General features: G+C 41.7%; 1 protein-coding gene across 1 annotated transcript; it reads right to left on the bottom strand.

Annotated features, from left to right (window-relative positions):
• Positions 1-15,915: 15,915 nt before the first annotated feature.
• Positions 15,916-52,322, bottom strand: LOC106591811 (mucin-2). Its single transcript, XM_045706200.1, has 46 exons — positions 52,158-52,322; positions 51,419-51,692; positions 50,760-50,874; positions 50,391-50,481; positions 49,822-49,961; positions 48,941-49,157; positions 48,598-48,723; positions 47,768-47,882; positions 47,205-47,355; positions 46,968-47,081; positions 44,938-45,004; positions 40,703-40,840; positions 40,345-40,509; positions 40,056-40,150; positions 39,687-39,813; positions 37,374-37,629; positions 34,433-34,488; positions 34,103-34,194; positions 33,868-34,019; positions 33,480-33,618; positions 33,179-33,289; positions 32,330-32,509; positions 31,929-32,168; positions 31,494-31,650; positions 30,979-31,107; positions 29,502-30,819; positions 28,890-29,060; positions 27,260-28,433; positions 25,155-25,814; positions 24,801-24,975; positions 24,347-24,594; positions 23,762-23,945; positions 23,072-23,285; positions 22,275-22,450; positions 21,170-21,239; positions 20,888-20,988; positions 20,722-20,753; positions 20,273-20,450; positions 19,897-20,001; positions 19,624-19,664; positions 18,684-18,806; positions 18,191-18,295; positions 17,634-17,762; positions 16,974-17,013; positions 16,634-16,757; positions 15,916-16,331 (listed from the first exon to the last, which is right to left on the bottom strand). Exons 1-46 carry the CDS (start codon positions 52,231-52,233, stop codon positions 16,121-16,123), a joined length of 9,102 nt encoding a protein of 3,033 aa, XP_045562156.1. The 5' UTR covers positions 52,234-52,322; the 3' UTR covers positions 15,916-16,120.
• Positions 52,323-72,089: the final 19,767 nt, after the last annotated feature.

Genomic DNA, 72,089 nt, shown 5'->3' with positions numbered 1-72,089 from the left:
GAGACTCTGTTGCGCCTTCTTCACCACACTGTCTGTGTGGGTGGTCCATTTCAGTTTATCAGTGATGTGTACACCAAGGAACTTGAAGCTTTCCACCTTCTCCAATGCAGTCCCGTCGATGTAGATATGGGGGTGCACCCGCTGCTGTTTTCTGAAGTCCACGTTCATCTGCTTTGTTTTGTTGATGTTGAGTGAGAGGTTGTTTTCCAGGCACCACACTCCCAGAGCCCTCACTTCCTCCCTGTAGGCCGTCTCGTCATCGTTGGTAATCAAGCATACTACTGTTGTGTCGTCTGTAAACTTGATGATCGAGTTGGAGGCGTGCTTGGCCACGCAGTCATGGGTGAACAGAGAGTACAGGAGGGGGCTGAGCATGCAGCCTTGCGGGGTCCCAGTGTTGAAGATCAGCAGAGTGGAGGTGATGTTTCCAACCTTCACCACCTGGGGGTGGCCCGTCAAGAAGTCCAGGACATAGTTGCACAGGGCGGGGTTCAGACCCAGGGACTCAAGCTTAATGATGAGCTTGGAGGGTACTATCGTGTTGAATGCTGAGCTATAGTCAACAAACAGCATTCTTACATAGGTATTCCTCTTGTCCAGATGGGATAAGGCAGTGTGCAGTGTGATGGCGATTGCATTGTATGTGGACCTATTAGGGCGGTAAAACAAATTGAAGTGGGTCTAGGGTGGCAGGTAAGGTAGAGGTGATATGATCCTTGACTAGTCTCTCAAAGCACTTCATGATGACAGAGGTGAGTGCTACAGGGCGATAGTCATTAAGTTCAGTTACCTTTACCTTCTTGGGTACAGGAACATTGGTGGCCACCTTGAAACATGTGGGTACAGCAGACTGGGATAGAGAGAGATTGAATAAGTCCATAAACACACCATCCAGCTGGTCTGCGCATGCTCTGAGGACGCGGCTAGGGATGCCGTCTGGACCGGCAGCCTTGCGAGGGTTAATACGTTTAAATGTTTTACTCACGTCGGTCACGGAGAAGGAGAGCCCACAGTCCTTGGTAGCGGCTGTGTCGGTGGCACTGTGTTATCCTCAAAGCGTGCGAAGAATGTGTTTAGCCTGTCCGGAAGCAAGACTTTGGTCTCGGCGACATGGCTGGTTTTCCTTTTGTAGTCCGTGATTGTCTGTTGTCCCTGCCACATATGTCTCGTGTCTGAGCCATTGAATTGCGAGTCCATTTTATCGCTATATTGACGTTTAGCTTGTTTGATTCCCTCGCGGAGTGATTAACTACACTGTTTATATTCTGCCATATTACCAGTCGGCTTGCCATTGTTAAATGCGGTGGTTCATGCTTTCAGTTTCGTGCGAATGCCACCATCTATCCACGGTTTCTGGTTAGGGTAGGTTTTAATAGTCACAGCGGGTCCTACAGAGTACATCTCCTAATCACTATACACTATATACGAGAATTCCGATGGTCAGACCAGCGTTGAATAGTTCAAAGCATGGGCACTTCCTGTTTGAGGTTCTGCCTACAGGATGGGAGGAGCAAGATGGCATCGTGGTCAGATTTGCCGAAAGGAGGGCGGCGGAGGGCCTTGTAAGCATCCCAGAAGTTTGAATAGCAATGATTGAGAGTCTTAGTAGAGCGAGTCGGACAGTCAATATGTCGGTAGAACTTCGGCAGCCTAGTTCTCAGATTTGCTTTGCTAAAATCCCCAGCTACAATAAATGCAGCCTCAGGATATGTGGTTTCCCGTTTGCAAAAATACTGCAAAAAATGTGACAAAGCAATTAACTTGTGTCCTGAATACAAAGTGTTGTGTTTGGGGCAAATCCAATACACCACATTACTGAGTACCACTCTCCATATTTTCAAGCATACTGATTACTGCATCATGTTACGGTTATGCTTGTAATCATTAAGGACTGGGGAGTTTTCCAGGATAAAAAAATAAACAAAATGGAGCTAAGCACAGGCAAAATCCTGGTTTAGTCTGCTTTCCACCAGACGCTGGGAGATGAATTCACCTTTTAGCAGGACAATAACCTACACTGGAGTTGCTTACCAAGAAGACAGTGAATGTTCCTCAGTGGCCAAGTAAGAGTTTTGACTTAAATCTGCTTGAAAACCTATGGCAAGACCTGAAAATGGTTGTCTAGCAAAGATATTTGACAGAGCTTGAAGAATTTTTTTGAGAAAATGAGAAAATATTGCAATCCAGTTACGAAAATCTCTTAGAGACTTACCCAGAAACTCACAGCTGTAATCACTGCCAAGGTGATCTAACATGTATTGACTCAGGGGGTTGAAAACTTATGCAGTCAATATACAGTATATTAGTGTTTTATTTTCACATAGTTTTTTAGTAGATCATAGTAGATCACTGACAAAAATTATAATTAAATCCATTTGAATCCCACTTCGTAACACAATGTGGGGAAAGTCAAGGGGTGTGTGTCACGTCCTGACCAGCAGAGGGAGTAATTGTATTAGTTTTGGTCAGGACGTGGCAGAGGGTTTGTGTTTTTGTATGTATTTCTACGTTCTGTCTAGTTTAGTTTTATATGTTTAGGTTTGGGTGTTGGACTCTCAATTGGAGGCAGGTGTTTCTAGTTGCCTCTGATTGAGAGTCCTATATATAGGTGTGTGTTTGGTTTGGTATTTTGTGGGTAGTTGTCTTTAGCACCGCTGTAGTAGTATAGACTGTAAAACTGTCGGTCTGTCGTTCCTCGTTTTGTTGTTTTGGTGTTCACTTTATTTAAAATAAATATTCAAGATGAGCATCCACATTCCTGCTGCGTTTTGGTCCTCTCTACCCGAAGACAGCCGTTACAGTGTGAATATTTTCTGAAGGGACTGTAGGCCTGGGCTACAATATTGTGCCCATATTAACCTGTCTGGGCTAGGGGGCAGTATTTTCACGGCCGGATAAAAAACGTACCCGATATAAACTGGTTACTACTCTTGCCCAGAAATGAGAATATGCATAATATTAGTAGATTTGGAAAGAAAACCCTAAAGTTTCCAAAACTGTTTGAATGGTGTCTGTGAGTATAATAGAACTCATATGGCAGGCCAAAACCTGAGAAGATTCCATGCAGGAAGTGCCCTGTCTGACAATTTGTTGTCCTTCTAGGGCATATCTATCAAAAATACAGCATCTCTGCTGTAACGTGACATTTTCTAAGGCTTTCATTGGCTCTCAGAAGGCGCCAGAAAGTGGAATGAGAGCTCTGCAGTCTCTGGGCGAAAAAAAGCAGGAGTTTTTGTGAGTGGTCAGGCAGGGAACACTGACACTGGAGCGCGCGTGCACGAGAGGACTCCATGTTTTTCTTTCTCTCTTTGAACGAATACAACGTCGCCCGGTTGGAATATTATCGCTATTTTACGAGAAAAATCACATAAAAATGTATTTTAAACAGCGTTTGACATGCTTTGAAGTACGGTAATGGAATAATTCGATTTTTTTTGTCAAAAAAAGCGCCCACGCATCACCCTTCGGATACTGACCTCAACGCGTGAACAAATCGGAGCTATTTCAATATAACTATGGATTATTTCGAACCAACACAACATTTGTTTTTGAAATAGAAGTCCTGGGAGTGCATTCTGACGAAGAACAGCAAAGGTAATCCAATTTTTCTTATAGTAAATCTGAGTTTGGTGAGGGCCAAACTTGGTGGGTGTCAAATTAGCTAGCCGTGATGGCCGGGCTATCTACTCAGAATATTGCAAAATGTCCTTTCGCTGAAAAGCTATTTTAAAATCTGACACCGTGATTGCATAAAGGAGTTCTGTATCTATGATTATTCAAATAATTGTTATATATTTTGTGAACGTTAATCATGAGTAATTTAGTAAATTCACCGGAAGTTTGCGGTGTGTATGCTAGTTGCTAGTTCTGAACATCACATGCTAATGTAAAAAGCTGGTTTTTGATATAAATATGAACTTGATTGAACAAAACATGCATGTATTGTATAACATAATGTCCTGGATTGTCATCTGATGAAGATCATCAAAGGTTAGTGCTGCATTTAGCTGTGTTTTTGGTTTTTGTAACATATATGCTTGCTTTGAAAATGGCTGTGTGGTTATTTCTGGCTATGTACTCTCCTAACAAAATCTAATGTTTTGCTTTCGCTGTAAAGCATTTTTGAAATTGGACAATGTGTTTAGATTAACGAGAGTCTTATCTTTCAAATGGTGTAAAATAGTCATATGTTTAAGAACTTTGAATTATGACATTTTGTGGTTTTAAAATTGGCGCTCTGATGTGTCACTGGCTGTTGAATAGTGCGGGACGATTTCGTCCCACCTACCCTAGAGAGGGAGTGCTCCTAATCTAAGCTTGTTACCTGGATAAAAGACACCTGTCCACAGAAGCATTCAATCAATCAGATTCCAAACTCTCCACCATGGCCAAGACCAAAGATCTCTCAAAGGATGTCAGGGACAAGATTGCAGACCTACACAAGGCTGGAATGGGCTACAAGACCATCGCCAAGCAGCTTGGTGAGATGGTGACAACAGTTGGTGCGATTATTCGCAAATGGAAGAAACACAAAAGAACTGTCAATCTCCCTCGGCCTGGGGCTCCTTGCAAAATCTCACCTCGTGGAGTTGCAATGATCATGAGAACGGTGAGGAATCAGCCCAGAACTACACGGGAGGATCTTGTCAATGATCTCAAGGCAGCTGGGTCCATAGTCACCAAGAAAACAATTGGTAACACACTATGCCGTGAAGGACTGAAATCCTGCAGCGACTGCAAGGTCCGCCTGCTCAAGAAAGCACATATACATGCCCGTCTGAAGTTTGCCAATGAACATCTGAATGATTCAGAGACAACTGAGACCAAAATGGAGCTCTTTGGCGTCAACTCAACTCGCAGTGTTTGGAGGAGGAGGAATGCTGCCTATGACCCAAAGAACACCATCCCCACCGTCAAACATGGAGGTGGAAACATTATGCTAAGGGGGTGTTTTTCTGCTAAGGGGACAGGGCAACTTCACCGCATCAAAGGGACGATGGACGGGGCGTTTTTCTGGATTTTATTGTTGTTGTTCTGTCTCTCACCGTTCAAATAAACCTACCATTAAAATTACAGACTGATCATTTCTTTGTCAGTGGGCAAACATACAAAATCAGCAGGAGCTCAAATACTTTTTTCCCTCACTGTATATACAATATTCTGACCATATGAACAAATGTATATACAGTATTTGTAGCCATACATGATTTAATGTAAAGCAGTCAACATACACATTTAATAACAGAGTCATGAACATAATCAAGCAATAGTAAACATACAGAACACTGTTTCACATTCTTTAATAACAGACTCATAAACATGATAAAACAATAGGCTACAGCTCACTTCACAGCTTCCCCGGCGCTTCAAAACTCAACATATTGTAGCCTTTTTTGTCTGTGTGTTAAAAAATAGTAATGCTAAAATAAATCACATTACACATTTAGTCATGACAGAATGCATTTTCAACTCCATGCACAGTAACATTTTTGTATTACTTAATACAATGATTTTATTGATAGTAGTTGGGGGTGAAAAAAGGTGCTTGTGGTCGTGCATTCATAAACCACACCAACCCAGGAGGAGCAAGGTAAAAAAAAAGCTTCTTGTGAACAAAGACCCACTCCAGAGTTGCACTCCACCTCCTGTACAGATACCTAGTGTAGAAGGAAATAGCAACATCTCACACAGCAGCCACCAGTCTGAGCGTGATTATAATTATGGGACGATGTTTCATTATGTAATTATGGGACAATGTTTCGTTACGTCAGGAGCCATTTTGTTTGTTGTGGAGTGTGTGATGCACACAAAATGTATGTTCACAGTTTTGTGTTCATTTTATGTTTTGTTTCATTTAACCCACATATGCTGAGAGTTTCAATTTCCCGAATATAACTATATTTTCATATCTTATCAAAACAGTCACTTATTAATGAACCTGTTAGGGCTAGGGGGCAGTATTGACACGGCTGGATAAAAAACATACCCGATTTAATCTGGTTACCACTCCTACCCAGTAACTAGAATATGCATATACTTATTACATATGGATAGAAAACACCCTACATTTTCTAAAACTGTTTGAATGGTGTCTGTGAGTATAACAGAACTCAAATGGCAGGTCAAAACCTGAGAGATTCCTTTACAGGAAGTGGCCTGTCTAACCATTTCTTGAACTTCTTTTCCATCTCTATCATTTACTAAGGATCTCTGCTCTAACGTGACACTTCCCACGTCGTCCATAGGCGCTCAGAGCCCGGGAAAAAACAGAATGTCGTCATTCCAGCCCCAGGCTGAAACACATTATCGCCTTTCTCAAGTGGCCGATCAAGGGACACTGGCCTTATCGCGCGTGACCCCGACCGCCCCCGCCTTTGGGATTTTTTCCTCTGTTTGCCGAAAAGGAGATTCCCTGTCGGAATATTATCGCTTTTCTACGAGAAAAGTGTCGTAAAAATTGATTTTAAACAGCGGTTGACATGCTTCGAAAGTACGGTAATGGAATATTTAGAATTTTATTGTCACGAATTGCGCCATGCGCGCGACACTTCTTTACTATTTCGGATAGTGTCTGGAACGCATCGAACAAAACGCCGCTATTCGGATATAACGATGGATTATTTTGGACCAAACCAACATTTGTTATTGAAGTAGCAGTCCCGGGTGTGCATTCTGACGAAGACAACAAAAGGTAATCAAACTTTTATAATAGTAAATATGATTATGGTGAGTGCTAAACTTGCCGGGTGTCTAAATAGCGAGCCCGTGATGCCTGGGCTATGTACTTAGAATATTGCAAAATGTGCTTTCACCAAAAAGCTATTTTAAAATCGGACATATCGAGTGCATAGAGGAGGTCTGTATCTATAATTCTTAAAATAATTGTTATGCTTTTTGTGAACGTTTATCGTGAGTAATTTAGTAAAATTTTAGCGAATTCCCCGGAAGTTTGCGGGGGGTATACTAGTTCTGAACGTCACATGCTAATGTAAAAAGCTGGTTTTTGATATAAATATGAACTTGATTGAACAAAACATGCATGTATTGTATAACATAATGTCCTAGGGTTGTCATCTGATGAAGATCATCAAAGGTGAGTGCTGCATTTAGCTGTCTTCTGGGTTTTGGTGACATTATATGCTGGCTTGAAAAATGGGTGTCTGATTATTTCTGGCTTGGTACTCTGCTGACATAATCTAATGTTTTGCTTTCGTTGTAAAGCCTTTTTGAAATCGGACAGTGTGGTTAGATTAACGAGAGTCTTGTCTTTAAATGGCTGTAAAATAGTCATATGTTTGAGAAATTGAAGTAATAGGATTTTTAAGGTTTTGAAAATCACGCCACAGGCTGGCAGTGGCTGTTACGTAGGTGGGACGCAAGCGTCCCACCTAGCCCATAGAGGTTAATGAATTTTACCTCATCAGTCTCATTACTGAACGTTGTAAACCCTTGGATATCTGCACGAACCCTAGCATAGAATCATGAATATACAAATTTGCTTAATTATTTATTTACTAACTAACTTAACCTGTTATGGCTAGGGGGCAGTATTTTCACGGCTGGATAAAAAACGTACCCGATTTAATCTGATTATTAGTCCTGCCCAGAAACTAGAATATGCATATAATTATTAGCTTTGGATAGAAAACACTCCAAAGTTTCTAAAACTGTTTGAATGGTGTCTGTGAGTATAACAGAACTCATTTGGCAGGCCAAAACGTGAGAAGATTCTGTACAGGAAGTACCCTGTCTGACCATTTCTTGCCCTTCTTTTTCATCTCTATCCATTACAAAGGATCTCTGCTGTTACGTGACACTTCCTACGGCTGCCATGGGCGCTCAGAAGGCGGCAAAAAGCTGAATGACGTAATTCAAAGCCCTGGCTGAAACACACGAGCGCTTTTGCTAAGTGGTCTATCAGAGGACAAAGGGCTTAGGCTCGTGCACTGGCCACCCCCGTCTTTCTTTTTTTCCTCTGTTTACCGAAAAGGAGATTCCCGGTCGCAATATTATATCGGGAATGTCCATTTAGCTAAACGGAGGAAAGTAAACAAAGCTTTCGGTCGACGCGGGCACGCGCCTGAGTCTCACAGTACTGTAACCAGCCACTACCCAAACGCGCTACTTTGTTTCAGACAGAGCCTGCAAAGCCACGATTCAGCTTTTTGCCGCCTTCTGAGACTCTATGGCAGCCGTAGGAAGTATCAGGGGACAGCTAAGATCCTCACTCTTCAATAAACAGAGACAAGAAGAACGACACCTTGTCAGACAGGCCACTTCCTGCCTGAAACCTTGTCAAGTTTTTGCCTGCCAAATGAGTTCTGTTATACTCACAGACACCATTCAAACAGTTTTAGAAACTTTAGGGTATTTTCTATCCATATGTAATAAGTATATGCATATTCTAGTTACTGGGTAGGAGTGGTAACCAGATTAAATCGGGTACGTTTTTTATCCAGCCGTGTCAATACTGCCCCCTATCCTAAACAGGTTAAAAAATACCCTAAAGGATTGATTGTAAACATCGTTTGACGTGTTTCTACAAACGGTAATGGAACTTTGAACATTTCGTCTCTGGATTTGCGTCCACGCCACATGGCATTGTAAAGTGTTCTGGATGGGTCAACAAAACGGATGTATTTGGACATAAATGATGGACTTTGCAGAACAAATGAACATTTCTTGTGGAAGCGGGACCCCTTCCGAGTGCATTCCGCCGAAGATCAGCAAAGGTAAGAAAATATTTCAAACATATTTTTAGAGATTTGTCTACGCCGTGGTTGTAGGCTAACTGTATAGCTTAGCATTGAAGGCTAAGTTCTGTACTCAGAATATTGAACAATGTGCTTTTTCCGTAAAGTTATTTTGAAATCTGACAAAGTGGTTGCATAAAGGAGTAGATTATCTCTAATTCTTTAAATAATTGTTATAAATTTTGTCAACGTTTATGAGTTCTTCTGTAAATGAAAGTGCCTATTCACCGGAAGTTATGGGGAGTAAACATTTTCGGAACGTCGCGCGCCAATGTAAAAATGTGGTTTTTGAATATAAATATGAACTTGATCGAACAAAAAATGCATGTATTGTCTAACATGTTGTCCTAGGAGTGTCATCTGATGAAGATTGTCAAAGGTTAGTGCTTAATTTTAGCTGTATATCTGGTTTTGTGACGGCTATCCGTGCTTGGAAAAATGCTTTTCTTTTCTTTTTTTTGCTAAGGCACTATGCTAAAATAATCTAATGTTTTGCTTTCACCGTAAAGCCTTTTTGAATTCGGACAATGTGATTGGATTAACGAGTAGAGTATCTTTAAAATGCCGTATAATACTTGAATTTAAATTTTGAGATATTTTTTTTTGAATTTCGCGCTGTGCTATCTCACTGGTTGTTGTCCAACCAATCCAGTTAACGGGATTTTATCTCGAAGGGGTCGTCAAGAGATTAAGTGTCCACGGACCACTCCCACTTTCTCAAAAATATAAATATTGTTTAATTATTTAACCTCTCTAGGGTATGTGGGACGAAATCGTCCCACCTATTCAACAGCCAGTGGAATCCCGTGGCGCGAAATTCAAATACCTTAGAAATGCTATTACTTCAATTTCTCAAACATATGACTATTTTACACCATTTTAAAGACAAGACTCTCGTTAATCTAACCACACTGTCCGATTTCAAAAAGGCTTTACAACGAAAGCAAAACATTAGATTATGTCAGGAGAGTACCCAGCCAGAAATAATCAGACACCCATTTTTCAAGCTAGCATATAATGTCACATAAACCCAAACCACAGCTAAATGCAGCACTGACCTTTGATGATCTTCATCAGATGACACTCCTAGGACATTATGTTATACAATACATGCATGTTTTGTTAAATCAAGTTCATATTTATATCAAAAACCAGCTTTTCACATTAGCATGTGATGTTCAGAACTAGCATACCCACCGCAAACTTCCGGTGAATTTACTAAATTACTCACGATAAACGTTCACAAAAAACATAACAATTTTTTAAGAATTATAGATACAGAACTCCTTTATGCAATCACTATGTCCGGTTTTTGAAATAGCTTTTCAGCAAAAGCACATTTTGCAATATTCTGAGTAGATAGCTCGCCATCACAGGCTAGCTATTTTGACACCCACCAAGTTTGGCACTCACCAAACTCAGATTTACTATAAGAAAAATTGGATTACCTTTGCTGTTCTTCGTCAGAATGCACTCCCAGGACTTCTACTTCAATATCAAATGTTGGTTTGGTTCAAAATAATCCATAGTTATGTTCAAATATCCTCTGTTTTGTTTGTGCGTTCAAGACACTATCCGAACGGTAACGAAGGGTGACACGCCGGCGCATATCGTGACAAAAAAATTCTAAATATTCCATTACCGTACTTCGAAGCATGTCAAACGCTGTTTAAAATGAATTTTTATGCGATTTTTCTCGTAAAAAAGCAATAATATTCCGACAAGAAAACCGTATTTTCGTTCAAAGACTAAAAATCTAAAATGGACTCTTCTCGTGCACGCGCGCCCCAGTCTCATTGTTCTCAGATCGACCACTTACCAAATGAGCTACTGTTTTTCAGCAATGGGCTGCAAAGTCATCATTCAACGTTCTGCCGCCTTCTGAGAGCCTATTGGAGCCGTAGGAAGTGCCATGTTACAGCAGAGATCCTCAGTTTTCAATAAAGAGAGTGTAGAAGGCCAAGAAATGGTCAGAGAGGGCACTTCCTGTTTGGAATCTTCTCAGGTTTTTGCCTGCCATATGAGTTCTGTTATACTCACAGGCAACATTCAAACAGTTTTAGAAACTTTAGGGTGTTTTCTATCCAAATCAAACAATTATATGCATATTCTAGTTTCTGGGCAGTAGTAATAACCAGATTAAATCGGGTACGTTTTTTATCCGGCCTTGCAAATACTGCCCTCTACCCTAGAGAGGTTAAACTTTGGATGTCCAGGTGTCTGCCTGTGTTCCACAGTTTGCATTACAATCTCAAACACTACATAGCATAGGGGAAGCATATTTTACGACCGCTATAAAACAGCCGACTTCCCGCTCTCCCCCTCTACGAGAGAGAGCAAACTGTAGAGCGGACCCACTTTAACCTGATCATTCAGATCATCACAGGAGAGTTAAAACCTCTTACATCTACACGTTCCGCTAGTGGAACACCGCTCCAATATCCAATGATAGGGCGTGGCGCGAAATACAAACTCCTCGAAAATCCGAAAACTTCAATTTTTCAAACATATGACTATTTTACACCATTTTAAAGACAAGACTCTCCTTTATCTAACCACACTGTCCGATTTCAAAAAGGCTTTACAACGAAAGCAAAACATTAGATTATGTCAGGAGAGTACCCAACCAGAAATTATCATACACCGATTTTTCAAGCTAGCATATAATGTCACATAAACCCAAACCACAGCTAAATGCAGCACTAACCTTTCATGATCTTCATCAGATGACACTCCTAGGACATTATGTTATACAATACATGCATGTTTTGTTCAATCAAGTTCATATTTATATCAAAAACCAGCTTTTTACATTAGCATGTGACGTTCAGAACTAGCATTCCCACCGAACACTTCCGGTGAATTTACTAAATTACTCACGATAAACGTTCACAAAAAACATAACAATTATTTTAATAATTATAGATACAGAACTCCTTTATGCAATCTCGGTGTCCGATTTTAACCTCTTACATCTAGACGTTCCGCTAGCGGAACACCTGCTCCAATATCCAATGATGGGTGTGGCGCGAAATACAAACTCCTCTAAAATCCGAAAACTTCCATTTTTCAAACATATGACTATTTTACACCATTTTAAAGACAAGACTCTCCTTTATCTAACCACACTGTCCGATTTCAAAAAGGCTTTACAACGAAAGCAAAACATTAGATTATGTCAGGAGAGTACCCAACCAGAAATAATCAGACACCCATTTTTCAAGCTAGCATATAATGTCACATAAACCCAAACCACAGCTAAATGCAGCACTAACCTTTGATGATCTTCATCAGATGACACTCCTAGGACATTATGTTATACAATACATGCATGTTTTGTTCAATCAAGTTCATATTTATATCAAAAAACAGCTTTTTACATTAGCATGTGACATTCAGAACTAGCATTCCCACCGAACACTTCCGGTGAATTTACTAAATTACTCACGATTAACGTTCACAAAAAACATAACAATTATTTTAAGAATTATAGATACAGAACTCTTTTATGCAATCGCGGTGTCCGATTTTAAAATAGCTTTTCGGTGAAAGCACATTTTGCAATATTCTGAGTAGATAGCCCGGCCATCACAGGCTAGCTATTTTGACACACACCAAGTTTGTTACTCACCAAACTCAGATTTACTATAAGAAATATTGGATTACCTTTGCTGTTCTTCGTCAGAATGCACTCCCAGGACTTCTACTTCAACAACAAATGTTGGTTTGGTTCCAAATAATCCATAGTTATATCCAAATAGCGGCGTTTTGTTCGTGCGTTCAAGACACTATCCGAAGGGTAACGAAGGGTGATGCGCCGGCGCGTTTCGTGACAAAAAAATTCAAAATATTCCATTACCGTACTTCGAAGCATGTCAAATGCTGTTTAAAATCAATTTTTATGCGATTTTTCTCGGAAAATAGCGATAATATTCCGACCAGGAGTCGTTGTTTTCGTTCAAAGACTGAAAAAGTAAAATGGACTCTTCATGTGCATGCGCGCACCCGTCTCATTGTTCTCAGATCGACCACTATCCAAATGCGCTACTGTTTTTCAGCCAGAGACTGCAGAGTCATCATTCAACGTTCTGGCGCCTTCTGAGATCCTATGGGAGCCTTAGAAAGTGTCACGTTACAGCAGAGATCCTCTGTTTTGGATAGAGATGACAAAGAATGCCAAGAAATGGTCAGACAGGGTACTTCCTGTACAGAATCTTCTCAGGTTTTGGCCTGCCATTTGAGTTCTGTTATACTCACAGACACCATTCAAACAGTTTTAGAAACTTTGGAGTGTTTTCTATCCAAAGCTACTAATTGTATGCATATTCTAGTTTCTGGGCAGGAGTAATAACCAGATTAAATCGGGTACGTTTTTTATCCGGCCGTGAAAATACTGCCCCCTATCCATAACAAGTTAAACAGCAGCCACCCTTTGCCTTGATGAGAGCTTTGCACACTCTTGGCATTCTCATAACCAGCTTCACCTGGAATGCTTTTCCAACACTCTTGAAAGAGTTCCCACATATGTTGAGCACTTGTTGGCTGCTTTCCTTTCACTCTGTGCCCCAACTCATCCCAAACCATCTCAAATGGGTTTAGGTCGGGTGATTGTGGAGGCCAGGTCATCTGATGCAGCACTCCATCACTCTCCTTCTTGGTCAAATAGCCCTTACACAGCCTGGAGGTGTGTTGGAACATTGTCCTGTTGAAAAACAAATGATGTTCCCACTAAGCGCCAACCAGATGGGATGGAGTATTGCTGCATAATGCTGATGTAGCCGTGCTGCTTAAGTGTGTCTTGAATTCTAAATAAAACACTGACAGTGTCACCAGCAAAGCACCCCCACGCCATCACAACTCCTGTTCCATGCTTCACGGTGGGAACCACACTTGTGGAGAGCATCCATTCACCTACTCTGCATCTCACAAAGACACACCAGTTGGAACCAAAAATCTCAAATTTGGACTCATCAGACCAAAGGACAGATTTCCACCAGTCTAATACCCATTGCTTGTGTTTCTTGGCCCAATCAAGTCTCTTTTTCTTATTGGTGTCCTTTAGTAGTGGTTTCTTTGCAGCAATTCGACGACGAAGGCCTGATTCACGCAGTCTCCTCTGAACAGTTGATGTGGAGATGTGTCTGTTACTTGAACTCTGTGAAGCATTTATTTGGGCTGCAATTTTTGAGGCTGGAAACTCTAATTAACGTATCCCAGAGGCAACTCTGGGTCTTCCTTTCCTGTGGCGGTCCTCATGAGAGCCAGTTTCATCATTGCACTTGATGGTTTTTGTGACTGCACTTGAAGATACCTTCAAAGTTCTTGAAATTTTCCGAATTGGCTGACCTTCATGTCTCAAAGAAATGTTGGACTGCCATTTCGCTTTGCTTATTTGAGCTGTTCTTGACATAATATGGGACTTAGTCTTTCACAAAATTGGGCTATCTTCTGTGTACCACCCCTACCTTGTCAAAACACAATTGATTGGCTCAAACGCATTAAGAAGGAAAGAAATTCCACAAATTGACTTTTAACAAGGCACACCTGTTAATTGAACACATTCCAGGTGACTACCTCATGAAGCTGGTTGAGAGAATGCCAAGAGTGTGTGCCAAGAGTGTGCCAAGATGTCATCAATACAAACGGTGGCTACTTTGAAGAATCTCAAATCTCAAATATATTTTGATTTGTTTAACACTTTTTTCGTTACTACATGATTCCATATGATATTTCATAGTTGAAAATAGTAAAAAAATAAAGAAAAACCCTTGAATGAGAAGGTGTTTCAGAACATTTGACTGGTACTGTACATCAAACGGTGTCAAATTTGTAAGTTGAAAACACTATGTTAAAAGCACTGTTTGTATGTATGGGGGTCCCTAACATTGCCAAAATACTTAATGGGCTTGTCAACAGTAACTAGGGATGGTGTGTTTCTTTGGAACAATCAGGTCCATATTAGCATTGTTTCCACACTCACATTGTGAAGGTGTTGCAGGATCCCTCACAGTACGCCCCAAAAACAAGCCGGGAACTAGACAAAAACATCCAGGGGACCATGACTGAACGTTCTAAAATTGTCCCTGGGGATATCTCCGGAACAAACCGGGAACTAGACATAACCGTGACACTGTCCTTTATGTGATGATATCGTGATGTTAATTTTTGTTTGCACGGTGAACCCTAACCTCATGTAAACATAGTACTACTTTAGTGCTGTATGATAAAACATGAAACAACAACTATATATTTCTGTATTATAATGTCAGGGATGACTCTCTAACTGCCATCCACCAAAGCTCTAAAGCCTTGTTTACACTGCAGGTCTTAATGCTCAGATCAGTTTTGTTTTTCAAATCTGTTTAGGAATACTGACTGTCCAAACAGTTACAAGTGACCAAATCACCTTTATGTGTGTATTCAGACAGCAGTCATTTGCTGACATGGCTATGCTAGTTGTCTTAGTAATGTGTGAGCAGTGGTGTAGGCTGATTGGTGGTGGCGCTCATGCTTCCTATCACTCAGAAGTTAAGTAGCAAGCTAAGGTGACAATAATGCCTGCCATGGACATTTCCTAGTTGTTTAGAATGTTCAGAATCATAGTGGAAGAACACGTTTAAAGCCTCAAAGGACAAGATTATCCAACTTTCAAAACAAGTCGGTTTTTGCGAGCCACAGCAGTCAACTAGCTAGCTACGTAGCCACAGCAGTCAACTAGCTAGCTAGGTAGCTGTTTAGCTAGCCACAGCAGTCAACTAGCTAGCTAGGTAGTTGTTTAGCTTTCTAGCATATTCACTCATTTGTTTGTACCAAACGTTCTTGTTAAACTGTCATCATAGAAGCTAGCAAGCAAAATGCCAAATAACAGTCTAAAAACCACCTGAGGTCAAATTGAGCAAGATTTGACCGTTCCGACACAAGTCGCATGACCTACCAAGGTGGTTTGAAATGTGGCTGGAAATATCTGCTTCCATGTGCTTTTTGACTGTTCAAACTGTTGGAAAATATACAGATTCTAATCGGATATGCAACATTTTTTGGAGGAGAATCACTTCAAACTGCCAGCGTGAAGAAGGCTAAAGAGGGTACACAGCTTAATAAAACAAAGCTTTCCAAAACGAGGTGCATGCACTTCTACAATAAAACAAACAACAGACATAACTATTTGAAGGTTGCATTTTAATAAGATAAGTAAGCACAAGTTTCTACATTTCTTCGTTTTAAATATCATTTAATCTACATGTTATATATAAACCAAGCGATTAGATAAATAACAGCCATGTGAAGCAGGGTAGCAGGGGGTTCCTTAGTAAGCAGCGAGTGGATTGGTGCTGGACTAGTCCCATCTGGATTAGTACGGATCCCATTTACACCAGCGTGTTGCTGCGTGTCTTGCGGGCAGGCACCCTAATGGCTTTGTGGCAGTCGCTGTGTCTGCAGCTACATTCCTCCACGTGTAGGTAGGTGTAGGGCACCACATCTCCATTCAGACACTGTAGGTCCACCGTACGGTTACTGGACCGGGACTCCTGGCAACACGCACACGAGTGGTCCAGAGACGCAGCCATCGCAGAGTACCTTGAGGACGGGAGTGAAAAAAAAGAGAGGTGTTCACAGAGATTAAGAGATCATCTACTCCCCAAGAGACAAAGGCACCTCAAAAAATGACATGTTTCACAAAACACAAATACATATGGGGGTTTGTCCCAGAGACAGATTAAACCTAGTCCTGGAATAAGAACCATGTTCAATGGAGATTCATTTAAAATGATTTTCAGTCCATCACTCTGCTTAAACTGGATACTGGAAACACCCCCATGGTGTTGTGGCTGTTATGAGGCTCCACTTGGTTGTGATATTAGCATTGTTTCCACACTCACTTGGTGAAGGTGTTGCAGGATCCCTCACAGTACGGCATCTCCACCTCCTCAATAGACTGGCAGCTCATGTGGTTGATGAAACTCTTCATGGATCCTTTCTTACAGGCCTTGTCCTTCTCCACACCTGGTATTGGAGGGAGACACAACATTAAACATGATCTGTCTGGAAAGACCATGAAAAAGAGCTGCACCTGTTTGAGTTCACTGACTACAAGGTGGCTCTCCTTCTCAATCATTATCAATTATGAATATCAGTGGTTTTATGATGCATGAATCTGATCACATTCCAATCCTAATATGAAATTGTTAACAGCTTTGAATATTTCATTTTCATACTTACAAATTCTACAGCAGCCGTTTGCAGCGGTCTGAATTGAACCCTGTGGTGAAAAAAAGTTTCAATGTTTTCTTTACATAATACATTTCATATTAGGATAAGTGAAGAAATGTTTCTGTCAAATGAAAACTGGTATAGTGTGTGTACTGTACTGTCGATCTGATGAAAATGATTGTGGATCGAAACATTGTCAATAAGGTTGGTAATCGAGAGCATTTGCAGTGAGCAGGCGTTTCTGTTCTGGTTATGTTGAGTACTGGATTGTACTCACAGGCTGGCCTTTCTGTTCTGGTTATGTTGTGTACTGTACTCACAGGCTGGCCTTTCTGTTCTTGTTGTGTTGAGTACTGGACTGTACTCACAGGCTGGCCTTCCTGTTCTTGTTATGTTGTGTACTGCACTCACAGGCTGGCCTTCCTGTTCTTGTTATGTTGTGTACTGTACTCACAGGCTGGCCTTTCTGTTCTTGTTATGTTGTGTACTGTACTCACAGGCTGGCCTTTCTGTTCTTGTTATGTTGTGTCCTGTACTCACAGGCTGGCCTTCCTGTTCTTGTTATGTTGTGTACTGTACTCACAGGCCGGCCTTTCTGTTCTTGTTATGTTGTGTACTGTACTCACAGGCTGGCCTTTCTGTTCTTGTTATGTTGTGTACTGTACTCACAGGCTGGCAGTTGGCCTCCTGGAAGGGTGGGCAATGGATGTTGGAGCTCTGGGTCAGATAACTATCACCATTTTTCACACAGCTGTACTGCTGGCACTTATCACCAGGAGCTGACCATGTATCTCCATGCTGGGCACACACACACACACACACACACACACACACACACACACACACACACACACACACACACACACACACACACACACACACACACACACACACACACACACGTTTGACATTAAATGTTTGTCATTTAGCAGACGCTCTTATCCAAAACGTTTTACATTAGTGCATTTGTCTTAAGATAGCTAAGTGAGACAACAACATATAACACTCGTAGGGGGTGGGGCGGACTGGGATTTATTTAACAAGCTCTTTAAAGATGTAGGGTGTCAGAGGTTTTAGGAAGATGGGCAGGCACTCCGCTGTCCTCATATTATGGGGAAGCTTGTTCCACACACACACACCCACAAACAATATAGACATTTATCAGAGAACTACTTACTACTTCTTAGTTAATCTGTGATAATTAAACTGACAGAAACGATACCTACCTTCAACAACTGCTTGGTCCCATTGATCTGGAGGACACAGTGGGTCTGAACACATTTACCACAGCAGTCATCTGAAGAATAGCCTGGCTCCTGGTACTCATATCCCTGCAGGAGAAGAGGAACACATGAGTGACTTGCTACAACACCTAAAAATAATGATAACGATAATAATAATACATGGTATTAAAGTGTGAATACAACCGATTGCCTTCCCAGTAGACTCAATAGAAGAGAATAACTCAAGAACAGATGTCTCACCGCCCGGATGGCTCACCACCAATTGAGAATTATTTTTAAATCAAGGACTAGGCTTAATCTGTCGGCAGTTCTGAATCAGACAAGGTTTACTTACTTACTTAATCTGGGTCTAGGAAACCAGCCGATTAAAGTATAAAAACTTGTTGACTGAATAAATTTATGCTACTCAATTGTATTTCATCTTTTGGTAAATATTTGAAATTTGAGCAGACACGGCAGCTATACCAGTTCTTACCTTTTCACAATCTTCGTCACATTGCATGAATCCACAGTCAATTTGGTAATGACCAGACTTGGGGTCCACTTTGTTGGTGCAGGTGCACTCCTGGCACTCTGATCCTGGTACTTTAGAATTAGGCTAGAAGAACAAGTAAGTCATCATATTTTACACATTACTTCAGGGGAACCAGACAAGGATACCCACTGGCTCTAACACAGGGGAACCAGGATACCCACTGTCTCTAACACAGGGGAACCAGGTTACCCACTGTCTCTAACACAGGGGAACCAGGATACCTACTGTCTCTAACACAGGGGAACCAGGTTACCCACTGTCTCTAACACAGGGGAACCAGGATACCCACTGTCTCTGACACAGGGAAACCAGGATACCCACTGTCTCTAACACAGGGGAACCAGGATTCCCACTGTCTCTGACACAGGGGAGCCAGGATACCCACTGTCTCTAACACAGGGGAACCAGGATACCCACTGTCTCTGACACAGGGGAACAGGATACCCACTGTCTCTAACACAGGGGAACCAGGATACCCACTGTCTCTAACACAGGGGAACCAGGATACCCACTGTCTCTGACGCAGGGGGAATAGGATACCCACTGTCTCTAACACAGGGGAACCAGGATACCCACTGTCTCTGACACAGGGAAACCAGGATACCCACTTTCTCTAACACAGGGGGACAAATATATCCACTGTCTGTAGCACATGGAAACCAGGATACCCACTCGTTCCGACAAAGGGGAACAAGGATATCCACTCTCTCTGACACATTGGAACAAGGAAACCCACTCTTTCCGACACTATTTGACATGAACCCTTATAGAATATGAGATTTAATGTACATGTACTGCAATATATTAAAACAAGTATATCTAGAGTGTTTATTTATGTAATGAACATTTCAGATGAGAGAGCAGAATAGTTTGTCATTACCAGGTATTCAATGCCTTTGTGAAGACAAACTCTTTTAGGCTCTGGAAGAGACAAGAGACACAAACAACCAATTGAGAGAGAGACACAGACAACCAATCCATGGGACTGTCTAAAATAACTGGTATTATCTCAGCCATACAAACACAGCAATACAAGATAGTCTAGATATAGGTAAAGAGACCATACCACATGTAGATAGTCTAGATAGTCTAGATATAGGTAAAGTGACCATACCACATGTAGATAGTCTAGATATAGGTAAAGAGACCATACCACATGTGTGCTCTGGACAGCATTTTCCCTCAGGGACTGAAACCACTGGCACGAACCCAATAGGACAGTTCATGTTGGTAGGTGGGCAAGTGCTGCTGTCACAACCTAGGAGGGGAAACAATAACAGAGTATGGACATCATAATATGAGCTGATTCATGTCTTCACTATGTGGGTGTTTTCAACACGACTGAGCTGAGCCCAGCTGTACGGCACTGGCCTGGTTACACATCCACCATAGTTCCTGGGACCGTGCTGGAAAGAACAATGTGAAAAGAACATATCCAAGCCAGCACAGTACGGTTCAGGTCGGCACAATACTGTTGAAATAGATCTGATTATAATATGTAAGGTAAAAAAGTGTTGGGAGATCCTTACGGCAGACGAGGCTGGAGCAGCATGGATCCGATGGATCGGTTTGGTTGACATATACAAAGCCTGGCCCAGTGCATATCTCTACTGGTGGTTTGGAGCAGACCTTGGGTTTACAGGTCACAGTCTTGGTGGACTCCAAACAAACGCAATCCTGGCACTTGTACTCAAACCTCTCGTTGAACTGTGATGAGATACAACAAGAAAGGAGTGTGATTCTATCAATGGGTTTGGTCAAATGTAGTGCACTAAATAGGGCATAGGGGGCTAAATATAGGGCATAGAGGGGGCCATTTTGGTTTCAGATAATGTGGTTAATGCTGTGTGGACGCTGTAAGTAGGTCCTCATAGAAACCTCTGGCATCATCCATGACAGAGCCAGTGAACTAGATAACAGGCTATATTAATTAGTAAAATAAAATAACGATGAATCAAAACCAAAAGGCCTAACTTACCTCTCGCGGAACACCTTCAGGGTCAATGCATCCTTCAAAAACACAAACACGACAATTTAGTAGAACTTTCATAGACCTGAAACATCCTTGAAAAGGCTAAGTCCTATCCATCTTCCCTGTATCATCCACATGAAATGGACCAATGGCCGTAACTGGGAACACTCACCACACTTATCAACACAGATCCCTGAGTCCTTGTTGAAGAGTTTCATCCCATCAGGACAGAAGCAGCCTTCTGTGGTGAAGTTCATCCTAGACTCGTCTGGACTGTACAACACAACATTACAGTAACAACTCCTATTTCCTATCTACAGCAACTCTATCTTTAACTGTAGGTAGGTCTTTTCTCTCTGTCTTATTTGACAGTCATAACGTTGTCTACCTCAGTTAACATAAAACATGAAAGCAAGGATTATTTTGCACTACCACTCTCTAAATAGAAACCTACTTATCATCACAGGTTGGCTGTTCGGCAGGACCGCAGGGCTTGTAGACTTTGTCAGCTGGGCAGTCGCTGGCTGTTGAAGAAAGATACAACTCAGTCTATAGTGACACCCGAACCCCCTGTCTCAGTCTCCAGTATATATACTGCAATAGTCTATGTGCCAGGGGGATAGGGTCAGTCTGTCCTATCTGGTATAACTATCCTGTCTCCTCTGGTGTCCTGTGTTATCTTAAGTGTGCTACTAATTCTTCTCTCTCTCTCTCTCTACCTTCACAGAGGACCTGAGCCCAAGCACTGACGACTCCTGGCTGTGCCTGTCCCCAGTCAACCTGGTCGCAATGCTGATCCAATTTCTGCTGTTGTGACTGCAGCTATGGAACCCTGTCCTGTTCACCGGATGTGCTTGTCCCGGACCTGCTGTTTCGACCCTCTCTCTCTCTCTCTCTCTCTCTCTCTCTCTCTCTCTCTCTCTCTCTACCGAACCTGCTGTTGAACGATCTGGCCATAATGGCCATGTACTCTTATAATCTCCACCCAGCACAACCAGAAGAGGACTGGCCACCCCTCAGATTCTGGTTTCTCTCTAGGTTTCTTCCTAGGATCCTGCCTTTCTAGGGAGTTTTTCAAAGCCACTGTTGCTTCTACATCTGAATCGCCTGCTGTTTGGGGTTTTAGGCTGGGTTTCTGTATTAGCACTTTGTGACAACTGCTGATGTAAAAAGTGTTATCACCATTGAAAAATGTTCTGACTAATTATTTACAATCACTTGATTGTTGGACTGAAGCCCCATACTATATTACACATTACAAAGGGGAACCAGACAAGGATGTCCACTATCTCCATAATTTATCACCTCAAATACAAAAATGCACTAATCTAATATTTACAAATAGAAACCCCCTCCTCTATTGTGTGGTCATCTATAACACATACTAAGTTGTGTTAGTATAGTATTGTTCCTGGTCTCATCAACACAGTTCCTGGTTCCTGGTCATCTACACAGTATTTCTTATCTCTTCAATGGTGGACTTATTTATCTATCCTTATTAGGTGAGTTCTATTTAACATGGTGAGTCTGGATTTTTACAACGACTACAGTAAGCCTACCACATAGGGCGGTGTGGTTTCTCCAGTAGATGCATACTCCAAACTGGGCACAGGCAGCAGCGTATGTCTGCAGACTGGTGCACTCCACCGCTGGGTTGGACACGTGGCAGCTGTCATAGACACAGCCCTTGAAGAAGTTGTCAGGTGAGACAAATGGATGACAGGCTGCAAAAATGCTGTGGATTGAAAACCAGAGATGAAGGTATATGAGAAACAGACCTTCCAAATACACTGTAAGAATCATATATGTTTCTGTCATACACAAAACCACACTTCTGTGTATAGTTTAGGGGTAAAGAGCTATATTTGTGCATGTGAGATTTTAGTCTGTGATAAGTTAGATTGTTGATTGTTACAACAGGACTTCTAACTTTACTCAAACTCCTGACAGACTGTTTAATGGAGTAGCTGGCCACTCCTGACAGACTGTTCAATGGAGTAGCTGGCCACTCCTGACAGACTGTTCAATGAAGTAGCTGGCCACTCCTGACAGACTGTTTAATGGAGTAGCTGGCCACTCCTGACAGACTGTTTAATGGAGTATCTGGCCACTCCTGACAGACTGTTCAATGAAGTAGCTGGCCACTCCTGACAGACTGTTTAATGGAGTAGATGATTACATTCCCACACATTCCAGGCATTTGGGTAATTTACATGTGATCACCCTAAGCAGGACATTTTATTAGAGAACTTGTACAGTGCTTTTAGGAAGGTTGACCTTTCCTTCAGGAGATCACAGTTCTTTAGGAATGTTTACCTTTCCTTCAGGAGATCACAGTGCCTTTAGGAATGTTTACCTGTCCTTTAGGAGATCACAGACAGAGGAGTCTGGCTTGCATGGCTTCTGTGTGGGTTCAGGGAGAGGAGAGTTGGTGGGGATTCCAGGTGGCACATGGCAGTCAGGCTGGTAAAGGTCCTTGGCTGGCCAGTAGTCTGCCATCACAGCACAGTTCTCCACCAGCTGACCTCCAGGCAACATGCAGTCATCAGCCTGGTTGTTGCTACATGTTCCTGAAAGAGATGCATACAGTTCAGGTTCAAGTCGTTTATTTTGCCATTTGCAGCTATTAAAAGTAATACATACACTTGAAATCTTTGTTGGAGCTTTCTCACATTTAGTACAGCACATACAGTAAAAATATCAGACACAGACATCAGACAGGAAAGCCCAAACCATTGTTTGCTAGCCTGGTCCCTGATCAGTTTGTGTTGTCTTGCCAAACCCTGTGGTTCGATATCTGACAACAACCATAGGCTTTTGGTAAAAAAATAACCCAAACAGATCTGGGACCAGGCTAGTTGTTCACCTCCAACCTTGGATAAATGATTTCCATCAATTCAAAGACCGCTCCATTAGGCTTTCTCACACCTTGCTCAGAATACCAAGTGACCGTTCTCTGTTTAAGTTAAGTGATTCACAATAATCTCTCAGCTCTGCACACGATACATAGTTTGAGGACAACAAATGAATGAAACTAAGTCCTTACCACAATGACCCTGTGTATTGTTGCCAAAGTGTTGCCAAGGAAGGTTGACGCTGAAGCCAGTGACACCAAAGGTAACTACCACCTGGAGTTGTGCTATCTCCAAGACCATGTTGATACCAGAGTTCATCACCTTCACACCGTGCCGTGTGAAGGGTAGTCTCAGGGAAACTCCATCAATAAGAGCCTGAAAGACAGATGGCAGGGAGAGAGGGATGAAAGAGAGACGGACAGATGGGGGGATAGAAAAGGATAGGAAAAAGGGATGGAAGAGAGAGAGAGATCAATCCATCTTCAGGATCTCTTAAAGAAAGGCAAGGTGACTTACTAATATCATGACATTACAGGTTGAATTAAGTTGATCGAGAACATCAAACTCATATTTTGTATCAATGAAAGCTGCGGATGTTGAGAACTAATGCACAATTCAGTTCAGAGAATGAAATAATGGAAAATAATTGTCTTTCGTTTTCAAATTTTCAAAGAAATCATTTTTCAGTCCTTCAGGCCCCAAATCCAGCCATTCAACGTATATATGGTTTTAATTGCTTATATTGATTTCTGAGCCAGTTTATCCACCGAAGTTACCTCCAACTGAGCAGCTCCAATGAGGTTGTGATTCTTCAGTGTTATAACTGTTGAGCGGTAGGACACGATGATGGCTCGAGGACAAGACACATCCTCGGTGGGATCACAGTTTACATTGTCGATGTAGATCTTAAAGTGGTGACGTGGCCACATCTCCTCCATCAGCACATAGGTACAGTTCCCTTGGAAGCTGTAGAAGAGCCCGTCGAAGGTGATATAATGGGGGTCTCCCCAACCCTCACAGACGCCTGTCATGAAAATATACACTGTTATAAAGCAGACAGACATTACGATCCTCTGTCAATTTTTTTTTTAATGAAGTAATATTTATATTGAGTATTATTCCAAATGTTAGTGATAAGGACGGGTATGTTATTAGTTACAGAAACTGAACATGGCCATCTACCTTCCTGACCAGGTCAGAGGAGAAGAAGAAGAAGCTTTCACAACTCACAATCACACACGTAGTGTTGGCAGCAGTAGAACTCATCCCACTGTAGCACTGGTTTCTTGCCATTAGTACATGTGATTGGCTCAGGCTCTGGGCATTCATATGGAATTATCTCAATGGTGTTGTTTTCAATACATCTGGCCAAAGTGCAGTTGCAGATCCAGAAAGTCTCATTTTGCTGATGTTTCGAGAGAAAGAAAATTACATGTCATCAGAGATCTTTCACAATACACACAGGAATCAATTGCTAAGTCTCTGATAGGACTTTTCCACCTCATTGACATCAAATGTTGGCTATGTGTTATCGAAGTAAAGGAAGCCCAGTTGATTATGTGATGGTTATATTGAGGTACTTACCACTTTGTCCCACTCAGGACAAGTGATTGGTGGTGGGGTTGGTGTCCCAGTTGTGGTTGGTATTGAACTGACTACACTTCCTGTAATTGGAGGTGTCGGAACAGTTATTGGAGGACCAGTGACAACCGATTCATGGGTTGTTGGTGATATGGATGTCATTGGAGTTGTGGCTTCAGTTGTAGTAGGTGGTTTAGGTGTTGTTGTAGGAGCTTTAGTGGTTGTGGTGTCTGTGACAGGGGTGGTTGTGGTTGGTTTTTCAGTTGTCCTGGGGGTTGTGGTTGATTCTTCTGTTGTCGTTGGGGTTGTGGTTGATTCTTCAGATGTCCTGGGGGTTGTGGTTGATCCTTCTGTTGTCGTTGGGGTTGTGGTTAGAGTTATGGCTTCTGTTGTAGTTGGTGGTTTAGGTGTGGTTGTTGTTGGTGGTATTGGTGTGGTAGTTGTTGGTGGTATTGGTGTGGTTGTTGTTGGTTTTGTTGTTGTTGGTGGTATTGGTGTTGTTGTTGTTGGTGTTGGTGTTGTTGGTGTTGTTGTTGTTATTGGTGTGGTAGTTGTTGGTGGTATTGGTGTTGTTGTTGTTGGTTTTGTTGTTGTTGGTGGTATTGGTGTGGTTGTTGTTGTTGGTGGTACTGGTGTTGTTGTTGTTGTTGTTGGTGGTGGTGGTGGTGGTGTTGGTGTTGGTGTTGTTGTTGGTATTGGTGTTGTTGTTGGTGTTGTTATTGGTGTTGTTGTTGTTGGTGGTACTGGTGTTGTTGTTGTTGGTGGTGGTGGTGGTGTTGGTGTTGTTGTTGGTATTGGTGTTGTCGTTGTTGGTGTTGTTGTTGTTGGTGGTGGTGGTGTTGGTGTTGTTGTCGGTGGAATTGTTGTTGTTGTTGTTGTTGTTGTTGTTGGTGGTATTGGTGTTGGTGTTGTTGGCATTGGTGTGGTTGTTGTTGTTGTTGGTGGTATTTTTGTTGTTGTTGGTGGAATTGGTGTCGTTGTTGTTGGTGGTATTGGTGTTGTTGTTGTTGGAATTGGTGTGGTTGTTGATGGTGGTGTTGGTGTGGTTGTTGTTGTCATTGGTGTTGTTGTTGGTGGTGGTGTTGGCTTTGGTGTTGTTGTAGTTGTTGGTGGTATTGGTGTTGTAGTTGTTGGTGGTGTTGGTGTTGTAGTTGTTGGTGGTATTGGTGTGGTTGTTGTTGTTGGTATTGGTGTTGTTGTTGTTGGTGGTATTGGGGTGGTAGTTGTTGGTGGTATTGGGGTGGTAGTTGTTGGTGGTATTGAGGTGGTAGTTGTTGGTGGTAATGGTGTTGTTGTTGGTGGTACTGGTGTTGTTGTTGTTGGTGGTGGTGGTGGTGTTGGTGTTGTTGTTGGTATTGGTGTTGTCGTTGTTGGTGTTGTTGTTGTTGGTGGTGGTGGTGTTGGTGTTGTTGTCGGTGGAATTGTTGTTGTTGTTGTTGTTGTTGTTGTTGGTGGTATTGGTGTTGGTGTTGTTGGCATTGGTGTGGTTGTTGTTGTTGTTGGTGGAATTGGTGTCGTTGTTGTTGGTGGTATTGGTGTTGTTGTTGTTGGAATTGGTGTGGTTGTTGATGGTGGTGTTGGTGTGGTTGTTGTTGTCATTGGTGTTGTTGTTGGTGGTGGTGTTGGCTTTGGTGTTGTTGTAGTTGTTGGTGGTATTGGTGTTGTAGTTGTTGGTGGTGTTGGTGTTGTAGGTGTTGGTGTTGTTGTTGTTGTTGGTATTGGTGTTGTTGTTGTTGGTGGTATTGGGGTGGTAGTTGTTGGTGGTATTGAGGTGGTAGTTGTTGGTGGTAATGGTGTTGTTGTTGGTGTTGTTGTTGTTGGTGGTGGTATTGGTGTCGTTGTTGTTGTTGTTGGTGGTATTGGTGTGGTTGTTGGTGGTATTGGTGTTGTTGTTGTTGGTGGTAATGGTGTTGTTGTTGGTGTGGTTGTTGTTGGTGGTAATGGTGTTGTTGTTGTTGTTGGTGGTATTGGTGTTGTTGTTGTTGTTGGTATTGGTGTTGTTGTTGGTGGTATTGGTGTGGTTGTTGTTGTTGGTATTGGTGTTGTTGTTGTTGTTGTTGGTATTGGTGTGGTTGTTGTTGGTGGTATCGGTGTTGTTGTTGTTGTGTATTGGTGTGGTTGTTGTTGGTGGTATTGGTGTCGTTGTTGTTGGGTATTGGTGTGGTTGTTGTTGGTGGTATTGGTGTCGTTGTTGTTGTTGGTATTGGTGTGGTTGTTGTTGGTATTGGTGTAGTTGTTGTTGTTGGTATTGGTGTTGTTGTTGGTGGTAATGGTGTTGTTGTTGGTGGTTTTGAGGTGGTAGATGTTGGTGGTAATGGTGTGGTTGTTGGTGGTGGTGTTGTTGTTGGTTTTGGTGATGTTGTTGATAAACATTCAACACAACAGAGGACTCTAATCTTATAGTTCTTGCACTTATATGGTCTCTGAGTCTGTTTATTTTCTTCACATATTAAACCGAAGTCAACATCGCACTCCACAACTTGTCCTGTCGAAGCTACATAGTCCTCTAAGCTCGTATCAGGGTAGTCTGTAGCTACACATTCAATATCCTGTGGATCTTCACACACTTCTTTTCCACTCTGTGTGATATTCCAATACGTTTCCCAGTCACTCTTGTCTTTATCATCATCTTCATCATACCATTCTGACCACTCACAGGTAGGAATACAAGGAGTAGTTGTTGGCTCTGTTGTCTGGGGGGTAGTTGTTGGTGGTATTGGTGTTGTAGTTGTTGGTGGTATTGGTGTTGTTGGTGTTGGTGTTGTTGGTGGTATTGGTGTTGTTGGTGTTGTTGTTGTTGTTGTTGTTGTTATTGGTGTGGTTGTTGTTGGTGGTATTGGTGTTGTTGTTGTTGTTGTTGTTGTTATTGGTGTGGTTGTTGGTGGTGGTATTGGTGTTGTTGTTGTTGGTGGTATTGGTGTTGTAGTTGTTGGTGGTATTGGTGTTGTAGTTGTTGGTGGTATTGGTGTTGTTGTTGTTGGTGGTATTGGTGTGGTTGTTGTTGGTGGTATTGGTGTTGTAGTTGTTGGTGGTATTGGTGTTGTAGTTGTTGGTGTTGTTGTTGTTGTTGTTGTTGGTATTGGTGTTGTTGTTGTTGGTGGTATTGGTGTTGTTGTTGTTGTTGTTATTGGTGTGGTTGTTGGTGGTGGTATTGGTGTGGTTGTTGTTGGTGGTATTGGTGTTGTAGTTGTTGGTGGTATTGGTGTTGTAGTTGTTGGTGGTATTGGTGTTGTTGTTGTTGGTGGTATTGGTGTGGTTGTTGTTGGTGGTATTGGTGTTGTAGTTGTTGGTGGTATTGGTGTTGTAGGTGTTGGTGTTGTTGTTGTTGTTGGTATTGGTGTGGTTGTTGTTGGCATTGGTGTTGTTGTTGGTGGTGGTGGTATTGGTGTTCTTGTTGGTGGTGTTGGTGTGGTTGTTGTTGGTTGTGTTGTTGTTGTTGGTGTTGGTGTTGTTGTTGTCGGTGGTGTGGTGGTTGTTGTTGTTGTTGGTGGTATTGGTGTGGTGGTTGTTGTTGGTTGTATTGGTGTTGTTGTTGGTGGTGTTGTTGTTGTTGTTGGTATTGGTGTGGTTGTTGTTGTTGGTATTGGTGTGGTTGTTGTTGTTTGAAATGGTGTTGTTGTTGGTGGTGGTATTGGTGTTGTTGTTGTTGTTGGTGGTATTGGTGTTGTTGTTGGTATTTGTGTTGTTGTTGGTGGTGGTGTTGGTGTGGTTGTTGTTGGTAGTATTGGTGTGGTTGATGTTGGCATTGGTGTGGTGGTTGTTGTTGTTGGTGGTGTTGGTGGTGTTGGTGTGGTTGTTGTTGGTGGTATTGGTGTGGTTGATGTTGGCATTGGTGTGGTGGTTGTTGTTGGTGGTGGTGTTGGTGTTGTTGTTGGTGGTGGTATTGGTGTTGTTGTTGTTGGTGGTATTGGTGTGGTTGTTGTTGGTATTGGTGTTGTTGTTGTTGTTGGTATTTGTGTTGTTGTTGTTGGTATTGGTGTTGTTGTTGGTATTGGTGTGGTTGTTGTTGGTGGTATTGGTGTGGTTGTTGTTGGCATTGGTGTGGTTGTTGTTGTTGTTGGTGGTGTTGGCTTTGGTGTTGTTGTTGTTGGTGGTATTGGTGTGGTTGTTGTTGGTGGTATTGGTGTTGTAGTTGTTGGTGTTGTTGGTGTTGTAGTTGTTGTTGGTGTTGGTGTTGTTGTTGGTGGTATTGGTGTTGTTGTTGTTGGAGGTATTGGTGTGGTTGTTGTTGGTATTGGTGTTGTTGTTGTTGTTGTTGGTATTTGTGTTGTTGTTGTTGGTGGTATTGGTGTTGTTGTTGGTATTGGTGTGGTTGTTGTTGGTGGAATTGGTGTAGTTGTTGTTGTTGGTATTGGTGTTGTTGTTGGTGGCATTGGTGTGGTTGTTGTTGGTGGTTTTGGGGTGGTAGATGTTGGTGGTATTGGTGTTGTTGTTGGTATTGTTGTGGTTGTTGTTGTTGGTATTGGTGTTGTTGTTGGTGGTATTGGTGTGGTTGTTGTTGGTATTGGTGTTGTTGTTGTTGTTGTTGTTGGTATTTGTGTTGTTGTTGTTGGTGGTATTGGTGTTGTTGTTGGTGGTATTGGTGTGGTTGTTGTTGGCATTGGTGTGGTTGTTGTTGTTGTTGGTGGTGTTGGCTTTGGTGTTGTTGTTGTTGGTGGTATTGGTGTAGTTGTTGTTGTTGGTATTGGTGTGGTTGTTGTTGGTGGTAATGTTGTTGTTGTTGGTGGTTTTGAGGTGGTAGATGTTGGTGGTAATGGTGTGGTTGTTGGTGGTGGTGTTGCTGTTGTTGTTGGTTTTGGTGATGTTGTTGATAAACATTCAACGCAACAGAGGACTCTAATCTTATAGTTCTTGCACTTATATGGTCTCTGAGTCTGTTTATTTTCTTCACATATTAAACCGAAGTCAACATCGCACTCCACAACTTGTCCTGTCGAAGCTACATAGTCCTCTAAGCTCATATCAGGGTAGTCTGTAGCTACACATTCAATATCCTGTGGATCTTCACACACTTCTTTTCCACTCTGTGTGATATTCCAATACGTTTCCCAGTCACTCTTGTCTTTATCATCATCTTCATCATACCATTCTGACCACTCACAGGTAGGAATACAAGGAGTAGTTGTTGGCTCTGTTGTCTGGGGGGTAGTTGTTGGTGGTATTGGTGTTGTAGTTGTTGGTGGTATTGGTGTTGTTGGTGTTGGTGTTGTTGTTGGTGTTGTTGTTGTTGGCATTGGTGTTGTTGTTGTTGATATTGGTGTTGTTGTTGTTGGTGGGGGTGTTGTTGTTGTTGGTGGGGGTGTTGTTGTTGTTGGTATTGGTGTGGTCGTTGTTGGTGGTATTGGTGTTGTTGTTGTTGGTGGCATTGGTGTTGTTGTTTGTGGTGTTGTTGTTGTTGGTGGTGTTGGTGTGGTTGTTGTTGGCATTGGTGTGGTTGTTGTTGTTTGTGGTGTTGGTGTTGTTGGTGGTGGTATTGGTGTGGTTGTTGGTGGTGTTGTTGTTGGTTGTATTGGTGTTGTTGTTGGAGGTTCTGTTGTCAGCGTGGTAGTTGTTGGTGTCCATGGTGTTGTTGATGGTGGTAGTGTTGTTGTTTTATTACATTCCTCAACACACTCCCCGGTCTCTTCATCAAATATAGGTCTTTCTGGAGGGCATTGTGGGTAACAACCTATAAAGAAGACAGTGTGATTTAGTTGTTTTGATTTAGTTATTACATTTAATAAAGTTGAGGTCAAAAAACATATTAATACTTTGTTAATAAGGGCATGTGCATATGGAACAAACATACAGGCTGATGCCAATCAAATCAAACAGCATGCTGCCTCACCTTCCAGATTTGGAAGAGAGTTGTTACAGGTCATACTTGGATTCAGACAGGTCTTGTAGCAAGGTGTGTGGCAAGGGCTGTAATGCCATTCACATTCACCTGGATCGTTGTAGTAGTCACAGAACACAGCTACAAGAGGGAAAACGTACAGGTTCATACACTGAATACACATTGCATGCCCTCATCAAATGGCACCCTATTCCATATGAAGTGCATTACTTTTTATCAGAACCCTAGGTACCCTGGTCAAAAGTGATCCACTATAACGTTACACATTAAGATATCTGTTTAAACCAACAAGCTAAAATATACTTTAGATCCACGTCCTCACATTGTCTCCAAGTTTGGGTTCTTTCAACAACATCTTCATTTACTTAGCATTGTAAATTCTAATCAGTCAAATTACATCTGACATGTTAAATCATTTCAATGCCACGCCTGACAGTCAAACAGTGGAAGTGTGTGACCTTTGGAACACAAGCATAATGAACCCCAAAAAGATTTGTTGTACTTACGACAAATTTCTGGTGTTCTCCATGCAACACAGACTCCAGCTTCAGTGCAGGCCTGGGCGTAGGCTGCTACAGCTGTACAGAAACACTCACAGTCTCCACCAGTATCACAGGCACAGGAGTCTTTCACACAGTTCTCAAAGAACAGAGTAGGATCTACCTGTAAAACACATACAGAGAGAACACACAAGATGCACTAATACTGTATTGTTTTGTTTTGTTTGTTTCTTAGAGCATTTTTCAAAACACATATAACAACAGACATGTTCATGAATAAAATCATGGAGGATGACAAGAAAGTCAATGTTTTAAACGATTTGGGTGTATTTCTTGGTTCAGAAGTTTGACTGTCCACCAGTCTTTCAGTGTTCTGTCTGATACTTTCACTAGGTTTATAATTGTATGGTATATTCATAGCAATCCGCTGCAGCACTGTACCTTCTTGTGGCACGATTGGAAAGTCTTTCCTGTGATGATGCTGCACTGCATCTTAGCCCAGTTGTGACGGTTGGGTCTGGCTCCACATGGGTCGACGTTGCTTTCTGCGTCGGGACAAGTGCTTGACACTTTCCAGCTGTTAGCAAAATCCACAGGACTGCTGACTATCAGCTGACCTTGCGTGGTGAAGTCATCTCTGCCGTCTCCATTATAGTTCCCACACAGGCCGCACACTGCTCCCTATAGACACATAGAAACGATAAGGCATACACAGTGGAACTGTATCAAATCAATCACTGTTAGCAATACACAATGATGTCTGATGTCTTGTTCATCTATTTCAAGTCTGTTTCATCACAGGTTCTGCTCTCTATGTGTTAACTCTTCAACACTAAACATACACTATGCTGTGGCTCCAGGATGATGCGGACGGTAGTTTTGCGGTCCCACAGCACTGCGATCCCAATGTCTGACTCAACAATCAGGTACAGACCGACGGTCCTCACTCGGTACTGGATCTGAGAGCCCACTCCTAGGTCCACCACTTCATAGGTCTTCTTTGATAGTTTCAGCTCTGTTCTCTGTAAGGATAAGTATTTAGAACTTCCTGTTCACAGACAATTAGGGTTGAAAAATTCAGGTAACTTTCCCCAAAATCCCAGGTTTTCCAGAAAGGATTTCAAGGATTTCCTCCTTATTCCCTCGTAATTTCAGAAAAATTGCAATTATGATTTCTGGAAAAACAGGGAATTTGGGGAAAGTTACCGGAATTTTGCAAAACTATGACAGACAATACACTTTCTAAAGCTTTTTATGAAGAAAATAAATTGCTTGAATTTCGTACTGATTTTTGCAGTTAGTGGCTATTTGGAAGAACATTTTAATTGCAAAGTTTTACTTGCAATGATTGTGATGGTGATTTTACCTACATTAGTTGAATTCACTAATTGTACTGTCACTCTGAATAAGTCGCTCTGAATAAGAGCATTTGCTAAATAATGCAAAATTATGTATTTTTTGTATTTATGAATGTCAAATGATCTCACATTATGATCCAACTGGTATAGAAAGTAGAATGGCTCATTATAAAGCCTAGAGTGGAGTAAATGGAATGTTATCAAACACATCAAAACCAGTCATGCATTTGATGCCATTCAATTCATTCCATTCCTGACATTACTATGAGCCCATCCTTCCCATTGAAGGTGCCACCAGCCGCCTGTTCGAGTGTGTCTTTTGTCCAGTCTTACCCCCAGTTGAACCCTGACAGACTTGGAGCAAGTGGTGCCTGTGGTTCCACACGGTATGTTTTCTGTGATCACCATGAATTTGTCCTGGCCAGGCTGGTTCCCACATTTGTTCTTAAAGAGAGACAGAGGGAGAGAGTACTTTAGAGACCAAATGAGACTTTTGCAATTTAAATGATTAGTTGGTAATATAGAAGACAACAGCAGTACTATTATACAAACATATTTTTTTGTATAAAAACACATCACCACTTAATTTAAATAAATTGCAATGTATTGAGATGTCCTGATACGCATTGATTACCTGGACAGCCACATAGCCACATTTTCCTTGGAAGCCATACGTGCGCTCATCAAAGGTTTTGTAATGGCCACTGCCATAGATGCTACAGGTTCCTGGGCACTTCTTATCTGTGCAGTCCCATTTCCCACTCTTACAGGTGCTACATGTGTACAGTATGAGAGACACTAAGTCAAATATCCTCTTCAAAAACAATCATGATCACATTAGCTAGAAAGGATGAAGGAAGCCCTCATATTGTGTCATGAAATCTCATTCCATTTCATTTTAGTCTAGAATTTCTATTATTTATGGTACCATATCATATAGCGTGATATCATACCGCATAACCTTACACTGTATCGTTTTTGATCAGATAATAACATATAACCATAAAACCTCAATAACTCACCAAGTGTTACATCCGTTTGGGATCTGTTTTCCTGGGGCGTAGAGGAATCCATCATGGCTGCATGGGCATTCATGTTTTTTCACACACATACCTTTCCCATCCTCCCACAGACTCATGGGACACTTGCACCCAGACTCACACTCTGCGGAGAACTGTGGTCAAGAAGAGAGACGGAATTAAATAAAGAACACAACCCTTAGGTCAGGTACTAATGGAAGTCAACAAGTCAACTCACACAGTCCATGAAATCCGGGTTCCTACAGCTCCGTGAACACTGTACTCCCAGGTCATTGGAGCAGTTCAAGAACACCTTTGGCGACTGGCAGGCTGTAACAGAAGCAGTTTCATTATTTTTACACAATAAGTTGTCAAATTAGATTTGGGTTCAAATACTATCTTTCAAATACTTCTAGGGCCGTTTTAAAACAGATTAAGCCTAGTCCTGGACTCAAGTAATTGAAATTATCTCTCATATAGTATTTCAGCCCAAGTCTAGGTCAAATACTGTATACATCAAAGGGATAATGGGATATGAATAGCAAAGGGACACAGAAAGGCTACTTACTACTCTCTGAACGCATTTTCCAGGAACGGCAGTGAAGCTTCCCATTATTGCAGACACTAGAAGAACACACATGATATTAAGAGCTATTTTAATATTGTAATAACATTGCAGGATTGTGTACTTTTTATACTAGCAGGTAATATGACATATTTGCTGCTTTGAACATCAAACAAATGGGGAAAAGGATCCATATTTCGGTAATAGAACCAATTGGAAATATGCGTTGGAACTTAATGAGTTTGGATGTCAGTTCGGTTGTCATCTGAGACATTATGACTTTCCCAGGTACATAAACTGTACCTGGGAAAGTCCACACATTCTAGTTATCAAATTCACATGGAATTGTTGTGCCATTTAAATGTTTGATATTGAGATTGTTTGTTAGGAGATTAAATGTAATTTTAGCTTCCAAATGAGAGAATTGGGTTTTCATAAGGAAAGTGCCCTGCTTAATCAGTGGCCTGCCCCTGTGAAGAGACAGGGGTTATAAACGATGAAACACACCCTTCTCCCCTCGCCACTATATAAGACAATGACACAATGTAACCAGGGTTCCACTATGGAGGTCTGCAGCCTCTGCGTTAAAAGGACACACATGTCAAGTACAGAACTAAGCCAACCTCGGCGTGAGCTTTGGTGGCAAATGGTATGAACTTTGAACTTATTCACTACAGAAGTGATACTTCCTAGCCGTTGAGTTAGCAGCGGACGCTGTAGACGTGGGCTAGGAAAGGACGGACGACAGATCCAGTCTAACACACGACGAAGATACCACAACGTATCCAATTTACCACCAGAGACATTCTTCCGAGGACAGGAAGATCTCTGTTGGCCAACACGGCCAGCATCTACGACCAACCTACCGAAGCGCAGCTCAGAGTAAATATTTATTGCATTTCCCTTTTCCAAATGGGCGGTAATTTAGACTGCATACGATAATGTATTTACGATAGCATAGCTGCTGTTTCTTTTGTTCCTCAGTCTTCCCGCTCTTTCATTCAAGCCCAACCCCCTTTCTTTGTGTAACAAGCCGCCATGTCGGCTCCGTCCACCAGGGCCGTTTTCTGTATGACATAATTTGCATTCTGTGTACATGTAATTCTGTGTGATTCGTTTAGGTATTTGGTATATAAATAATTAAACCCAATTTTGTATTGCTGATTCAACTTGTTAGACAGGGTTCGTGAAGATAACCAAGAATTTACAACTTTCATTATGAGACTGAAAATAAGATGAGGATTAATATTGACGGCTATCGATGTGAAATATTACTACGTTTTTAAGAGTTTATTCGGAAGATAACAGCTCTATAAACACTCTTCCGTGGTGTCCCGACTTTCTAGTTAACCTCTCTAGGGTAGGGGGCAGTATTTTCACATCCGGATAAAAAATGTACCCGATTTAATCTGGTTATTACTACTGCCCAGAAACTAGAATATGCATATAATTGTTTGATTTGGATAGAAAACAGCCTAAAATTTCGAAAACTGTTTGAATGGTGTCTGTGATTATAACAGAACTCATATGGCAGGCAAAAACCTGAGAAGATTCTGTACAGGAAGTGCCCTCTCTGACCATTTCTTGGCCTTCTACACTCTCTTTATTGAAAACTGAGGATCTCTGCTGTAACGTGATACTTCCTACGGCTCCCATAGGCTCTCAGAAGGCGGCAGAATGTTGAATGATGATTTTGCAGCCCATGGCTGAAAAACAGTAGCGCATTTGGTAAGTGGTCGATCTGAGAACAATGAGACGGGCTCGCGCATGCACGTGAAGAGGCCATTTTCAACTTTGAGTCTTTGAACGAAAACAGGGTTTTCTTGTCGGAATATTATCGCTTTTTTACGAGAAAAATCGCATAAAAATTGATTTCAAACAGCGTTTGACATGCTTCGAAGTACGGTAATGGAATATTTAGAATTTTTTTGTCACGATACGCGTCCGCGCGTCACCCTTCGTCACCCTTCGGATAGTGTCTTGTACGCAAGAACAAAACATAGGATATTTGAACATAACTATGGATTATTTTGAACCAAAACAACATTTGTGGATGAAGTAGAAGTCCTGGGAGTGCATTCTGATGAAGAACAGCAAAGGTACTCCAATTTTTCTTATAGTAAATCTGAGTTTGGTGAGTGCCAAACTTGGTGGGTGTCAAAATAGCTAGCCCGTGATGGCGAGCTATCTACTCAGAATATTGCAAAATGTGCTTTTGCCGAAAAGCTATTTTAAAATCGGACATAGCGATTGCATAAAGGAGTTCTGTATCTATAATTCTTAAAATAATTGTTATGTTTTTTGTGAACGTTTATCGTGAGTAATTTAGTAAATTCGGTGGGTATGCTAGTTCTGAACGTCACATGCTTATGTCAAAAGCTGGTTTTTGATATAAATATGAACTTGATTGAACAAAACATGCATGTATTGTTTAACATAATGTCCTAGGAGTGTCATCTGATGAAGATCAAAGGTTAGTGCTGCATTTAGCTGTGGTTTTGGTTTTGGTGACATTATATGCTAGCTTGAAAAATGGGTGTCTGATTATTTCTGTCTGGGTACTCTGCTGACATAATCTAATGTTTTGCTTTCGTTGTAAAGCCTTTTTGAAATCGGACAGTGTGGTTAGATTAACGAGAGTCTTGTCTTTAAAATGGTGTAAAATAGTCATATGTTTGAGAAATTGAAGTAATAGCATTTCTAAGGTATTTGAATATCGCGCCATGGGATTCCACTGGCTGTTGAGTAGGTGGGACGATTTCGTCCCACATACCCTAGAGAGGTTAATTACATTTACATGATTAGCTAATCAGGAATATTAATTACAGAGAAAGGATTTTATAGGATTGCATGTCATATCACTTAATCCGGCATAGCCAAAGACACGACAGTAGTCAGTTAAATAGGTAGCTAGATACTTTATTACATGGAAACAGTCTCTTACCAGTGCTCCTCCTGAATGTTGATGGACTTCCCAGGCTTGATGTGGACCCCGTTGTGGAAGCAGGGGCATTTGTCCATGGGTACACAGGTGCCCCTGTCATCCATGTAGAGTCCGTCCGGGCAGGAGCAACCATCCACGGGGAGGAAGTCGTTGGTACAACCCTGCCGTTTGCTGGCCAGGGAGCTACAGGTCAGCTGACATCTCTGGAGCTGGTCAGAGTAGGTCTGAGACGCTGGGCAGTTACCAGTGTATTTGTCTGGTTGCAGGGAAATATGTAAAGTGTTGGATAAAGTTAAGATTGGCAGTGTTGGAAAACTTTACTAAAGGCTCTATTTTACTCCAGGAAGGAAGAGGATTAATTAAGTAAGTAAGTGTTGTTAACCTGTTAGGGCTAGGGGGCAGCATTGACACGGCTGGATAAAAAACATACCCGATTTAATCTGGTTACCACTCCTACTCAGTAACTAGAATATGCATATACTTATTACATATGGATAGAAAACACCCTAAATTTTCTAAAACTGTTTGAATGGTGTCTGTGAGTATAACAGAACTCAAATGGCAGGTCAAAACCTGAGAGATTCCTTTACAGGAAGTGGCCTGTCTGACCATTTGTTGAACTTCTTTTCCATCTCTATCATTTACTAAGGATCTCTGCTCTAACGTGACACTTCCCACGTCTTCCATAGGCTCTCAGAGCCCGGGAAAAAACAGAATGTCGTCATTCCAGCCCCAGGCTGAAACACATTATCGCCTTTCTCAAGTGGCCCATCAAGAGACACTAGCTTATGCGCGTGACCCCGACCGCCCCCGCCTTTGGGATTTTTTCCTCTGTTTGCCGAAAAGGAGATTCCCTGTCGGAATATTATCGCTTTTCTACGAGAAAAATTTCGTAAAAATTGATTTTAAACAGCGGTTGACATGCTTCGATGTACGGTAATGGAATACTTAGAATTTTATTGTCACGAATTGCGCCAAGCGCGTGACACTTCTTTACTATTTCGGATAGTGTCTGGAACGCACGAACAAAACGCCGCTATTCGGATATAACGATGGATTTTTTTGGACCAAACCAACATTTGTTATTGAAGTAGCTGTCCTGGGTGTGTATTCTGACGAAGACAACAAAAGGTAATGACATTTTTATAATAGTAAATATGATTATGGTGAGTGCTAAACTTGCCGGGTGTCTAAATAGCGAGCCCGTGATGCCTGGGCTATGTACTTAGAATATTGCAAAATGTGCTTTCACCAAAAAGCTATTTTAAAATCGGACATATCGAGTGCATAGAGGAGGTCTGTATCTATAATTCTTAAAATAATTGTTATGCTTTTTGTGAACGTTTATCGTGAGTAATTTAGTAAAATGTTAGCGAATTCCCCGGAAGTTTGGGGGGGTATGCTAGTTCTGAACGTCACATGCTAATGTAAAAAGCTGGTTTTTGATATAAATATGAACTTGATTGAACAAAACATGCATGTATTGTATAACATAATGTCCTAGGGTTGTCATCTGATGAAGATCATCAAAGGTGAGTGCTGCATTTAGCTGTCTTCTGGGTTTTGGTGACATTATATGCTGGCTTGAAAAATGGGTGTCTGATTATTTCTGGCTTGGTACTCTGCAGACATAATCTAATGTTTTGCTTTCGTTGTAAAGCCTTTTTGAAATCGGACAGTGTGGTTAGATTAACGAGAGTCTTATCTTTAAATGGCTGTAAAATAGTCATATGTTTGAGAAATTGAAGTAATAGGATTTTTAAGGTTTTGAAAATCGCGCCACAGGATAGCCGTGGCTGTTACGTAGGTGGGACGAATTCGTCCTGCCTAGCCTAGAGAGGTTAAAGTTGACATCAGATGAGATGAGAAGACACGGTACTTTATTTTTTAGCTCTGGTCAAGGTATTAATTTATTCCCCAAGAGGAAATGAAAAATGTGTTTGTCATACAAACTAGATGCCACAATAAAAACTTTTAGAAACATCCACAACCGGTCGACTGGTTACTGCAATTTCCCCTGAGTAGGGGAATTTGTCAGGGTTACCCCCTGTCTCCTCTACTTTTTGCAATGACAGTGGAATTCGTCAAGGTTGTCCCCTGTCTCCCCTACTTTTTGCAATGGCAGTGAAATTTCCCTGGGTTGTCCCCTGTCTCCCATACTTTTAGCAATGGCAGTAGAACCATTTGCAGAATGCGTATATTCTAATCAGAATATTAGTGAACCTTTCATTGGTAGCCAGGAGAGGCCTATAATGTCATCTCCTTTCACTAATATATGACAAGACATAAATATGAGAAGTGTAAATCACTTACCACACACGTTCTCTCTCCAGCCCGACAGGACCACTCCCTTGGTAGCACAGTCTCGCACATAGGACGAAAAGACGGCACACAGGCAGTCTTCACTCTTCTCACAGTTGCAGCTAGCGTACGTGCATCGCTGCAGAAAATATCAAGTTTAAGTAAATGTTCCATATGTAATAAATATATAACAAATCTCATTGGCCAGAGCTTTCGCATGACAAACAGTATTACAAACAGCATTAAAAACAGTAAGAAAGTTTAGGACAAATACGTACAAGTGTACATATACCACAAACCAGCCAAGATATAATTGTTAGCAATCCAAACCAGATGTAACTCAATGTAATGTTACAGTTCCAGTTATACAAAATGTATTACCTTGTAGTAAAGCTCGGGGTCCACCATGGCATGGCACTTGGCAAAAGTGCTGTCAGAACTTCTTAGCATGGAGCACCAATGTTTAGCATAGTTCTCTGAGTAAACAGGTGGTAAGAGTTCAAATATGTCTGATACTGTATAAACTGCTGCTTGCTGCATCGCTTTGGATCCAATGACATGATACTGCGGTTGTTGACGTAAACATTTATGAAATGCTTATGTTCTGCTTTTTATTGTGTCATGTAAGGGTTATCCTTCAATTAAAAAAGAGTTAGTGAAGAGGTCTTACCATTCTCCACACTGAGGGAGCAGGGGTCATCCAGCCTCTCCTCTCTGTCTTTGCAGGTAGGATTAGCCTTCCAGGAGTTCCCAAATGAAGAGGCTGTTCCCTCCACCATACCCTGAGGGGTCTTCATGTCATCAGACAGAACCTTGTTGAAGTTCCCACACAGACCTAGAAGAAATAGAAACAGAAATCAACACCATACAAACCTACACCAAACAGAAATCAACACCATATGAACCTACACCATACAGAAATGAACACCATATAAATCCATTTGCATAAAGTAGAACTTAAACTCCATATATAACTGATATCTGTTCACCTTCAGAGGTATATGCCTACAACTTGGGAGTTAACTTACCTTGTGTCTTGCTCTTGTAGCTCTCATCCAGGGTGACATAGACCTGCATGATAGGGACCAGCTGGATCTGAACCTGCAGCCCAAAGCTGGTCTGGAGCATTATGTGGAAGGATGACGGCTTGAACACACTGATGCCAGCTATGGGAAGAAAAACAAATAGACTAATGTCAGCTGGGAACAAGATTGAAAGAGCTCCTGCTGAGACTGAGGTAGTCCTAATATAGACACCATACGCTAATGTCAACTGGGAACAAGACTGAAAGAGCTCCTGCTGAGACTGAGGTTGTCCTAATATGGACACCGTACACTAATGTCAGCTGGGAACAGAAAGGAGGGGTGGGGGGGTGGGTGGGGTGGGGGATTACCAAAATTAAATATTATTCATTTTTTATTTAAAAAATGTCTATTTAATAACACTAAACATTACTGTACTTAATGCTGTGTAAATAACTTTGGAAGTATAGTGTAATAATACATAGAATTAGGTAGTTGATATTTATACAGGCGAATGTTTCATTCTATGTTTCATTATATGTTACTGGTTGCACTTTCAGAACATAGAAGGGTGTGCATAATCTTTATTATAAACTGGGTGGTTCGAGCCCTCAATGCTGATTGGCTGACAGATGTGTTATATCAGACCGTATGACAAAACATTTTATTTTTACTGCTCTAATTACGTTGGTAACCAGTTTATAATAGCAATAAAGCACATTGGGGGATTGTAGTATGTGACCAATGTACCATTGGTAAGAGGTGTTGTGTCGTGCCCAAGAACAGCCTTTAGCCATGCTATATTGGCCATATATCACACCCTCTCGGGCAATAATTGCTTAACTTGAGCGTCTCGTCCCGTAAGCGGGATCAACATCCAGCGAAAAACTCCTGGCGACATTAGCATAACGAAATTTAATATATATATTTTTTTCAAATATAGGACTGTCTCATATCGTTTTATAGATACACCTCTCCTGAATCGACCCACGTCGTCCGATTTCAAAAAGGTTTTACAGGAAAAGCAAAACGTTAGATTATGTTAGAGGAGTACATGGTAAAAGTAGCAACATAGCCATTTTCCGAACAACCACATGCATCACAAATAACCAAAAAACAGCTAAATGCAGCACTAACCTTTTACAATCTTCATCAGATGACACACCTAGGACATCATGTTACACAATGCATGCATTCTTTTGTTCAATAAAGTTCATATTTATATATAAAAACAGCATTTTACATCGGCGTCTGACGTTGACTAACTATTTTCCCTCAAATGCATCCCGGGAAACAGTGCTACAATTTACTGAATTACTATTCGAAAACATTTTTAAAATGTAATATTGTCATTCTAAGATTTATAGATGAATATCTCTTGAAAGCACCTGTCATACCAGATTTAAAAATAACTTTACTGGGTAATCACACTTTGCGATAAAAGGGGATGCGATACTCAGAAAATTAGCTAGTAATTCCAGCTCGGCGCCATCTTGGAACAATCGCATATCACATCTAATCTTGTATAATATTGTCAATAATCCCTTACCTTTAGTTGTCTTCATCAGAAAGCACTTCCAGGAATCCCAGGTCCACAACAAATAGATTTTCGTTCGAAAAAGTCCATCCTTTATGTTCCATTAGCTTGCTGTTGTTAGCGCGTCTGAAGGCTGTATCCAAATGCTCCGTCGGGCGCGGGACAGCGGTTTCGAAAAATAACATTTTTCCCCCATTTAGGTTCGTTCAAACATGTCAAACTTTGTATAACATACATCTTCAGGGCCTGTTTCAACAAGAGAGCCAATAAGATTCGAGGGAGACGATTGTATTGTGTTTCAAAACGTTTCGAAAGGAGGGGGTAGACAGGGCCGCCGGCGTCATAATGGTGATGGCCCTCCCCCTGTGACCAATTTCCACAGCGTCTCATTTATTCAGTTTTGACAGTAGAAGGCTCAAACCAATGTGTAAAGACTGGGGACATCTAGTGGAAGCAATAGAAAGTTCTCAATGAACCATAGCTCACGGCGTGATTAATAGGGAAAGATGTGAAGTTGAGTCCACAATTCAGAATTCCAGTAGGCCGTTGAAAATGGGCACGAATTTTTTTCAAAATGCGCTGTGGCGCCCCCTATCCTAGGGTAACGTCAAGAGGTTAATAACTTCTGTGGGATCAGTGTCCCTTGGGACGTTTGAGTTAACGTAGGCTAATGCGACTAGCATTAGGTTGTAAGTATCAAGAACATTTACCAGGACATAAGACATATCTGATATTGGCAAAAAGCTTAAATTCTTGTTAATCTAACTGCATTGTGCAATTTACAGTAGCTATTACAGTGAAAGAATACCATGCTATTGTTTGAGGAGAGTGCACAATTTTGAACATGAAAAGTTATTAATAAAGAAATTTGGCAGATTTAGGCAGTCTTGATACAACATTTCAACAGAAATGCAATGGTTCATTGGATCAGTCTAAAACTTTGAACATACACTGCTGCCATCTAGTGGCCAAAATCTAAATTGCACCTGAGGGCTGGAATAATACATTATGCCCTTTCTCTTGCATTTCATAGATGGAACAATAAAATACAATAGGACAGTTGTTTTTTTCTTTGTATTATCTTTTACCAGATCTATTGTGTTATATTCTCCTACATTCCTTTCACATTTCCACAAACTTCAAAGTGTTTCCTTTCAAATGGCACCAAGAATATGCATATCCTTGCTTCAGGGCCTGAGCTACAGGCAGTTAGATTTGGGTATGACATTTTAGGCGTAATCACCTTAACCTGTTGGGGATAGGGGGCAGTATTTGCATGGCTGGATAAAAAACGTACCCGATTTAATCTGGTTACTACTCCTGCCCAGTAACTAGAATATGCATATAATTATTGGCTTTGGATAGAAAACACCCTAAAGTTTCTAAAACTGTTTGAATGGTGTCTGTGAGTATAACAGAACTCCTATGGCAGGCCAAAACCTGAGAAGATTTCAAGCAGGAAGTGGCCTGTCTGAGAAGTAGTGTTTGATCTTGGCTCTTTTTATTGAAGACTCAGGATCTGTGCAATAACGTGACACTTCCTACGTCGTCCATAGGGTCTCAGAGCCCGGGAAAACGTTGAACGATATCGAGGCAGGCTCTGGCTGAAACACTTTATCGCTTTTGGCAAGTGGCCACTCAGAGTACTATGGCCTTAGGTGCGTGCCCGCTTCGACCGAATGGTTTCTTTTCCTTTGTCTGTTTATCTAAACGCAGATTCCCGGTCGGAATATTATCTCTTTTTTTATGAGAAAAATTGCATAAAAATTGATTTTAAACAGCGGTTGACCTGCTTCGAAGTACGGTAATGGAATATTTAGAATTCTTTTGTCACGAATTGCGCCATGCTCGTCACCCTTATTTAGCCTTTAGGATAGTGTCTAGAACGCACGAACAAAACGCCGCTGTTTGGATATAACGATGGATTATTTTGGACCAAACCAACATTTGTTATTGAAGTAGAAGTCCTGGGAGTGCATTCTGACGAAGACAACAAAGGTAAGAACATTTTTCTTATAGTAAATCTGACTTTGATGAGTGCTAAACCTGCTGGGTGTCTAAATAGCTAGCCCTGTGATGCCGGGCTATCTACTGAGAATATTGCAAAATGTGCTTTCACCGAAAAGCTATTTTAAAATCGGACATATCGAGTGCATAGAGGAGTTCTGTATCTATAAATCTTTAAATAATTGTTATGCTTTTTGTGAACGTTTATCGTGAGTAATTTAGTAAATTCACCGGCAGTGTTCGGTGGGAATGCTAGTCACATGCTAGTCACATGCTAATGTAAAAAGCTGGTTTTTGACATAAATATGAACTTGATTGAACAAAACATGCATGTACTGTATAACATAATGTCCTAGGGTTGTCATCTGATGAAGATCATCAAAGGTTAGTGCTACATTTAGCTGTGGTTTGGGTTTATGTGACATTATATGCTAGCTTGAAAAATGGGTGTCTGATTATTTCTGGCTCGGTACTCTGCTGACATAATCTAATGTTTTGCTTTCGTTGTAAAGCCTTTTTGAAATCGGACAGTGTGGTTAGATTAACGAGAGTCTTATCTTTAAAATGGTGTAAAATAGTCATATTTTTGAAAAATTGAAGTAATAGCATATCTAAGGATTTGAATAACGCGCCACAGGATTCAACTGGCTGTTGAGTAGCCCAGAGAGGTTAAGAGGTTAATTATTCCATTTCCCACCTGTATTGTAAGGCAGAGTGATCTGTGCATTGTGGCTGACTTTCCCATCGGCGGTAATCACCAAAGCCTGGAAAAGAAAACAATAGCCATGATCAACTAATCCTATTCAACACAAGACTAGATGTGCAGTATATACATTTTACATACATATAAGTACTTATCCAGTCAGATCCAAAATGATTGGCACCCCTATTTTCATTATTTTTCAATACCTCACCCTGCGAGGATAACAATACTGAGCCTTTCTCTAGAAGATTTTAGGAGATTGGAGAACACATTGGGAAGGATCTTAGACCATTCCTCAATACAGACCAGTGGAAGCATAACAGCCCCATAACATCAAAGATCCACCACCATATTATACAGCAGGTATCAGGCTCTGTTTTGCATATGATTCTTCTTTTTGACACCAAACCCACCACTGGTGTGCGTGGCCAAAGACCTTTATTTAATAGTATTTTTTGCTCATCTTTATCAAGGATGCCTTTTAATTTGGACCTGACTGTACATACATAGAGATGGTGTATAATATACATGTGTATATGCTTAACCTGTCTGGGCTAGGGGGCAGTAATTTCACGGCCGGAGAAAAAATTTACCCGATTTAAACTGGTTACTACTCTTGCCCAGAAATGAGAATATGCATATTATTAGTAGATTTGGATAGAAAATACTCTAAAGTTTCTAAAACTGTTTGAATGGTGTCTGTGAGTATAACAGAACTCATATGGCAGGCAAAAACCTGAGAAAATTTCAAGCAGGAAGTGGCCTGTCTGACAATTTGTAGTCCTTCTGTTGCATCTCTATCGAAATTACAGTATCTGTGCTGTTACGTGACACTTTCTAAGGCTTCCATTGGCTCTCTAAAGCCTTCAGAAACCGGATTGATGCGTCTCCTGTCTCTGGGCAGATAACAGCAGCAGAGTTTGTCAGTGGACTGCCTGGTGACAGAGAGACTGGAGATGTGTGTCCATGAGACCTCGCAATTTTTTTCTTTCCCTCTTTGAATGAATACAACGTTGTCCTGTTGGAATATTATCGCTATTTTACGAGAAAAATAGCATCGAAATTGATTTTAAACAGCGTTTGACATGCTTCTAAGTATGGTAAAGGAACATTTAGATATTTTTTGTCACGAAATGCGCTCGCATTTGGAAAGTGACCTGAACGCACGATCAAAACGGAGGTATTTGGATATAACTATGGATTATTTGGAACCAAAACAACAGTTGTTTATGAAGTAGAAGTCCTGGGAGTGCATTCTGACGAAGAACAGCAAAGGTAATCCAATTTTTCTAATAGTAATTCTGAGTTTAGTGAGCCCGAAGTTGACGGATGTCTGAATAGCTAGCCTGTGATGGCCGAGCTATGTACTCAGAATATTGCAAAATGTGCTTTCGCCGAAAAGCTATTTTAAAATCTGACACCGCGATTGCATAAAGGAGTTCTGTATCTATAATTCTTAAAATAATTGTGTATGTATTTTGTCAACGTTTATCATGAGTAATTTAGTAAATTCACCGGAAGTTTTCGGTGGGTATGCTAGTTCTGAACATCACATGCTAATGTAAAAAGCTGTTTTTTGATATAAATATGAACTTGATTGAACAAAACATGCATGTATTGTATAACATAATGTCCTAGGAGTGTCATCTGATGAACATCATCAAAGGTTAGTGCTGCATTTAGCTGTGGTTTGGGTTTTTGTGACATATATGCTTGCTTTGAAAATGGCTGTGTGATTGTTTTTGGCTTTGCACTCTCCTAACATAATCTAATGTTTTGCTTTTGCTGTAAAGCCTTTTTGAAATCGGACAATGTGGTTAGATTAATGAGAGTCTTATCTTTCAAATAGTGTAAAATAGTCATATGTTTGAGAAATTGAAGTTATAGCATTTTTTAGGTATTTGTATTTCGCGCCACCCCATTCCACTGGCTGTTGAATAGAGTGGGACGCTAACGTCCCACCTAGTCCATAGAGGTTAAGTGTATATGTCAAATCTCGATCTTTTAATGAAGGTAATACTCACGTTGTTTCTATCATTGTTTAGCAAAACCACAACACTCTTGAGGCAAGTGTCAAACTTCTGTCTTATACAGGGAACCAGCTGGACCAGCACAGTGAACTTTGGACTGGCTTCATCCTGAAACAGAGAAGGGAAACAAAAAACAAAAAACTTGATGAGAAAACGTTGTGACATATAAAATGCCATCCACTTATCATCTAGATTGTCTCTTCATAAAAGTATAGTGGAATTGTCAGTTACCTTGCTTTCCACCTTGGCTAAGGGGTAGTAGCAGTCCCCATGGAAGGTGTATGCTTTTCCATCGAAGGTCGTCACGTGTGAACCCTCCTCAACTGCACATGTAGCAGGGCTGGGAAGACTTTTACAGGACCACTGACCATGGTGACAGACACTGAATCACAGACACAGAACAAATTATGAAGTCATTTACAGGACCACTGACCATGGTGACAGACACTGAATCACAGACACAGAACAAATGATGAAGTAATTTACAGGACCACTGACCATGGTGACAGACACTGAATCACAGACACAGAACAAATGATGAAGTAATTTACAGGACCACTGACCATGGTGACAGACACTGAATCACAGACACAGAATAAATGATGAAGTCATTTACAGGACCACTGACCATGGTTACCGACACTGAATCACAGACACAGAACAAATGATGAAGTCATTTACAGGATAAACCAGATACATGAACCCTCTATTACGACTTCTGTCTTAACTTAACTTGTTATTTTAACTGTACAGTGCTTTACATTGAGCACTTCAAGTCTAAACATTTGACTCACCATTCCTCACGGTCCTGTCTGAATACTTCTCCAGAGTTGTAAACTTTGTCATGTTTGCACTGACACTGGTCCTGAGTGATACACCCCCGCTTTGAGATGTCATCAAACACAGTCCCTACAGAGTGGTGGAAACATAAAACATGTCATGAACGTCACCACCGTCCCTACAGAGTGGTGAAAACATACAACATGTCATGAACGTCACCACAGTCCCTACAGAGTGGTGAAAACATACAACATGAACGTCACCACAGTCCCTACAGAGTGGTGAAAACATACAACATGAACGTCACCACAGTCCCTACAGAGTGGTGAAAACATACAACATGTCATGAACGTCACCACAGTCCCTACAGAGTGGTGAAAACATACAACATGTCATGAACGTCACTACAGTCCCTACAGAGTGGTGAAAACATACAACATGTCATGAACGTCACCACAGTCACTACAGAGTGGGGAAAACATACAACATGTCATGAACGTCACCACAGTCCCTACAGAGTGGTGGAAACATACAACATGTCATGAACATCACCACAGTCCCTACAGAGTGGTGAAAACATACAACATGTCATGAACATCACCACAGTCCCTACAGAGCGGTGAAAACATACAACATGAACGTCACAGAATGAGATACAGTGAGTTAGTCTAATGCTATTTGTGGTATAATGGAAATAACTGTAAAATAAAGAAATCTGTACAAATACACTTTATAAATTATATTTATTATTACTAAATGTAATTCAAATGTGTATTATGACTAAATATATAACATCATCACTGTTATACTGATACATTGAGGTGTGTTCTGGTTAAAGGCTGACCGTGAGGGCAAAAGCAGCCGTCCATCAGGTGTTCTTCACACAGTGAGCTGGTGTCTGAGTGGGTACAGGTATCCATGCAGGGAGAGCCACTCTCCAGATACACCATGTTGAACGGACACTGCTTGTCTAAGAAAACAAAGAAAGTTAATTATAGTGCATTTTATTATTATATGTAAATATGTAAATATATATTTATTTGTTTTTTAAAACATTTGTGTGATCTGAAGCTGACTATGGAAAATAAAGAGTTATTTTTTGCATGTGACTTTTTGATCTACAACTCTACTGTAATCCAAGAAATGTTTTCCTGAACACCCAGACAGTAATTGAGATGTCCCATTACCACAGAAGGCTGTTGTTCTCCAGTGGGGTGGCTGTCCCCCAGCATGGGAGCACTGTCTGGAGTACTCTGCCAGGGTGCTGCAGACACAGAAGCTGTCAGAAGTGTTGCTGCATCCACACAGGTCCTGAATACAGGCCTGGATGTAGGGCTCAGGGTTCACAACCGCACCACAGGAGCTCCACAACGGCGAGCGTAGGAGCTGGTCACACTGGGCATGCTGAGGAGGAGGAGGAGGAAGAGGTGGATGAGGAGAAGGTATAGGTGAATGAGGAGGGAGAGGAGGAGGACGTGTAGGAGGGAGAGGAGGAGGAGGTGGAAGAGGAGGGAGAGGAGGAGGAGATGGTGGAGGGAGAAGAGGAGGAAGTGGAGGGAGAGAAGGAGGAGGGGGAGGACGTGGTGGTGTGAGAAGAGGAGGAAGTGGAGGGAGAGAAGGAGGAGGAGAGGAGGAGGTGGAGTGGGAGAGGAGGAAGAGAAAGAGGAGGATTTAGAGGTGGAGGTGGAGGAGTGGGAGAGGAGGAGGGGGAGGAGGTGGTGGTGTGAGAAAAGGAGGAGGTGGAGGGAGAGAAGGAGTGGGAGAGGAAGGGGAGGAGGAGGAGGTACAGGTGGAAAGGAGGTAGAGGGAGAAGAGGAGTGAGAGAGAAGTAGTGGGAGAGGAGGAGGCAGAGGAGGAGGAGGATGAAGAGAGGACGAGGAAGAGGTTAAAGAGGAAGAGGGGGAAGAGAAGGAGGAGGAGGTTGTTAGTTGCAATACGAATAATATTATACCATATTTTAACTTAATTCATTCCATGTAGCAGTCAAATAAATCAATAGAATGAAGTGAAGTACATGGAAATACTGTAGTCTATTTGTCAGGCTGAACAGACATGAGGTTGAACTTACAAACTCCTTGCACGTGTCCTCTTTAGGCTGAACGTCTGCAGGTTCATCTTCCTCTTCCTCTTCATAGGGGTCTTCACAATCCTCGTTGGGCCTGTGGACCTTCTGCCTGTTTCCAAACTCAATGGGGCTCACTTTACGACCTGCACGGAAATAAAATGATGTCATCCTTCATCAATAAGTGATTAGAAACGCTTATAAATGTGTATAAATGTATATTAATGAACTTACAACCTGTGTGAAATTACAACGATGTTACTTGATGTAAGAATATATAACAGTCACTTAGAATATATAAATAAATAGCATGTTAATAATAACAACTAAATTAGTCATTATAAATATTTAGATAAATGCTTAGAAATTCGTTATAAGTGACTATTCATGTTATAACTGATAATATTAGCCACTTGGAATATATTGATTACACTTAACACCCTAAAACGTTACAGGAATAAGTCATTATAAATACTTGTCAATATTTATATACATGATTACAAGTGTGTTATAAATGACTATACATGTTTTAATGCTCGTGAATCGTAATGCTAATTATTCTTATAAATGCTCACCATTATGAATAAACTCATTGTGGACTGGAAGGCCATTAAAGTCTCCACAGAGACCACAGGTACGGTTGGTATACTCCGTGTCCAGCTCCACCTAACGCAAACAGTGATGGGTCAACTATTTTTCAAGGTAGACTCAGAGAGATGCTGTTGCCACGAGCAGCAGAGCAGATATTGAGATGAGACCCAAGACTTTGCTCTCACACAGTCACACACGGTATCTGTGCATGTGCACGGGTTTGTTTTACTCTGTTCACTGTTTAATGACAGCAGTCAATTTCAGTGAACGTATTGATTCTTACAAAGCAAATAAATAAATACACTTCTGTATGCATTCTTCTAAGTAATGTCTTGATTCTTATAAAAGCTTACCATGACGGCATCTTCTCCATTCCACATGACAACCAGGCCAACCTTGGAGTAGAGTTTGGTGTAAACTGCATTCCTCTCCAGTTGGACTCCTCCATTGTAGTACGGCAGAGTTACACTGGGAATAAAGATGAAGAACATTATTAATAATAGAGATTACATAGAAATGTACCAATGTGTCAATTAACAACAAAGAGACACAAAATACAGTTAAATCCTTTGAATTCAAATTGGAAGCCTTGGAAATATGTCAGAGTACTTTCTGAGATGGGAATAGGTAACAGCATAATATAAATCCATTACTTTTTGCAGAGAGGAAATGTTTTATATAGATAGATAGATAGATAGATAGATAGATAGATAGATAGATAGATAGATAGATAGATAGATAGATAGATAGATAGATAGATAGATAGATAGATAGATAGATAGATAGATAGATAGATAGATAGATAGATAGATAGATAGATAGATAGATAGATAGATAGATAGATAGATAGATAGATAGATAGATAGATAGATAGATAGATAGATAGATAGATAGATAGATAGATAGATAGATAGATTTTTCCATGGCTCGCTTGAAAAAGGATGTCAATCTCAGTGTGACTTCCCTGATGAACTAGAGTACACATAACATAAAACATTTGTGGAAAACTTACATTTCTCCGTTGACCGCGACCTGAGTCTTGGTCAGGTGGAAGACAAGGTCGTTGATAGTGACCACTACGTGTTTGACCGTAGGGTTCCCCTCAGCCTCAGTAGCCTCGTTCCTCTTCAGGTGCACAGAGAACTCCTGGTAGGACTCAGAGTGGCAGTCGGAGGCCAGGTTGTATTCACACGTCCCTGGGAACTGGTACACGTCTCCATCGAAGGTCTTGAAGTGCTCTCTGCCCCAGGTGCTGCAGATGCTGTTCACATGGTTGGACTGGCGCGCTGAGGAGACGAAAACAGAAAAAGTTACCCACTTTAAATGTATGGAATCAGAAAGAGACACAAATAATAACTTTGCTGTAAATTGTAAATAATGCAGCATGTATTTCAAAATATCAAATTCTAGTGGATTGTGAATCAAGATATTATAGAATATGACACTCTTAGACAGACTGCACTCAGATTAGCTCCAACCAAAAATGTTCATAATAACAAAATGTGTCTGTTCTTGACTGATAGTTGACTCGAAATAGACAGAAACTTAATCTAACGCCATCTCAATATAGTATCTATTGTAAATCAAATGTTGGTCTTAACTGACTTGCCTAGTTAAAATAAGGTTAAATAAAATACAAAATCTAACTCCATCTCAATACAGTATCTATTTCTATGTTTGACTGTTTGTCTTTGTCTGCATAGATCAAAATAAATCACAGCTATTTCCAAAATGATCCTGTATCGTCTTACCTTTCTTGGCTTTCACCTGGATGGCGCTCGTTAGTGGCAGAGCGAGAACACACAACCACAGAGCTGTCCACCCCATAGTTAGTGTCCAGGTGAAGTGGGCTTCAGGTAAAAGTGTAGAGTGCTGCTTGACAGCCTCCTTTATAATGGCATTGTTTAATCTGTGTCTGTCAGTTCACACCCATCAGAAGGAGGATGTCAGACATCTTTATTGAGACATGGTAAACATGTCTATTGACAGGGCCAGATTACCGACTGGGCAATCAGATAACATAAGAACACGGCATAAGTCATTGCAAAATTTGAAGAATTGCAGGAAATTAGCAACATTTTCTCTTCGTTGCCAAGAGGAGTGGTTCTCTAAAATGTTATTGTACAGTGCCCCAGATTTGTGTTTATTCCAGCCCTGTCTAAGGAAATCCAACCACTTTCAGAAGTCCCATTTTTTGTTCCAAGTAGAATAACCATTTTAGGTTCCACATGGAACCCAAAAGGGTTCTACATGAAACCAAAAAGGGTTCTACATGGAACCAAAAAGGGTTCTACATGGAACCAAATAGGGTTCTCCTATGGGGACAGCCATAGGACTTCAAGGGAAAGGGGGATACCTAGTCATTCAAGTGAAATGTGTCTTCTGCATTTAACCCAACCCCTCTGAAACAGAGAGGTGCGGGGGGCTGCCATAACTGACATCCACATCTTTGGCGCCCAGGGAACTGCGGGTTAACCACCTTGCTCAGGGTCAGAATGACAGATGTTTACCTTGTCAGCTCAGGGATTTGTTGCTGGCCCAACGCTCTAACTACTAGGCTACCTCTACTCCAGTTGTTTGAGCATGAAACAATATTGAAAAAGCAACGATATTGTGTGTATATGGACATTATATGGAGTAAATAGCCTAATACACACTATAAGGTTGGCCCTTTTTACATTGTCCTATTCAGCAACAATACTGGATGTGTAACCAGGCCGACACTGTACAGCTCAGCTTCACTTGACTCATTTGGGCCCTACAGTAAGAGTTGTTTTAGCAACCACCAATCAAACAAGCTAAGCATCAGTATAGAGACAAAGTAGAGAAGCAATTCAACAGCTCATCTCAGCATTACTTGACTCATTTGGGCCCTACTGTCACGATGTGCGCAACTGGTTGAAGGTAAGTCAGGTGCAGGAGAGTAGAGATGGGTGATAACAGAACCGCGCCTGAATCGACGAGTGCCTTATGCTGGGAATGCGGGGAAAACACAGGAAAGTTAACTTGCAATAACAGATGGGCAACAGAGGGCCCTTGATGAGAATGGTGCAGGCTCACCTGGGGTGACGCCAGAGTGCCCTGCCTGCTGCTTCGACCCCCAGAGGAACCAACCCGACACCGACCGGCAGTGTGCCCTCTGCGGCCACAGATGGTGCACGTGAAGGCCCCTCCTCCGGCCTCCCTGAACGCAGCACCTCCCAGCTCCATCGGCACCGGAGCGGTGGTGCTGGGAGAAGGAACCGACAGAGCTGCGTCTGAATGTCCGCAGGTGGTCAGCAGGTTATCCAGCCGGATGGACAGGTCCACCAGCTGATCAAACGTGATGGTGGTGTCCCTGCAGGCCAACTCCCGACGGACATCCCCGTGCAGGCTGCAACGATAGTGGTTGATCAAGGCCCTGTCGTTCCATCCCACTCCGGCGGCCAGGGTCCGAAAGTCCAAGGCGAACTCCTGGGCGCTCCTCGTCCCCTGCCTCAGGTGGAAAAGACAAGGGCGGACACCCTCTCACGTCCCAAAAGAGCTGGGTAGATGGTCGCCAGATACAGTTCCAGCTGCAGCAGGAACCCCTGACAGCGTGCTGCCGTCCCATCAAACTCCCCGGGAAGGGCAAGACGAATCCCACTGGGACCGGGTGCAGGAGAGGCGACTAGTGGAGACCCCTGTTGTGCTGGGGAGGGCGCTGGAGGGACTCCCTGTCTCTCCCAGCGGTCCATTGTCTGGACGACGCGGGCCATAACGGCGCCGAGATGGTGGAGCATCGCCGTGTGCTCCCGGACGCGCTCCTCGACCCCTACAACAGGGGTACCTGCTCCTGCTGACTCCATAAGCGGTGTGGAATTCTGTCACGATGTGCGAAACTGGTTGAAGGTAAGTCAGGTGCAGGAGAGCAGAGATGGGTGATAACAGGCACAGTTTATTCATGCCCAAGGAAAACAGCGATAATGCCCAAAGTACACAAAAAGTACAATAAACAAAATACTCGAGTCAAACACATACCCGGCACAAACCAGCCTGATGCGAACCACACGTACAGTGAGGGAAAAAAGTATTTGATCCCCTGTTGATTTTGTACTTTTGCCCACTGAAAAAGAAATGATCAGTCTATAATTTTAATGGTAGGTTTATTTGAACAGTGAGAGACAGAATAACAACAACAAAAATCCAGAAAAACGCCTGTCAAAAATGTTATAAATTGATTTGCATTTTAATGAGGGAAATAAGTATTTGACCCCCTCTCAATCAGAAAGATTTCTGGCTCCCAGGTGTCTTTTATACAGGTAACGAGCTGAGATTAGGAGCACACTCTTAAAGGGAGTGCTCGTAATCTCAGTTTGTTACCTGTAAAAAAGACACCTGTCCACAGAAGCAATCAATCAATCAGATTCCAAACTCTCCACCATGGCCAAGACCAAAGAGCTCTCCAAGGATGTCAGGGACAAGGTTGTAGACCTACACAAGGCTGGAATGGGCTACAAGACCATCGCCAAGCAGTTTGGTGAGAAAGTGACAACAGTTGATGCGATTATTCGCAAATGGAAGAAACACAAAAGAACTGTTAATCTCCCTCGGCCTGCGGTTCCATGCAAGATCTCACCTCGTGGAGTTGCAATGGTCATGAGAATGGTGAGGAATCAGCCCAGAACTACACGGGAGGATCTTGTCAATTATCTCAAGGCAGCTGGGTCCATAGTCACCAAGAAAACAATTGGTAACACCTTACGCCGTGAAGGACTGAAATCCTGCAGCGCCCGCAATGTCCCCCTGCTCAAGAAAGCACATATACATGCCCGTCTGAAGTTTGCCAATGAACATCTGAATGATTCAGAGGACAACTGGGTGAAAGTGTTGTGGTCAGATGAGACCAAAATGGAGCTCTTTGGCATCAACTCAACTCGCCGTGTTTGGAGGAGGAGGAATGCTGCCTATGACCCCAAGAACACCATCCCCACCGTCAAACATGAAGGTGGAAACATTATGCTTTGGGGGTGTTTTTCTGCTAAGGGGACAGGGCAACTTCACCGCATCAAAGGGATGATGGACGGGGCCAAGTACTGTCAAATCTTGGGTGAGAACCTCCTTCCCTCAGCCAGGGCATTGAAAATGGGTCGTGGATGGGTATTCCAGCATGACAATGACCCAAAACACATGGCCAAGGCAACAAAGGAGTGGCTCAAGAAGAAGCACATTAAGGTCCTGGAGTGGCCTAGCCAGTCTCCAGATCTTAATCCCATAGAAAATCTGTGGAGGGAGCTGAAGGTTTGAGTTGCCAAACATCAGCCTCAATGACTTGGAGAAGATCTGCAAAGAGGAGTGGGACAAAATCCCTCCTGAGATGTGTGCAATCCTGGTGGCCAACTACAAGAAACGTCTGACCTCTGTGATTGCCAACAAGGGTTTTGCCACCAAGTACCAAGTCATGTTTTGCAGAGGGGTCAAATACTTATTTCCCTCATTAAAATGCAAATCAATTTATAACATTTTTGACATGCGTTTTTCTGGATTTTTGTTGTTATTCTGTCTCTCACTGTTCAAATAAACCTACCATTAAAATTATAGACTGATCATTTCTTCGGCATTGGGCAAACGTACAAAATCAGCAGGGGATCAAATACTTTTTTCCCTCACTGTAACAAACAAACAATTCCACACACAGACATGGGGGGGAACAGAGGGTAATATACATTTAGTCAGATGATGGAATGTGAACCAGGTGTGCAGAAAACCAAGACAAAACAAATGGAAAATGAAAGGTGGAGCGGCGATGGCTAGAAGACCGGTGACGTTGACCGTCGAACGCCACCCGAACAAGGAGAGGGACCTACTTCGGCGGAAGTCGTGACACCTACAGTTTGAATCCCACTTAAGAATTGTTTTAGCAACCACCAAAAATACTTCCTACTGGGTTTTCTTGTTTTTACTCCTGATTGAAACTCAATCAAGTATATCTCAGCATCAGTATCACTATTTACATGATCAATATGGATTAATACCTCAGATTAGAGTCATGATCACTTTATTACATCCTCATAACCGTAAACGTCTCGAACTTCCTGTAATCTAAGGTGAATATGTCAACATTACACAGGTTAAGAGCACTTCAACCATTCAGTTTAAACTGTGTAGTGATGCATGTACCAGTATGCTTGAGGCCTGGATGACGCCAGTGAAAGAATGTGTCTGTCTCCTGAATGACACCCTATTCCCTATTTAGTACACCACTTTTGACCATGCCCCATAGGCCTCTCGTTAAAAGTAGTGTACTATATAGGTAATAGGGATCCATTTGGGATGTAGCCAGTGTCTGTCCCCCAGCAGCAGCAGCAGCAGCTCAGTAGAAGGGTTCTATCAGGGATATATGAGTCATCTATACATTGTTCAGGGTTGTGTCACCTTCTATCTACCATCTGTCTCTCTTGAAGGTGGAACAACCGAGGTCAATAACAGTGATACATCCTGGTTCTGCCCATGTTCTGAAGACTTTCAGACCCTTTACAGCCTGGGTGTCAGTCGGTTTCTGCTATCCTGTCAACTCCTTGTCATTCATTGGCACGCCAAACATGACAATTTCATAAGACGCAATATTTACAGTGCATTCGGGAAAGTATTCAGACCCCTTGACTTTTTTCAATTATGAAGTGCGAGTCTCAACTTCTCCGCTGTTTTGGTGCCCTGGCTACCACATTGTGAACAATCCCGGGGTTTGGCCGTCATTGTTAATAAGATGAACGTTGTTGTGTAATTAGAGGTTAATGTATGTGATTATTCTGTGAACAGCGTGAAGCGAACCCGTGCGTACATTACACATTCAAAGGCTGTACATACATTTGAAGTCGGAAGGTTACATACACTTAGGTTGGAGTCATAAAAATTTGTTTTTCAAACCACTCCACAAATTTCTTGTTAACAAACTATAGTTTTGGGAAGTCGGTTAGGACAACTACTTTGTGCGTGACACAAGTCATTTTTCCAACAATTGTTTACAGACAGATTATTTCACTTATAATTCACTGTATCACAATTCCAGTGGGTCAGAAGTTTACATACACTAAGTTGACTGTGCCTTTAAACAGATTGGAAAATTCCAGGAAATGAAGTCATGGCTTTAGAAGCTTCTGATAGGCTAATTGACATCATTTGAGTCAATTGGAGGGTACCTGTGGATGTATTTCATGGCCTACCTTCAAACTCTGTGCCTCTTTGCTTGACATCATGGGAAAATCAAAAGAAATCAGCCAAGACCTCAGAAAAAGAATTGTAGACCTCCACAAGTCTGGTTCATCCTTGGGAGCAATTTCCAAACGCCTGAAGGTACCACGTTCATCTGTACAAACAATAGTACGCAAGTATAAACACCATGGGACCACGCAGCCGTCACACCGCTCAGGAAGGAGACGCATTCTGTCTCCTAGAGATTAATGTACTTTGGTGCGAAAAGTGCAAATCAATCCCAGAACAACAGCAAAGGACCTTGTGAAGATGCAGGAGGAAACAGGTACAAAAGTATCTATATCCACAGTAAAACGAGTCCTATATCGACATAACCTGAAAGGCCGCTCAGCAAGCAAGAAGCCACTGCTCCAAAACCGTCATAAAAAAGCCAGACTGCGGTTTGCAACTGCACATGGGGACAAATATCGTACTTTTTGGAGAAGTGTTCTCTGGTCTGATGAAACAAAAATAGAACTGTTTGGCCATAATGACTATTATTATGTTTGGAGGAAAAAGGGGGAGGCTTGCAAGCCGAAGAACACCATCCCAACCATGAAGCACGGGGGTGGCAGCATCATGTTGTGGGGGTGCTTTGCTGCAGGAGAGACTGGTACACGTCACAAAATAGATGGCATCATGAGGAACTGAAATTATGTGGATATATTGAAGCAACATCTCAAGACATCAGTCAGGAAGTTAAAGCTTGGTCGCAAATGTGTCTTCCAACTGGACAATGACCCCAAGCATACTTCCAAAGTTGTGGAAAAATGGCTTAAGGACAACGAAGTCAAGGTACTGGAGTGGCCATCACAAAGACCTGTCCTCAAGCCTACAGAAAATGTGTGGGCAGAACTGAAACAACATGTGTGAGCAAGGAGGCCTACAAACCTGACTCAGTTACACCAGCTCTGTCAGGAGGAATTGGCCAAAATTCACCCACCTTATTGTGGGAAGCTTGTGGAAGGCTACCCGAAATATTTGACCCAAGTTAAACAATTTAAAGGCAATGCTACCAAATACTAATTGAGTGTATGTAAACTTCTGACCCACTGGGAATGTGATGAAAGAAATAAAAAGTTAAATTAATCCTTCTCTTTACTATTATTCTGACATTTCACATTCTCAAATAAGGTTGTGATCCTAACTGACCTAAGACAGGGAATTTTTATAAGAATTAAATATCAGGAATTGTGAAAAACTGATTTTAAATGTATTTGCTAAGGTGTATGTAAACTTCCGACTTCAACTGTAAGCATTCCATGAATTTATAGGCTACAGGATCTTGGCTACAGTATCTTAGCAGCAAAACAGTAATGCACAGTTTTAAGAGTGCAGATGTAGGCTACAGTATCTTGGCAGCAAAACAGTAATGTACAGTTCTGTCCCATTCCAAACAGAGTGACAGCCAACCAGTTGTCAGATATGTTGCTGCTCCATAGAAACCCTTCCAAGGACAAATACAGGCATCTTTATACCGTCCAGGTTCAGCGCATGAGTCGAACCACTCCCTTCAGCTAGACAGCTGTATACTTGGTCATGACCTCACCCACTCCCTTCCTCCATCTAACAGCAGGTAGTCTACAGTGTTGGTTTAGGGTGGATGGCAGGGAGGCTGTATTGCCCTCCTTTCTGAGAAATGTCATTACGTTTATTAACAATGCGTTATTGTAGTCTGTTGTTGACACTGTTATGTTTGATCAAATACTTGTCACCGACTGATACGTGTGGGTTAATCCATACACCAGACACTCCCTCGATGAGGTTACATATGGGTTTTCATATTCTATGTGGGCTATTTCACCGGGAAGTTCATTTAATTTAACTTTATTTTAGGTATAATGTGTTTCTCTTTAATCAAAATTAAAACTCGATCCTGCTTTAAATGACTTTCAGCTTATAAAGGCTTCATAATGCCTTCATAAGCACTACATAAATGTGTTAGAAAATAATCTATAACCATATGTCATGCTTTATAAAGGGTTCATAAATGTGGCATAACAGTGTGACATAACCACCAATGTCAAATGTGACATAACTTATCACCCAATATGTCAAATATGCTATAAACGTGTGCTTTATAAAGGGAGGCATGTTGTGCTGAAGGATGGCATACTCTCTAAAGTGATGTCATACCCTCTAAAGTGATGTCATACCCTCTAAAGTGATGTCATACGCTCTAAAGTGATGTCATGTTAGTCACATTACACCTAATCTCGTTCCCAGACACTTTCACCCAAATGGTCTGGTGGACCAACACATAAAACTTGGCCTTCATTAGTTAGGGTTAGGTTTAACATCCCATTTTAACAAGATACATTGTGGAAATGGGCAGGGTTTAGCCATGTTATTAAGTAATGATGATGACAAATACTTTACTGAATAAGATCACTCCTATAGAATTCTATGTTCACTCCCACTAAGGCCAACTCTGAATGGTTGATATCCCAGGCTTATATGTGCTGTGTGTTCAATAGCCTGGGGACGACGTTACACCAAGAAACACTGACCTTGATGAAAGACTACAACATAAAGAAAAACGTACCTTGATGAACCTAAAGAAATGGAAAGAGTCTTTCTTCTGGAACCAAGTTACATGTTCCTCAGTACACAAACAACAACTATCCATACCTCATGGTGCTGGACCCAGTCAGGTCTTTAACATCACAATATAACGAGCCATACCACACAGTGCTGGACCCAGTCAGGTCTTTAACATCACAATATAACGAGCCATACCACACGGTGCTGGACCCAGTCAGGTCTTTAACATCACAATATAACGAGCCATACCACACGGTGCTGGACCCAGTCAGGTCTTTAACATCACAATATAACGAGCCATACCACACGGTGCTGGACCCAGTCAGGTCTTTAACAGAACAATATAACTATCCATACCACACGGTGCTGGACCCAGTCAGGTCTTTAACAGAACAATATAACGAGCCATACCACACGGTGCTGGACCCAGTCAGGTCTTTAACAGAACAATATAACTATCCATACCACACGGTGCTGGACCCAGTCAGGTCTTTAACAGAACAATATAACTATCCATACCACACGGTGCTGGGTCTAGTCAGGTCTTTAACATCACAATATAACTATCCATACCACACGGTGCTGGACCCAGTCAGGTCTTTAACAGAACAATATAACTATCCATACCACACGGTGCTGGGTCCAGTCAGGTCTTTAACATCACAATATAACTATCCATACCACACGGTGCTGGACCCAGTCAGGTCTTTGACACATCCACTCCCCTGCTGAAAGATCAGTCACAAAATGTCGGCCCCATTGTAACAGGATGTAATCAAGCCCTAGCTTCCATGAGAACAGAAGAGGAATACCTGGTGCTGTAGTCTCAGGTTGAACTACTCCAAATCATCTTACATTTACATTTACATTTAAGTCATTTAGCAGACGCTCTTATCCAGAGCGACTTACAAATCATGGTTCTGACACAGACACAGACACACACTCAGACACAGACTCAGACTCAGACTCAGACACAGACTCAGACACAGACACAGACACAGACTCAGACTCAGACTCAGACACACACTCAGACTCAGACTCAGACACAGACTCAGGCACAGACTCAGACACAGACACAGACACACACTCAGACACAGACACACACTCAGACACAGACACACACTCAGACACAGACTCAGACACAGACTCAGACACAGACACACTCAGACTCAGACACACACTCAGACACAGACACAGACACACACTCAGACACAGACTCAGACACAGACTCAGACACAGACACACTCAGACTCAGACACACACTCAGACACAGACTCAGACACAGACACACACTCAGACTCAGACACACACTCAGACACAGACTCAGACACACACTCAGACACACACTCAGACTCAGACTCAGACACAGACTCAGACACACACTCAGACACAGACACAGACTCAGACACAGACTCAGACACAGACTCAGACACAGACACACACTCAGACTCAGACACAGACTCAGACACAGACTCAGACACAGACTCAGACACACACTCAGACACACACTCAGACACACACTCAGACACAGACTCAGACACAGACTCAGACACAGACACACACTCAGACACACACTCAGACACACACTCAGACACAGACTCAGACACAGACTCAGACTCAGACACAGACTCAGACACAGACTCAGACACAGACACACACTCAGACACACACTCAGACTCAGACTCAGACACAGACTCAGACACACACTCAGACACAGACACAGACTCAGACACAGACTCAGACACAGACACACACTCAGACACGGACTCAGACTCAGACACAGACTCAGACACAGACTCAGACACAGACTCAGACACACACTCAGACACAGACTCAGACACAGACTCAGACACAGACACACACTCAGACACAGACACAGACTCAGACACAGACACAGACACAGACTCAGACTCAGACACAGACACAGACTCAGACACAGACTCAGACTCAGACACAGACACAGACACACATCCGTAAAGACTCTATATACTTCATTTAAAGTCAGACCACTTTGGTAGTTCATAACACATACATAAAGACTCTATATACTTCATTTAAAGTCTGACCACTTTGGTAGTTCATAACACATACATAAAGCCCTAACGATGTCAACACCAATGTATTAAACACTTAGGGAATTATCATTAACAGCTAAAACAACTAAACATTATAAACATGTTAAAACCATACATTTGCTTTTATTTGTACATTTTTTAAACAATACAAATACATGAAGTCCAGCGTTGCAATTACAGTACCAGTCAAAAGATTGAACACACCTACTCATTCAATGGTTTTTATTTTTATTTTTTACTATTTTTTACATTGTAGTGAAGAGTGTGCAAAGCTGTCATCAAGGCAAAGGGTGTCTACTTTGAAGAATCTAAAATCTAAAATATATTTTGATTTGTTTAACACTGTTTTGGTTACTACATGATTCCATATGTTTTATTTCATAGTTTTGATGTCTTCACTATTATTATACAATGTAGAAAATAGGAAAAATAAAGAAAATCCCTGGAATGAGTAGGTGTGTCCAAACTTTTGACTGGTACTGTACATTGAACATTACACAGGACTGTGAATAGTGTAGCTTGTCCCTGAGCTGGTGGACGAATGGTTCTTGCCTCTCTTCCAGCTGAAGGTACTGCATGTTGGTTCCAACCTTAAAAATGACAACAAAGAAAGTTAGCAGGTCTGTTATGAAATGTCTTTGTCTCACCATCTGGATAAGGTCTGTTAGGAAATTTCTTTGTCCCACCATCTGGATAAGGTCTGTTAGGAAATGTCTTTGTCACACCATCTGGATACGGTCTGTGCTGCGGCAGAAACTCTAAATGGGGAGATGGGAAACTCCATTTGATTTGTATTATCATATTCCTCTTTCAAATACAAATCTCATGACGTGTCTATGAGATGTGGTTATATCTAGGGGGACTTGTACAGTATTTCGCTTAGCCTGCTAGCTAGTTAAATTTCAGCTAGCTAGCGATTGCTGTGAAGGTCACCATAATTATTTGTAATAACGATTGAGGTAGCTACAGAATGTAATCTAACTCAACACTCAACAACTAAAACTATTTTAAATTACAATAAATAAATGTTAAGTTACTTGTTTTCGCTGTCCAGTGGCAGCACAACTTTGTATTAGATTTTTAATCCACCCATTCTATTGGCGGCCGAATCACATCGTGTGTTTTACTGTGTTACAGAAAACCCACTAGTCAAACAACAGTTCAGGGTATGCTCACTGAAATAAAGGGCAACTATACTCAAAAATCAAAGGTTCTTAGATTTTTCCCAGACCTCAAAAGTAATCTTGGCCTGGTCGCAGTTGTAAATGAGAACTTATTCTCAACTGGCCTACCCTGTTAAATAAAGGTGAAATAAAAAATATACACCAAAAAATCCCCTGATGTGGTTTAAGCATTGTTGTAAACACAGAAAATCCCATTTAGATGTTTTTCTATTTAAAAAGTGTGAAAAAAACTGGGTTAAACCAGAGAAAATGGGATTTAATCCGAAACCTGGAAAAACAAAACCAAGAAAATGTAATTTGGGAGAAAAAATATAAAAAAATATGTACGGATTTTAAAAGGCCCTACCAAAGTTTTTTGCTGTGCGTGACTGCACTTTAGAGTGTGTGTAATCCTGCAGCACAGCATTGTGGGGGAAGTTGAGGTCATGTCCAATATTAACTATGCACCCAGGAGGGAAAGAGGTTGGGCCTTCCTGCAAATGTTTTAGTGAAATATAGTATACTATATACAATTTAGCAGACGCTTTTATCCAAAGCGACTTACAGTCATGCGTATGGGTGGTCCTGGGAATCAACATTTATGTAGTGTTTATGAAGCCTTTATGAAGCCTTTATGAAGCTTTTATAAGCTGTGCATCATTTAGAGCGGGACCTAAAACTCAAAACATCTAAAAAACTGTAGTAATATATACCGGAATTAGGCACTTATTATAAACCATGTCAATTTCAATTGAAGCTGGGGATTGAATTGTTGAAGAAAAAAAAACACAACCAGGAAATGAACTATTGGAGAAAAGAAAAGGAGGGGTAGAATGTGACACCTTTCAAACTCCTGTAGCATACAGTGGGCGCTCGGCAGCACTGTGGCACTAGCTACACACCTTTCCGATATTAGAAATAATCACCTGTAGAATGAATCACTTTTCAAACTCCTGTAGCATACAGTAGGCGCTAGGTAGCACTGGGGAACTAGCTACACACCTTTCTGATATGGGAGAGGCTATACGGACACACCTGCTGCCAAAATTGATAACTTATGTTGCGCAGCGAAGGTCAAATGGAGGCCACCTGATTTGATTCAGTCAGTTCAGTCAGTCCTCCTGATGAGCCCCTTCCAAGCTAGCTAGTGGCTAGAAACTTCAGTGAGAATTTGTAACTTGTCTGCCGAAGTTGGGAGTGTGTTCAGAATAAGTCAGTATATCTGAAAAATTGTTTGGTGTTTATGTACTGTAGATGTACAGTATGTATTATTTTTTTAGGGGTGAAAATCACTACACTAAATGTGCATTAACTGTCAGCCTGATATGAAGTGGTGAGGAGGAGCTCCTTGGACCCTTCATGTCCGGAAGTAATTTAGCCATTCATTGGAGCTATAGAGTCCCACAGTGGAAGTGTCATAATACCCATAAAACCTGGATGTCAAACAGGGAAATGGTTCTAATCGTTTTTCAACCATTCATTTTTTCCTATAAAGGGGATTTTAAAAACACTTCAGATAAGACCTGTGTTTGGTGTAGGCTTACCCTGGGGTGACAATTTGATAACCATCTCTCTTGGACAATGTGACTTTTAGCAATATATTCTACTCTATTTACTCTGAGATTCAAAGTAGACATCATGCAAGACTACAAATCCCTACAAGCTTTGTAGTCTTGCAACTAATACATCACATGACAAATATTTAAGGAGAGCGAATCGATATACAATCCTGAACTCAGCTGTAACTGTCAATAGTAAAACAAAGCCTAAAACAATGTTTGAGTGATCCTGAATACAGAAAATTAAAAAGTGAAGTCGCTTCTGGACACAGTAGACTCCTCCTCCTCACCACACTACGGGCTACACTATTTAGCAACTTCACTCTCCTTACTGCGTCAAGTAGTAAGGTCGAAAAGCCATAACACACACGTTTTCTCTGCAACAGGTTATGGTCAATAATATCAAAGGCTGCACTGAAATCTAATAGTACAGTTCCCACAATCTTGTTATTATCTATGTATTTCCAATCAATCGTCAGTCATTTGTGTCAGTGCGGTACATGTTGAGTGCCCTTCTCTATAAGCATGCGAAAAGTCTGTTTACAGAGAAATAGCATTGTGTCTGGTCACCATTTTATTTCCTAAAAGTTTGCTGTTGTCAGCAAGCTGATTGGTCAGCTGTTGGAACCAGTAAAGGGTGCTTATTAGGCTCTCCTTTTGCCCCGTCTTTTTCATTTGCCCCGTCTCTTTCAACCATACAGTTTTTCAATTCCTCATCAATCCATGGAGCCTTAACAGTTCTAACAGTCAGTTTCTTAACAGGTGCATGTTTATCAAAACATTTAAAGAATTAATTTCATATATTAATCAACTGCAGCTTCAGGATGGTCTACATTACAGACCAACAAAATATTTTCAACATAGGAAATCATTACAAAAAAAAAACGTTTTGTATGATCTCTTATACACCATTTCAGGGATATATAAGAGTCATCAATACAGTGTCTGTCCCCCAGCAGCAGCAGCAGCAGCTCAGTAGAAGGGTTCTATCAGGGATATATAAGAGTCATCTATACATGGTTCAGGGTTGTGTCACCTTCTATCTACCATCTGTCTCTCTTGAAGGAGGAACAACCGAGGTCAATAACAGTGATACATCCTGGTTCTGCCCATGTTCTGAAGACTTTCAGACCCTTTACAGCCTGGGTGTCAGTCGGTTTCTGCTATCCTGTCAACTCCTTGTCATTCATTGGCACGCCAAACATGACAATTTCATAAGACGTTATATAGGCAATCTAACAACGTACTGGCTCCCAGTCTAGACACTTAGGGCTCCCGTATGTTGCAGCGGTCTAAGGCACTGCATCTCAGTGCAAGAGACATCACTACAGTCCCTTGTTCAAATCCAGGCTGTATCACATCCGGCCGTGATTGGGAGTCCCATAGGGCGGCGCACAATTGGCCCAGCGTCGCCCGGGGTTTGGCCGTCATTGTTAATAAGATGGACGTTGTTGTGTAATTAGAGGTTAATGTATGTGATTATTCTGTGAACAGTGTGAAGCGAACCCGCGTGTACATTACATATTCAAAGGCTGTACATACATTAGCATTCCATGAATTTATATGTCAACAATGGCGAGGTGATAATTGTTTACACACTTCTTACAAATGAATTTAAGTGTTGTGAAGAATGGTCTGTACTTTGATAGACATGACATGGAGGGTAAGGTCAATGGCAGGTATGGATGCTGTACAGTTAACATGGAGGTTAAGGTCAATGGCAGGTATAGATGCTGTACAGTTAACATGGAGGTTAAGGTCAATGGCAGGTATGGATGCTGTACATGTGACATGGAGGGTAAGGTCAATGGCAGGTATAGATGCTGTACAGTTAACATGGAGGTTAAGGTCAATGGCAGGTATGGATGCTGTACAGTTAACATGGAGGTTAAGGTCAATGGCAGGTATGGATGCTGTACAGTTAACATGGAGGGTAAGGTCAATGGCAGGTATGGATGCTGTACAGTTAACATGGAGGTTAAGGTCAATGGCAGGTATGGATGCTGTACAGTTAACATGGAGGTTAAGGTCAATGGCAGGTATGGATGCTGTACAGTTAACATGGAGGGTAAGGTCAATGGCAGGTATGGATGCTGTACAGTTAACATGGAGGTTAAGGTCAATGGCAGGTATAGATGCTGTACAGTTAACATGGAGGTTAAGGTCAATGGCAGGTATGGATGCTGTACAGTTAACATGGAGGTTAAGGTCAATGGCAGGTATAGATGCTGTACAGTTAACATGGAGGTTAAGGTCAATGGCAGGTATGGATGCTGTACAGTTAACATGGAGGTTAAGGTCAATGGCAGGTATGGATGCTGTACAGTTAACATGGAGGTTAAGGTCAATGGCAGGTATGGATGCTGTACAGTTAACATGGAGGTTAAGGTCAATGGCAGGTATGGATGCTGTACAGTTAACATGGAGGGTAAGGTCAATGGCAGGTATGGATGCTGTACAGTTAACATGGAGGTTAAGGTCAATGGCAGGTATAGATGCTGTACAGTTAACATGGAGGTTAAGGTCATTGGCAGGTATAGATGCTGTACAGCCTTAAAAGATAATATACTGCGTCTCTAAAATGCATATAGTATGTAAAAGCTGGAAGTAGAAGTGTTGTTTTACATTAGTTTACTCCAATTAGGGGTGGTAGGGTTAGGGGAAAATAATAAAGGATAATATATATATAAATATATATATATATATATATATATATATATATATATATATATATATATATATATATATATATATATATATATATATATATATATTGTGGCAGACCAGGGGTTTGGTCAAGACGTTTACACTGATCAGACAGAGTTGTATTAGTTCGGTTTCAAGGCTGTTTAATAAATAACAAACTAAGAAAAAATAATAGGTCTCCTCCAGGAGATTCCGTCTTCTGGGTTCTGGGAATCTTGCTGTTTCCTGTGGGGAACAAAACCGAGCTCCCTCTGTTATCTCTGGTAATGCGCATGACTATTCCCCAGTCCCCTCTCTCATGTGCTGCCATTCTGGCAGCTTTATGCGACTCGTTCAGCTGGTGAGCAATCGGTCCTTTGATTACTCACCAACCACAATCAGCCCTAATTAGTCCTGGCCGGAAAGCCCGTCGAGACCTGGCACGTCCAGCAGAGAGAGCCATCACCAGGCATTGACGAGTGTCCCCCTGCCGGCTAACCTGATGTACGCCACAATATTTACAAAAATATATATATGGGGATTGAAAATGATGCAGACCATTACATTGATGGAAACCAAAATCTATCTGCAATATTAAAGCTGATCTAACCCTATTTAATTTTGTTTTAAGCCTGGACATTGCAATATGAAAGTTCAAGACACAAAATAGTCTGAATAGTGAGGTGATTTCCCCCAGTTAATGTTCCACAATAAGAGTTACGACGCTAATATTTCTGGGAACTGTAATCTGTGAATGTGTAGGCTGATAACTCATTTAATTATCCCAAGATCCAGAGGTAAGGCTGTACAGTGCATATAAGTATGAACCCCAAAGCAATTCTGATTTCTAATACACTACATCCACAGTATGATTTCAAATTATATATTTTTTTAATGTCAAATTAACTATTATTGTATTTTGTTGAATTTATATAACATTCCAACCTTGTTTAGTATTATACAGTCCAATTGTGGCATGATTCCACTTTTGCTATCCGTTTCCATGGGCATTATGGGGGACTTTTATTTTGAAGGCAAACCGCCGATTCAACGGATGATGTTCACGACTCCCACATCAAATTGACCTTGTTAACCCTTCGATCACACATTTAGGGATTTTGCGCAAAATGGCAAATTCCAACTTCCCCCACTGTTTCTCCCATTTGCCTGAACTATCTGAGTAAAATGTCAAAGCACCTCAAATAAATATTAGCATACTTTAAATGTCCCCCCCCCCCCAAAATCTCAAAGTAACAAAGTCGTCAAATTGTGAGTGGTCATTTAATGTTCAAAGCATCCTGAATACACCTGACCTGTGGTTTTTATTCTTTTTATTTCCCACCCTGGTAATAGCCCTAAGCCATATCAAAATATGTAGAATTTCAGGAAATTAGCTTTAAAACAGTAACATTTACCTCCCATCTAGGGGTTGTGCCAGGGAGCAATACAATCCACATAGGAAATCTCACTTCCAAGCTTTCTTCAAAAGTTGGCAGCCCTGCATACGTCATCAATTTGGGCACGTATAGCACAGTGTCATCTAAACCTTGGCATACTGTTTTTTTGCGATTTCCAAAGAAAGTACAGTATGAAGACAGGCTAGAGCTGCTTCTCCAATAGAAGTCCCCCATCACACTTGTAAGCGATGTCATTTAAATGTTTTATTCAACCTTTATTTAACTAGGCAAGTCAGTTAACAGCAAATTCTTATTTTACAATGACGGCCTACCCCGGCCAAAGGCTAACCGGGACGACACTGGGGCAATTGTGCGCCGCCCCATGGGACTCCCAATCACATCCGGTTGTGATACAGCCTGGAATCGAACCAGGATCTGTAGTGACGCCTCTAGCACTGAGATGCAGTGACTTAGACCACTGCGCCACTTGGGAGCCCCATGGCGAGGTTGGCTAGCTAAGCTCATGCATAGCTAGGTTTCCATCTAATTGGAGACAGATTTTCAAGTGAATATTCTAAAATCGGCATAAAGAGAATATGCACAATTTCCCACCAGTCGTGTGTTTCCACCAGACGGACTTGTTGCAGTAAAAATCAGTGCGTGATGACAGTGCACACAAAATTAAATTGTGTGTACCGAATAAAAATAGAATGTTCAATGTGTTTCCATCGTATTTTCAACTCTACCGGTAGTTTTGTCCCAAACTGTTGCGTTAAATAGCAAATGTGCCAACTCTGGTCTTTGCACATGCGCTTTAGCCAAAAGCTTGCAAATACAGTGCTGGCAGGCTCTAATACCAGTCTACATAATGAAACTATTATGGACAAGAGCCAGAATACTTGTATTTGTCAAACGGCAGTCAAGCATCATATTTGTTTATTTTTTTTATTATATATATATTTCAACTTTATTTAACCAGGTAGGCTAGTTGAGAACAAGTTCTCATTTACAACTGCGACCTGGCCAAGATAAAGCGTGCGACACAAACAACACAGAGTTACACATGGAATAAACAAAACATACAGTCAATAACACAATAGGAAAAAAAGTATATATATAGTGTGTGCAAATAAGGTAAGATAAGGGAGGTAAGGCGATAAATACGCCATAGTGGTGAATTAATTACAATTTAGCAACTAAACACTGGAGTGACAGAGACTGGAGTGACAGATGTGCAGAAGATGAATGTGCAAGTAGAGATACTGTGGTGCAAAGGAGCAAAAATAAATAAATAACAGTATGGGGATGAGGTAGTTGGATGGGCTATTTACAGATGGGCTATTTACAGATGGGCTATGTACAGGTGCAGTGATCTGTGAGCTGCTCTGACAGCTGGTGCTTAAAGTTAGTGAGGAAGATATGAGTCTCCAGCTTCAGTGATTTTTGCAATCGTTTCAGTCATTGGCAGCAGAGAACTGTAAGGAAAGGCGGCCAAAGGAGAAATTGGCTTTGGGGGTGACCAGTGAAATATACCTGCTGGAGCGCGTGCTACGGGTGGGTGCTGCTATGGTGACCAGTGAGCTGAGATAAGGCGGGGCTTTACCTAGCAAAGACTTATAGATGACCTGGAGCCAGTGGGTTTGGCGACGAATATGAAGCGAGGGCTAGCCAACAAGAGCATACAGGTCGCAGTGGTGGGTATTATATGGGGCTTTGGTGACAAAACAGATGGCACTGTGATAGATTGCATCCAATTTTCTGAATAGAGTGTTGGAGGCTATTTTGTAAATGACATCGCCGAAGTCAAGGATCGGTAGGATAGTCAGTTTTTGTTTGGCACCATGAGTGAAGGATGTTTTGTTGCAAAATAGGAAGCCGATTCTAGATTTGATTTTGGATTGGAGATGCTTAAAGTGAGTCTGGAAGGAGAGTTTACAGTCTAACCAGACACCTAGGTATTTGTAGATGTCCACATATTCTAAGTCAGAACCGTTCAGAGTAGTGACGCTGGACGGGCGGGCAGGTGCTGGTAGCGATCGGTTGAAGAGCATGCATTTAGTTTTACTTGCATTTAAGAGCAGTTGGAGGCCGAGGAAGGAGAGTTGTATGGCATTGAAGCTCGTCTGGAGGTTAGTTAACACAGTGTCCAACGAAGGGCCAGAAGTATACAGAATGGTATCGTCTGCGTAGAGGTGGATCAGAGACTCACCAGCAGCAAGAGCGACATCGTTGATATATACAGAGAAAAGAGTCGGCCCGAGAATTGAACCCTGTGGTACCCCCATAGAGACTGCCAGAGGTCCGGACAACAGGCCCTCCGTTTTGACACACTGAACTCTATCTGAGAAGTAGTTGGTGAACCAGGCGAGGAAATCATTAGAGAAACCAAGGCTGTTGAGTCTGCCGATGAGGATATGGTGATTGACAGAGTCGAAAGCCTTGGCCAGGTCTATGAATACGGCTGCACAGTAATGTCTCTTATCGATGGCGGTTATGATATCGTTTAGGACCTTGAGCGTGGCTGAGGTGCACCCATGACCAGCTCTGAAACCAGATTGCATACTGGATAAGGTACGGTGGGATTCTAAATGGTCGGTGATCTGTTTGTTAACTTGGCTTTCGAAGACCTTAGAAAGGCAGGGTAGGATAGATATAGGTCTGTAGCAGTTTGGGTCTAGAGTGTCTCACCCCTTTGAAGAGGGGGATGACCGCGGCAGCTTTCCAATCCTTGGGGATCTCAGACAATACGAAAGAGAGGTTGAACAGGCTAGTACTATGGGTTGCTACAATTTCAGCAGATCATTTTAGAAAGAAAGGGTCCAGATTGTCTAGTCCTGCTGATTTGTAGGGGTCCAGATTTTGCAGCTCTTTCAGAACATCAGCTATCTATCTGTATTTGGGTGAAGGAGAAATGGGTGAGGCTTGGGCAAGTTGCTGTGGGGGGTGCACGGCTGTTTACCTGGGTATGGGTGGCCAGGTGGAAAGCATGGTCACCTGTAGAAAAATGCTTATTGGAATTCTCAATTATCGTGGATTTATCGGTGGTATCAG

The sequence above is a fragment of the Salmo salar genome, chromosome ssa23, assembly GCF_905237065.1.
Source record: "Salmo salar chromosome ssa23, Ssal_v3.1, whole genome shotgun sequence".
In the NCBI taxonomy this organism is placed as follows: Eukaryota; Metazoa; Chordata; class Actinopteri; order Salmoniformes; family Salmonidae; genus Salmo; species Salmo salar.
Note: the sequence above shows the minus strand (reverse complement) of the source record. Positions and strands in the feature narration are given on the sequence as shown.

What these genes read in the sequence shown, in the direction of transcription:
- LOC106591811 (XM_045706200.1), bottom strand. Translation starts at nt 52,233, where the DNA reads ATGGGGTGGACAGCTCTGTGGTTGTGTGTTCTCGCTCTGCCACTAACG. An exon ending in TCCTGGAGCCACAGCATAGT is followed by an intron (nt 32,169 to 32,329) that starts GTATGTTTAGTG and finishes ATGTGTCTATAG; the next exon opens with GGAGCAGTGTGCGGCCTGTG. An exon ending in TTGGAGCTGCTCAGTTGGAG is followed by an intron (nt 23,946 to 24,346) that starts GTAACTTCGGTG and finishes TCTGTCTTTCAG; the next exon opens with GCTCTTATTGATGGAGTTTC.